The sequence below is a fragment of the Ascaphus truei genome, chromosome 8 (assembly GCF_040206685.1).
Source record: "Ascaphus truei isolate aAscTru1 chromosome 8, aAscTru1.hap1, whole genome shotgun sequence".
In the NCBI taxonomy this organism is placed as follows: domain Eukaryota; kingdom Metazoa; phylum Chordata; class Amphibia; order Anura; family Ascaphidae; genus Ascaphus; species Ascaphus truei.
In genome coordinates, this window is record NC_134490.1 from 80,791,463 (window position 1) to 80,842,900 (window position 51,438).

General features: G+C 43.2%; 1 protein-coding gene across 1 annotated transcript; it reads right to left on the reverse strand.

Moving 5' to 3' along the window:
- Positions 1–1,122: 1,122 nt before the first annotated feature.
- Positions 1,123–50,904, reverse strand: LOC142502198 (kinesin-like protein KIF20A). Its single transcript, XM_075613069.1, has 6 exons — positions 50,837–50,904; positions 50,177–50,210; positions 41,825–41,914; positions 40,398–40,517; positions 33,890–34,028; positions 1,123–1,350 (listed from the first exon to the last, which is right to left on the reverse strand). The coding sequence occupies exons 1-6, from the start codon at positions 50,902–50,904 to the stop codon at positions 1,265–1,267; spliced, it is 537 nt and encodes a 178-aa protein (XP_075469184.1). The 3' UTR covers positions 1,123–1,264.
- Positions 50,905–51,438: the final 534 nt, after the last annotated feature.

Below are 51,438 nucleotides of genomic sequence, written 5' to 3' on the forward strand. Positions count from 1 at the left end.
TTTGCATGTCATTTCCCAGAATCCCTTGCTGCAGTGGAAGTGCTGGGTGATAATGGTGAAAGTCGGGGTTGCAGACCTGCCTAAGACATGCAGATGAGCAGATTGTTTATTTATATGTGTGTTTTACTCACAGTATAGATGTGCAGAGGGTCTCCGGAGCTGAAGCGCTTTGGCTTTAGGTCCGGGGACTCCCTGCTTCCTGAGATACAGGCCCCTTTATGGGGTGCCGGTATCCCTCTGCTTTGTTTACATTCCGCAGTCACATGATCGGGACCTTTAAATGCAGAGGGATACCGGCACCTCATAAAGGGGCCTGTATCTCGGGAAGCAGATGGTCCCCGGACCTAAAACCAAAGCGGTTCAGCTCCGGAGACCCTCTGCATATGTACACTATGAGTAAAAGTTGTTTTGATATCTTTTTATTTTGCCGAAGTTTGCACAGAGAGAGTGACAGCTCTCTCTCTGCTGCAAACACATATCGGCAGAAACGGCTTATCGGCAGGCTAACGGGAGCCAGGCTATTTTATGACCGGCTCATCTGCGTTTTGCTTTCGCAGTGATTCGGCATGGATTCGGCATGGATTCGGCCCTTACTGAATACTGCGAGGGCAAATCGCCAAAATCATGCCGATAGGGAACACTTGGCGATTGCACTTTTTCGGCGCTTAGTGCATGAGGCCCTTAGATTGTATTAAGTCGGGTCCACATTGGCTGCTTTCTTTTAATTTGAGGAGCAATTGTGTAATCTCTTCGGATACTGGGTCAAATTAAAACGAATAAAAAATATTTTTAAAAAGGGGTGGAGGGGGGTATTATAGGCCATTTGTGTGAATGTGTGTCTAAAGCGAAGGGCTGACTAAAACCCATGGTTTATTTTCCCCAAATATATCCCCCTGGATGTACCTCTGCACGTGTTTCTTACAGGGCACTTATTTTTTTAACCCAGTTTAAACTGTACTGTAGCTCATACATAGTTTCTTAAATGTTCACCTGTCTTTTGTGGAAAATATAAAAAGAAACAGGTTGCATTGCAGAGAGCGGGAAAATGAAATCCCGGTACACGCCGGGTATATCAGCTAGTTGATTATAAAGTCATGATAAACCTTTCCCATTAACATGAAGGTAGTCATGCGATACACACCTGATACTCAATCTTCATGATAAGGTCATCGTCCTCTTGATTGTGATCGGCTTCATCGGTAGCGCTAACATCACCCTCAAAGTGCTCTGCTATCTCCCCATCTTCTGCCACAGACTCTAAATGTTACTCCCAGTGCTCAGTCGCTCGTTTTCTAGCACTTTTCTTCTGACAGATGGATAAACCATCTTGCAAGAATCCAAAATAAGAACCTGTGTGCATATATATTTAAAACAAAAAATAAAAGGGGGGTGGGTGGGGGTAGGAAGAGAAACAAGATTACCTTGTTAAATACAGTACTGCAATGTGCTCATGAGGCAGTAGAGAGGTTAATGTTAAACTGTTGGGTTTTGACACTGTGTCTAGCAATGAATACAGCGTTTTCTACATCTGAATTACTGTGGATTAAAACCTCTAGTTAGTGAAGGCATGCGTCAAAAAGTTAAGCTCATGTACACACACTATGGATAGTGGTATTGTTAATATTCACATTGTAGTGGTCACATTACACAATTAAATGTGCATGTTTGAACATTTCAAACAGATTTCTAGATCAAAGAGAAACAGTTTTCGCTCAGTAAAAACCATACCCAACTATGACATTGAGGTCATCAGTTCACACCTCAGTAAATCCAAGAGAAATTCAGGATACCGAAAGTTTGAGACAAGATCCACCGACTGAAACTTAACATGGCAAAAACAGAGCTCCTTATACTTCCTCCCAAACCTGGCCCTACTACCTCCTTCCACATTACTGTTGGAAATACGATCATTCACCCAGTAGCCATAGCACGCTGCCTAGGGGTCACACTCGATTCCTCTCACATTCTCCTCTCACATTCAAAACGTTTCTAAAACTTGTCGCTTTTTCCTCCACAATATCTCAAAGATACGCCCATTCCTCTGTTACTCGAGTGCTAAAACTCTGACTCAGGCCCTCATTCTCTCCCGTCTTGATTACTGCAACCTCCTGTTGTCCGGCCTCCCTGCCTCTCACCTGTCTCCCCTACAATCTATCCTAAACGCTGCTGCCAGAATCACTCTACTCTTTCCTAAATCTGTCTCTGCGTCTCCCCTCCTGAAATCCCTCTCCTGGCTTCCGATCAAATCTCGCACTCAATTCTCCTCCTCACTTTTAAAGCTTTACACTCTTCTGCCCCTCATTAGGCCACGTCCATGGATAGTGCTTGCGGGAGGAGGCGCGCTTCCGCTCGGCACTGAGCCCCTACAGCCGCAATGAGAGCGGCTTTAGTAGGGGCTCGCCTACGCTTCCGCAAGCGCGCAAGGAAAATTTAAAATTTTCCCGCTTGCCGGAGCGCAGGACCGGTCACGTGAGCAGTTCGCCCAATGAGGGCGAACCAGCTCTGTGACGTCACGGGCTTGCCCCCGGGCGGCGCGCTGTCTAAGGCCAGGGAAAGCACTCGCTTTCCATGAGCCTCAGCACGCATCCACCCACCCGACAGAACCATGGCCGAGGCCTTACATCTCATCCCTAATTTCTCGCTATGCACCATCCAGACTCTTGCGTTCTTCTCAAGGATGTCTTCTTTCTACCCCCTTTGTATCTAAAGCCCTCTCCCAACTTAAACCTTTCTCACTGACTGCCCCGCACCGCTGGAATGCCCTTCCCCTCAATACCCGACTAGCACCCTCTCTATCCACCTTTAAGACCCACCTTAAGACACATTTGCTTAACGAAGCATATGAATAGCACTGTGGATAATCCTGGACACGATACATACAGCTTGGCCCCCTGCAGACGCACTTACTAGAATTCCCTCCTACTGTCTCTATACGTTCCCCTACCTACCAATTAGATTGTAAGCTCCTCAGAGCAGGGACTCCTCTTCCTTAATGTTACTTTTATGTCTGAAGCACTTATTCCCATGACCTGTTATTTATATAATTTGTTATTTATATGATTACAACATGTATTACTACTGTGAAGCGCTATGTACATTTATGGCGCTATATAAATAAAGACATACAATACAATACTTCTACCCAATCCCACTTTGCCAGCCAGGAACAAATGTTTCAAATACAGATATTAACTACTATGCTATCTTATCCTTTATATTTAAATCAACTATTTTGCTGTATGTATAAAATAATGCAGCTATTATTTAAAAGAAGCACAAACATTAAAAAGCAAACAGTACCCTGCCATAGAGGACTTAATGTACCTACCGATATTTTGTTTCCTTATCTATCTTTTCCTAAGTCCTCTCTGGCAGACACCAATAGGGTAAATTCTCTTCACAGCTGGAAAAACGGCATGAAGCACCTTCCTTCCAAATCCTCTACCCCTCGATGATTGAACATTCAGCCGGTAATCCTTAGCAAGTGTGTGTCAAGACGACCAGTTTGCTGCTTTACATATTTTCTGTGCAGAGGCTTAAGCCTTTTCAGCCCATGAAGCTGCCGTGGCCCTGGTAGATGGAGGGCTATAGCTGGCTTATACCCTGATTTTCTATAGGTTTTGCAAATAGCTGCCTTGATCCATCTAGACATCAAAGCGACTATGTGACAGGGTGAAGTCAACCCCTATCAGTTATGCCTGGGAAACATATGTCTAAGTGCTTCATCCAGCACTCAGAAGGTTAACTCAGGAGGAAGGTAGGTAATCAGGAGGTAAGCTGACACCTGATAACCAGCAAGGTAGAAAAGGATCTTGTTACCGGCAGTAGCTGGCTGCCTTAGACCAGAGCACACTGCTATGTGAGATGCTAGCCAGACGGATTCACCAAACTAATTACTTCAACCAAAGTAAGACTTGTTCATTTGTTTTTCCTGACTGCTTAAAACACACTTACGGTTTGGTTATGGGTTAGCCAGCCAGCCTGCTAGATAGGCCTGGTGTGTTAGTCAGTCCTCCCAATGTGGAGCAGGATTTGTTTTGTTTAAAGGGACAGTGTACCCACATGTTATGTCATGCTGTGGAGAAATAAAGCCACTGAACGTTTTCATTATCCTGAAACTATACGTGTGGACTGTTTCCTGACCTCGGCTACAGGCCGTCCTGCCACAGACATGTTGACAGACCCTTCCTAGATACGTCAAAACACAAGCCACTGTATGTTCTTCCAAACACTGTCAGTCCTCTGTGCACGTGCGTGTATATATGGTAAGAACTCTAACCACATATATTGTCCCACCGACGTTTCTCATCGCAAGTTGGGGTCAGATCAAATATTCTGACGGATATGAAAATCTGACCACTTTAGTTTGAAAATGGCGACCGATCCTCATTGTCTTGCCTGTGAAAGAACGGATCACATCAGGATAAAGCAAGGAGCTCCCCAAACCCTTGCGTGGTTGTAATCACCAGTAGCAAAACGACATTAAATGGTGAGTAAATTCATAGACCTATCATGAACTGGTTCAAAAGATGAAAGCAAGAGAGGTTTCAGAACCAGGATAAGGTCCCACTAAGGAACAGGGATTCTTATTGGTCCAAATTCTAGAAACGACTCATAATTCAAGCAATCATAGGATCGAGGGCAATTTGTTTGACAGAATGCAACCGATGCAGAAACCTGGACCGTCAGATGCCAGCTTCAATCCCTTCTGAAATCCCTGCTGAAGGAAGTCCAATATATTATCGTGCAATCATTATCTTGCGCTCATCTCAAACTGAATTTAGTGTCTGCTTATATATGGATGTAAGTTTGACACATACACGGAATCTCTTTGTCCCAAATATTGTAGCAATTCTATGAATTATACTTTGTTTTCTGAGATAAGTGTCACAAGATCATTTTTGCACAACACACTTTGATGAATTGGAATTCCTTTATCTTGGGCTGCTATGCGCATTAGATACAAGGTTTAGTAAACCTTTTTGATTACACTTCATTGTATTAATGGTAATTGGACCAAATATTTGTTGTGCGGAGTCACCAAGTATTTCTTAATATAGTTAGTGCCTACATTTCGCTATATTTACAATATATGGACTCCCAGCTGCATGGGTTCCACGTTCCTTATGTTACACCAGAGGATAAACATCCAAATCCGATAATAGGCTCTAGATGTCACTTGTTTCCTGGAACACAGATGTAGATTTAACCTCAAGAGAATCCCTATATCTTTAATGAAGATGAAGTTCCACGACGTCAACCTCAAGAATTGAGGATTGGGGAAGTGAACCAGAGTGAACATTAACGGAAATACTGAGCGAATCCCATGGCTCTTCCAAAAACGTAAAATAGTTCTGAATGGAATCCCAGAGACCAATAATCTCAGCAGCAGATCACAACAACTGGATGGTCTCAGTGGATCTCAAGGGTGCCTACATTCAAATAGCGATCCCTCATCAAAAATACCTAAGGTTTGCAGTATGACAGTCATCAAGTCACTGTACTTCCTTTCGGTCTAGTGACCTTAGTTGCAGAGTTAAGAGGCGATACAAATATTTCATTATCTGGACGATATATTCATAAAAGGCACAGGACACAAGTTTGCTTTTGCAACATCTTGCAAGGGTGATGGATTTTATAAAAGCCCACGGATGGGTGATCAACGAAGACAAAAGTCATCTCGCCCCCTCTCAAAACCGAAGGATGCCCTGCTTCCCAACGACAAAAGACAGTCTCATAAAAGACATCAAATACATCAGCAACATCAATCACCAAAGTTGAATCTAAGACAGGATGTGCATTAGCTTGGGAAAAGGAAGTGGGAAAGGAATACTCTGCACTCAAATGGACACAAATGTGGAGTAATGCCAGCTCTTCCTCGATGTCGACGAATATATTGGAAAATGCATATAAAATAATGTACAGGTGGTACTATGCACCACGAAAATTGAACGAATGCTATGCAGGAACGTCTGATAAATCCTGGAGAGGGTGTGGGGAGGTGGGTTCAGCGCTTCATATCTGGTGGAAGTGTAAGAAAATAAAGTGTTTTGGGGATGGGATAGTGGAGCAGATTTTTAACATTACCAAGATTAGAATCCCAAAAGAGCTGAGTATTTTATTGCTAAACAGAGAAGGGGTCAAGCGGCACAGAATTAGGAAATCTCTATTAATACAAATGCTGAATGCAGCGAGATGTGCTATCGCTGCCAACTGGAAAAAACTGGATGCACCCACCATGGGACAGTGGGAGTCGACAGTATGGGAGGTTATGAGGACAGAAGAACTCTGATATATAACCACTGATACAAGGTTTGAATTTGAGCTTCTTTGGCGGCCGGGGTCAGAGTTTACTGGTAATCGAATATTATGAAAAGATGCGAGAGGAATCATCTGCCAAAATGAGAATAATAGGGATACATGGGTTTATTAAACACGGGGTTGACTTGTTTTCAGATTTTATTTTAATCGGTGATGTTTTGTTGTTTTGTGATTGTAATTATCATTTAATAATATAAATATGTATAATATAATTTTTATATTGTATTGTACTGTTATGTACGGTTTTGTAGTGTATTATATTGTGTTGTATGGTTTTGTAGTGTATTATATTGTGTTGCATGGTTTTGCAGTGTATTATATTGTGTTGTATGGTTTTGTAGTGTATTATATTGTGTTGCATGGTTTTGCAGTGTATTATATTGTGTTGTACGGTTTTGTAGTGTATTATATTGTGTTGTATGTTCACTGTTATAAAAATGTGGATAATAAATAAAGAATAAAAAAATTTAAAAAAAACAGCAATCATATAGAAGCTCTACACTGCATGAAGATAGGATACCGATTTATCTTCCATTATACAAGTAGTCAGGTGTGTCAGATGGCACATGCGCTATTTCAACACGGTATTTCCTTTGTCAGTGGGACAAAGCAAGAAGAGATCTGCATCAAAAGAATCTGACAAGTCGGGTAAAAAAAATAATTCACTGATATGGTGGGAACAGGAAGAAAGTAAGACGCAGGCAAACCGCTGTTAGACTGAGATTGGATTGTGCGGACATCAGATACAAGGGCTTCAGGTTGCGAAGCTCAGTTCTCACTCGCCACAGGGAAAATGGCCAGTCATAGAAAAATGTTCCAAACATCTTAGAGATAAAAGCAATGTTCTTTATCAAACAATAAAAGGCTAAATGATCGGGGGCGTGGCCAGGAGGCTGAGCGTGCTGGTCGCAGTTTGCTCTGCTCCTCAGGAAACTGCAAATAAAACCAGGGAAAAACCCTCAAGATCGTGGAATAAACACCCCAAAACACTTCCCAAGGACTGGTACAACTTGTAGTACCTTTGGGCTCCCTTGACCGAAGCTGAGCCTGGCTCCGTAACCGCCGGATCTTTCGCGGGTCCCCCCTCTGCCTCCAAGAAAAATCTAAGATGTCCACCTTGACCGGGAGGCGGCACTAGTACCTGCCGATACACACTCCCAATCGGAAGGAGGTAAGGGGGGACCTCGCGCTATACTGTGCCGGGCAGAGGTGCGCTGTGGCGGCCGGGGGGGGGGGGGGGGGGCGCTGCCCGCCCCTCTCAAATAATCATCCCCACGCGCCCGTGCTCTGCCAGAGCAGCAAGATGGCGTCGGTCAGAGAGTGACACGCCGAACAAAGGCACGCGAAACTAGAGCGTCTGCTTCCCCTTGTGGCTCCAGGGCCCTGTGAGCTCCGTGGGAGGGGGGGGGAGACCCACTCCAGGGAAGGGAACTCACCGCTCTGCGCTGCCCTGTTGAGGGGTAGCCGGCGGCCATCTTGGTCCACCCAGCCTCCACAAACAGTGTTGAGGGGTGGCCGGTGGCCATCTTGGTCCACCCGCAGCCCATACACTGCACCTGAATAAAGAAAAAACAGTCAAATTGAAAGCAAAGAGCCAGAAGAAAGTGTCAATAAAAATCACTCACTCTCCCTCCCCTACAACTTACCCTTATTGTGAGCCCCAACACATTCTATAAACTTCCCACTGGGCCCAGTAGTCTCTAAAATCTGCCCATATAAGAGGGGGAAGATTAAAGTATCAAGGAACAAAGGCTCAATTAAAAGCAAGCAAAGACCTGCTAACAATGTGTGTGTGACCAGGTCTTTATAGGAATGAGGGGGCCTATCTCAACTTAAATATTTTCCTTTTACATCACCTAAACAAACTCAGCTGTAATCAAAGTCAAAAACTTGATTAATAATAATAACAAACATGCCACCCACTAAACAACAAAAAAAAACAGTGGTCCAGCGCGAGGCAACCCTCTTCTTTAAAAGACAAAGTACCAAAGATCAAGAAGCGTCTATCGCAGGCGAAGACGCAGAGCCAGAACCAGACTCTGAAGAGGAGACAGATGCCCCACTTACCCGCAAAGAAATGCTGGTGCTTGTTCAAGAAATAAAAAGCTCCTTCCACTCAGTGATACAAAGCATCTGACACAGTATCAGAGGGGAGATTGCGTCTATAGGAGACCACATTGTGGACTTGGAGGAGAAGGTGGACAACACCGCACCTTGTCCAAGAAACCCAAGCGCAAGAAATTCTCGAATTAAAAACTCAAGTCAAAAATTTTTGGAAAAATTGGAAGACACGGAGAACCGGTCAAGACGCAACAACCTGCGGATCAGAGGTGTCCCGGAGGAAGTGGATAACGCTCAACTGGACGCATATCTCAATCGGATTTTTCTGTCCCTGCTACCCGAAACATTGGATGAGAAACTTCAGATAGACAGAGCACATAGGCTTCCGAGACCAAAAGGCCTGGACCCAGCAAAGCCACGAGATGTGATCACGCGCCTTCACTATTTCCGCATTAAAAAGATATCGAGAGCTGCTAGAGCTACCCCAAAGATAGAGCAAAATAATGTTTAACTCCTTATCTTTCCGGACTTGGCCCAAATCACGCTGAATAAGCGAAGAATGTATGCGCAGATCCCCAACTCACTCCGGAACAATAAAATCCGCTATCGCTGCGGCTTCCCGTGCAAACTACTGTTCACCTATCAAGAAACAATGTATACTCTACTTTCACCAGATGAGGGTGAGGAGAAACTGCGATCATTGGGACTACTTGAACCAGAGGATCCGATGGCCTCTCAAAGGCCTTGCCCTTCACCTAAGGCACAACACCAGGCATGGGTGAAAACCCCAACCTCTAGGCGAGCAAAGACCCAGCCCACCTGAAAATTAGAGCTGGATACCTACTAAGCACCTATTTAAGACAGCAGGCAAGTCATAGTGTGGTCTGGACATAAGCTACAAGTGGATACGTTGCTCACTCCAGAAAGTTATTTAAAAACTAAACAGCGGTTGCGATATCTGGAGTATATTGACCAACTTGAACTATCCTCAAAGACCAGGGCGACCTGTTCATCAAGAAACTACCGAGATTAGTTTCTAAGGCTGTGAAATGTCCTAGTTCCAAGATTCAGGTTATCACTCTGGAACTATTTTCCCAAGTTAACTATAACTTTGAGACATTTAGAGTTTGACAATCAGTTTGAACTAATCCAAACAATCAAAGGGGTTGGTATACGATGGTCTAGCTTGAACTGGTTTCTAGGTAGAAGTGTATTCTGAATTTAGATTTCAGATCATTATGTTGTCCATACTAAAAATGATTTCCCAAAGTTCAGCAACTAAATCCTTTTCATAGGCCACATATTCAAGTTTACGTTATATATATATTCTTTACCCTGTTCTTTGTCCCTTTCCTCCTGTAGACTAAATACAAGTGTTGAGATTACCGAATTATGCCTGCCAGCCTAATCTACTCAATGCTTTTAAAATTGAGAAAAGATAGGGTGATGTAAATAGTTAGAATGATTGTTGCCCCCCATCCTTATTCCCCTAATGTGTAAGATCACACATACAACCCACCCCGTATTTTTTGGGTTGATTTTGATTTTCCTTTTTGAAGATTTAGCTCCTAAACCAAGGAGCGCTGCGCTGTTCCACCGCTGGGCCACTGCCCGCCCCCCTCATGTTCATTTAACCTGTGCATGCAAGAGATTCGCATCACGGGTCCCATTATGGCTGGTCCCCCCAAACACTGTTTGGACGCCGGGGTCCTCTGTTTACCCCCCCCCCTACCTTACCTACCCTTCCCCTTTACCCAGTTATATAAGCATTTGTTACTATTGTGCAATAATATGTATATCTTTCGATGCATATGTTTCCTCACCAGACAATTTCAGAAGACTGATGTACCGATTTCTCAATTATATGTAAGTTATCACTCTGTTCACTTGTATTATATACCTCTGAAACACCACCATGCCGATTAATATAATATCGCAAAACACCAAGGGCTTAAACACCCCCCGAATGAGACGTATTGCTCTCTCGGAGGCCAAAAGACTGGCGGGAGATATAGTTTTGCTTCAAGAAACCCATCTAAAAAAAAAGGATCAATCACTGCTGTTTAGCGGCGATTACCCTCTAGTCTACCACTCATCAGCTCCACAAAAAAATAAATGGCGTAGCTACACTTTTCCATAAAAATGCAAATTTCAAAGTGGACAAAATTAAAAGCGATCTCGCTAGGAGAATTATAATTATTACCAGAGCACTGGACTGATCTAACAATAGTCAACACCTATGCCCCTAACGAAAATCAAGAAACTTTTTTCCAGGAACTAACAAATTTAATACACTCTGTCCAGAAAGGTCTTTTAATTGTAGCCGGAGATTAAATGCAATAATGGATCCAAATCTAGATAAGTTCCCCAGTCTCCTACCGCCACAAAAGATAGTCTCCTCTACTCGGGGACTGGTTGTTGGTAGACTCCTTGAGATTAGTAAACAATAAAGTAAAGGACTTCTTTTTTTCTCACCCCCATAATAGTTATTCTCCAATAGACTATGGGCTCTATGCAGTAAGCGCCGAAAAAGTGCTCTCGCCAAGTGTTCCTTTTCGGCATGATTTTGCCGATTTTACCTCGCCTTATGCAAGAAGTCCCGAAACCATTCAGAATCAAGTCGAAAACAGTTGTTCCCACTCTGCCGATGATTTGCCGATCACACACAGGTGTATCGGCGTGCATGGCGAGGTGGTGTTAACTTCTCAAATTAAACTTCTTGTTGAATCTGGCAAAGCAAGCATGTTTTTGATTGCGCGGCCCATTTAAAGGAAGTGTGTATTGTTATTCAGTCTCTGTGTTGTTGGGAGAGAGAGAGATGTGGAGTCGTTCGTCGGGAAGCGCAAACATGTGAAGCAAGAAGAACATATATTCTGATAGTGCAATATTGTTATAATAAACTGATGGCTTTATCTTTAAATCGATGTGTAGAATACTCACAAATGTGAGATAGGATATATACACGTAATGGTACCTTTGGATGATGCTTTGTAGTTTTCAGTGGTGATAATGAAGCTTTCAATCTAGATGCACGCTCTGGTAACCTTAGTGTCAGATAAGAGAGCCAAACATAGCATAGACTGTATATAAATTTTATAAAAAGTAAGTATAATCCAATGCACTCACATGATTAAAAGTAGTGACAGGCATTTAGATCTCATAAATCGGATCTCTGCCGCAGGAACGGACAGATCTCTGATTCCCTTGTAGTCAGGCTTGCGTCTCACGGGTGCGCGTCAGCGTCTCGACGATAACGGAAGTGACGTCACCGGGACTCCGAGGTTCTGGTCTGCTGTAGGGCTGGATAGTCTGCGTCACTCTACGCGTTTCCCCTTCTTTGGGTTCTTCAGGAGTGACTCTGACTGTGTGTAATAGCCTTATATACTCTACACTTTAATCCCATAGGTTGGGAATTAATTGAATAATGGTGAGTATAATTACATAATACAAAAGGGTGTCTGGTACTGGTAGTCGTGTGAGTGGTACTGGTAGTCGTGTGAGTACGCGTCAGAGTGAACGGAGGATTCAGGGGAGTGATGTTGCTGCGAGTGCGAGTGATGTTGCTGGGAGTGCGAGTGCAGCTGGTGGCTCTGTTGATGGTGCTGCTGGGGTGTCTGGTGGTGGGGTGGTTGGTGGTGGCCCGCATTTGGAGTCTCTTCCATTGGAAGAAGGAGAGTCCAGTCAGCAGCAGACCTCTGGGGCTGGACGTGGTCGAAAGAAACGTGTGGAGCGGCCACGTAATCCTCGTTTCAATGATCAGGAAAACACAGTTCTGGTCACGGGGATTTTGGAGCACTATGACTGTCTGTATGGGCATTTACTAGGTAAGTCTATCTTTGCATTCATTGTGCAAAGACATGTTATCCTATCTATTATGAAATATTTTCATTCTAATGTAGTATTATAGAATATGTATCAATTAAACTTCATTGCTGCACACATAATCCTTCAAGCTTTATAATGTCACTAGCAATCATTTACAAAACGTCCACTAACTTCATACAATATTCAAGCAACCTTGCTTTGATTTATATGTTTCATCGTAAATGCTCATGTGCTACACATTTTCTACGTAAAGCAGCAGGTTTGTTATCTTTTGGACCAGGTAGCAGTTTAGGAAAGTTCTCGTTATTTATTATTTTGTGTTTGTTAATATTTTTGATATGTATTTCAAGGGCGTACAAGTTCAGCATCAAAAAAAGAAAAGTGGGACAACATAACAGTGGCTGTGTCAGCGTGTGGGAATCATGTCTGGAACCGCACAAATTGTCGGAAGAGATTCGATGATATCAGGGCAAACTTAAAGAAAAAAATACAAGCACAACGGATGCATGCTTCTGCCACTGGAGGTGGGCCGCCTGCACAATCTCTAATGTTAACATCATTGGAGGAGCAGTTGCGGCAAGAAATTATTCCTGTCGTCGTGGAGGGATTGGCAGGGGAAAGAGATATCGGAATTTATTCGGCTCCTTTTCCAGCAGGTGAAAAATGTTACAGTACTACTCGTTTACTATGTTACAAGTCTTATGTATATTTCCACTTACAATTATACTGTAGTTTTTTCCCAATATAAGCATACTGTACCTCCAAACAAAAAAAATGTATATATGTCTCTCTCTCTCTCTATATATATATATATTTCTCTCTCTCTCTATATATAAATATATATATATATATATATATATGCAGTGTTCGACAAACCTATACATTTGCACGCCCCGGGCGAGTGGATTTAACATCGTGGCGAGCTCCTATTGGCCCAAGCAGCACACGTGTGGTACTAGGTGGCGAGTAGATTTTTTTGTTCGGCGAGTAGATTTTTTGGTGATTTGTTGACCACTGTATATATGTATATATATGTATGTATGTATCTTTTTGTGTTTGACAACATGTATAGGCGCAGCTATCATAGATGACATCATTATGAGTCAACATATTCAAATTCACCTGCATGAAGTGATTATGTGTAATTATCTTTCAAATAACACACCCTGCATTCTTCCACTTTATAAACAATTCAACATATTTGCCCTATATTTCAAATAATACTGTATATTTAATCTATGTTACAAAAAATGTGTTAACATGCATAATCACAAAGCACACACACACTAATTATTTGCCACAGTTATGTATAACTTAGAAATACTGTGTTTGTGCATACAAAAGCATCATTCACTATTTCACGTACGTGTCTTACCATATAGACATATATACATCCAAATTATAGATTTTGTGATATATTATTGACAATACATGTTACACCCCAAAAAAGACCATGACTGTCTCATAATGTCTTGCATGAACTATTGTGCATTCCAATGTGACTAAAAATAGTTGACACTCATACACTGTAATTGCTTTAAATACAAATATTGATTTGAATCTAATACTCTCATTTGAGCATAAATAGGCACATATACAATATAGTTTTCAATTGGGTTCATTTGTACATCATTTCATATGTGTACTTCACTTAGGGTACGTTTTGTGAAAGCTGATGCTACTGTATTAACATGCAATCACAGCATAGAGGTTAATACAGGGGGGTGGGGTTGTCGGACACAGAGCAAGATCACACGGTCATGGTATGGTCAAGTGCAGTGGGAGTGCTTACAGGTGGTACAAGTTAATCATAGCTCAGGGTGTGGTCGCATCTTGGGGGAGGGACTACAGTTGTTAGAAGCTGACCAGGTTAACACAAGTGCATTACATTAATTGTAAATGCTAATTACAAGAATACTTTCACCCACAGCTGAACTATATATGTAAACATACGTTACTCATTCGATCACTCATAGAGTCTTATAACGTTAGTGAAACGCAAACATTATGACACCATTACCATCTGTGAGCGACACACGGCATGTGTTGCTGAGTGTCAGCCACATAGCGCGCTACACAAGCTTATCTTACATGTAATGCCACATCTGTAAACACATTCATAAACATTACCATAAGTAGTTAATAAATTCTAAGGAGAGTCAATGTTGCTTTCCTGCTAGTGATCTCATAATTTGGATGTCGATTACTACACAACATATTCTGTGTATTTGAAACATAAACATTTTTTGGAATGTGCATTGAAGCAAGAGCAATGTCTGTTGTTTCAACTAAGTGTGCTGACTATGTCCAACTATCCTTTTATGTTAACATTTATTATATACAGATTGCACAAACAATATCATTGTTATGTTGTTCTTTGAGGCATAAATGTAGCCATAACTAAGTCCTATAAAGAAACTTTAATTATATTTTTTTCAAAATAAAATTAATATCTTATTTTGTTCTTCTATATAGTTGCTGTTGTGTCACCTGGCAAGGAAACTGTCTCATCACCTGGATCATCAAACTCATCATCAAGGTCATCATCAAGAATGGATGGTTAGTGTATGACGTGAAGGCCATATCTTGTGTAAATGTTTGGTAATACAATAGGCATGCTAAATACATGCCTTTTAAATAAACGTAACATCATGTATTGTCACAGAACATGCACTGTTTAGTGTCCACATGTATTGTGTGTTTTTTAATGATTCTGCTATGATTGTTAATGTTACAACATCCTTTCATTCATTGTTCTTTCACACTGAGTCGAAACATAATTGTTACTTAAATCATCATCTTTTAATTATATCGAAACAGCAAATAATGGACAGATGATATGTGTTACACTATGATTCAAAAAACATTACACTGATAATAAAGTGAAAGATCCATGCCAGTTCATCATGTTTTTATTTTATTTTAGAAAAAGATGTTGTCGGCCAAGGCCAAATTCAAACAAGTGAACATGAAGATTTGCACACGCCTGCATTAACCACGCATCCACGTCCTCCTGCTCGTGACACGTACGCAGCTATTGCAGCTTCAGACGAAAGAATCTTGGGTGAAGACAATCGTCGCCATTCTGATTTGATGACAATGCATGAAAGGAGGATTACACAAACAGAAAGGATGATGTCACTGAATGCAACGATGCAGGAAAGGTCAATAGCAGAAATGACACAAATAAAACAAATCCTCATCCAATTGCCAAAAGAAATTCAAAATTTAAACAGGAAGCATTAGATCTCAATGTAAGCCAAGCCAATATGTTGCGCAGTACAGCAAGAGAACAATTCCACTTTTACCCATTACAGGATGGATCGTTACATGGTACAACTTTCTCGCCACAGTCATCAGTTCTTCATTCCCCAGTTCATGATGATAACGGTACAGTAGCTGCAACTTCACTCCGTATCCCTGTCAACCTTCAACCGCTTACATCTGATCAACAAACAGAGAAAACACCTACAAGAGACACGGAAAAGAAAGTTAGGACAACAAATGCTATTAACCAGCTATTGGAAAAAGAGTAAGAAAACAAAAATTGACATTGAACCACCATCACTCATGCAATGTTTCTCAAGTGCTTCACAACCCACACCCATTGCCCCAGAAGTGCCACAGGCCACACAACCCACACCCATTGCCCCAGAAGTGCCACAGGCCACACAACCCACACCCATTGCCCCAGAAGTGCCACAGGCAACACCCAGTGCCCCTGAAGTGCCACAGGCCACACTTACAGGCATTGAATTGCCACAGGCCACTACAAGTGTTATAGGTAAGGGCAGAGTACTTGGCAGAGGGAGAAGAAAAACACAGCAGCAAACAAACAGGCCTGTTACTCGGTCTCAGAAGTCTAGTGAAAAATAAAAAACAACATAATGAAAACTTTGTATTTTACTGGTGTTTACTGCATTGTAATTAATGCATAGTGTATGTATGATCATTTACATATGCTTCATAACATTCAAATATATCATTGTACACATTAATGTTTTCCAATGCTCATTACATTAATTAAGGCCTATTGGGAAACATTTAAATATGTACTAATCATCAGTGTAATAATGGTATTACATTATTACACACTTGTCATGATTATGGAACATGACATTCATTTAGCTATTGTTTGAAATGAGATGGCATTGGCCTTCATTTTTAGGTACATACTCATTTCATGTTAATAAGATTCACATTCAAGAAAAGTTCAGTCTGCGCTCTGGCTCTTTAAGGATCTGGAAGGTTGATTCCTCTCTGTTCTTTTGCTGCTCTTGTGATTCGAGGTGTCTTCCCCCACCTCCAAAAGTGGATCCCACCGGAAGGCTCCGACGGCGATACCAAATGTCAACAAGAAAAAAGAAACACAAAAGCGCACCAAGATAAGAGATGTAAAATGTATTACCAATAAATAAAAATAGTAATCACTTACATGAGTAAAATCTTTAATAATCCCCGATCGCAACGATAACTTCAGTGGTGGGGCATCACATACGATATGCAGGGGCAATCACAGTCCTCAGAGATCAATCCCGCGCGCTGGGGCTGTCTCCGTTGTGCTTCCAGTCCTCCACGAGTGTAAGCGTGGTGGAAAGCGTAGCGCGCATGCGCAGGGATTGAGGCCCTCTGCAAGTGTCCTTAGGATGCCTGTCCGTTTTAGTTATGTTAAAAACGATCGGAAACGATCACAAACAATACACTTGAGTGTGTACTAGCGATTACATAAATAACAGCCAGCCACAATAGTCGCAACGCGTTTCGTATACCAAAGTATACTTCTTCAGGCAATATCTGGGGCACCTGTTTGGTGTCCTATATAGGTCTAAGACGGATCGTCATTGGTGAATCTCAATGACTAAGCAGCCAATCAGGCTTGTTTGTCAAGGGGGTGGGCTGAATTTAAAATACTCCCCTCTTACATATGTCCTCAAAGCCTTAATACACTAGAGAGACATATTATATTTTGACTTATTGATTAGTATGGACAATCAAAGTGTATTTGAAGAGGTGTCACAAACTATAAACAGGTAAGCCTTAAAGGGTAACAGAAAAAGGTGACCCATATAGTCAAGTGTAATAAAATACATATATAATAATATGAACAACATATATAACATAGTGCAATCACATTCTACAAATAAAACACATTAATAACATATAAAACATGGGGAGGGGGGGGGTTGGGTAATGGGTAACAGAACCTGGAATATAAAAAATGAACAGGTATTTTTCTACTATTTTTCTTTTTCCCTGTTCATTTTTTATATTCCAGGTTCTGTTACCCATTACCCAACCCCCCCACCCTCTCCCATATACACACACACACACATATATACATACACATATATACATATATACATGTATATATACATGTATATATATATATACACATACGCAACTTTACTTTGAGCTGACTTCCCAGGACTTTATGACGCCACACATGCGTTTCCTAGCAACATTGGACGCTAGGATTTTTTTGTCCACCGGGGGAGCCTGTACTCATCTGCCCATTTGAGATAGCATACATTGCTCTGTCTCCTGATTTCCAAGATGGCAACCGTACTACCTCATACACTGATTGCACTCGTGGAGCTCCAGGATTGTACAATTAGCTGCCTCTAATTGTCCTCACATGGTGAACTATGGGGTATATATGTTCTCTGGGTGTCATTGTCTGGTAGCACCCCCCTGAGGAAGGTCCTGCCTAGGACCGAAACGTTGGGTTTATAGTGTGCTGTTTTGTAACTGCTAATACATGTCTTTTTGCTTTATCTGAGTGTTGCTGCTTTTGTGCCTTCTCTTATGGGAAGACAGGGTTTCTATATCTATATATATATATATATATATATATATATATATATATATATATATATATATATATATATATATATATACATATATATAATCTGTCAGTGTTTTGTGCAAACAGGCCTTGTGTTAATGTAATATCATTGTAAGCACAATTGCTACTATTATAGTATCACTCTGGATAAGGCCCTAATTAACTCACCTGTATTAAAAGGTCAATATGATTACAACAAGGCCTAGATACACACAAATATTTATATCATTTTACAATATATATATATATATATATATATATATATATATATATATATATATCATGAGAATGAACAGTACATCATTACATGGCTGCTGAGGCCTTGTTTGCTGATAGAGTAAGCTGTGTCTATGTTAAATTTATTAGGGCAACTGTTAAACCTAAATCTCAATGTTATTCACTTTCATTAACTATTAAGAACATTATTGAAAGGCGTGCTTGTTAACAAGGCCTTGAATGTAGCAACATAGATATATATATATATGTATATATATATATATATATATATATATATATATATATATATATAGATACTATTTTTTACAAGAAAAACATTGAGAGAGATAAAATACACATTGATGTAAAAAATATTTTAAACAAACAGAGAGTAAAAATTATAACTTCATCATAGACAGATGTTTATGCTTAATTAAACCACAGTATTGTTTGTAATCTAATCATACCACAGGTTTAGATTACACACACATTGTTTTTAAAAACAAATGACTACACTTGTATTTCTCTTTTTAATTGCATAATGGCAAATGAAAGTTTCGATTCCTTTGAAAAGTTTAGGTTAGATAAAGACTTACAGACAATTATTGTAACCATTTGCTTGTGGGAGAAAAGCTAGCCGTATAACAGTTAGTTTGTCTTATAACCTTGAAAGAAACCACGAAGATAACATTCATGTGTTCATAAAGACAGCACACATCAGTATGAGTTACACTTACACAGAAAAGACATTAAGGAAGAAGCAATGGCAGGAGCGTCAACATCTAACAGCAAACCTGAAAAATCAATTAAATATTTAATCTCAGAGGCCATCGAAAGAACGCTATCAAAGAAGGCGACGGTGGGGGAAATCTATGATTTGATTCAAAACAAATATCCATACTTCAAAGAAACAGGCAAGCTAAGAAATTTTAAAACTTCTGTACGTTACACGTTATCCTCAAGTAAATGTTTTGAGCGTGTCCCTGATGGTACAGCTGAACGATACGGTTTTTGGCAGCTTGCACCAGCATTTAAAGTTAACATGGAACATATCTTATGCTAAATAGCATGTATTTCCCTAATACCAGTAACATTGAAGACGCACAGCCTGCTGCGGCTGATGATATACCTGCACCGGCCATTCAACAACAACAGATACAAAATGGCGATAACTACTATGATATGTATGAATACTTATATGATCAAGACGGATTTGGAGGTGTTAACAACCAACAAGTGAACGTACCTCCAGACCTCTTGTTTGAAGAACCCAATGCTGAGCCCGATGACGACATAATGGAGATGTGTGTGATTAAGGATTCAACGGTTGCATCAAGCATGGATGATTCTGAGGTGTATTCCTGGAGCGAAGTGATGCAGCAACATCACTTTTAACTTCTACAAGAATGGTAAATATACATGTCTTGAGTGTTATAGTCAAATAATATATGTATACATTGTTCAAATGCTAATGATTGGATAAAGATTAACATAGCTAGCAGCCTTACATGTAGCGTTAACAAATTCATTATTTCCGATGACACAATAATAAATCACGAAACATTAGTACTCATTGTTGAGGCACACAGAAATCCGATATTTTTTTAAGGAAAAATGCTATCATTAAAACATGTTGCACTAAGTGTAACACACACACACACCTCGTTGTTTAGCATTCAACAGGTACAAACAACGTGACGCCCACATATGACGTGGGAACGTGTTAATGTTTCAAGGCGTCCTTAAAAAGGTTACCGATGCAAGACACACCCCCAACACACGTGCGCGCGTGATTATGTATTGGCTGTTGGCGTACCTTATTGTTACGTTCTGTGCAGCGTGTAATGTGCGCGCGTCGCTGTGGCGGTGCGTGCAAATCGCTGTAGGACAATGTAAATACAATGTGAGGTGTGTTTACGTTCAGTTCACGGTGGCTTAACATGACGTCACCAGTATTTATTGCGCTCATTGGCTGATCGCTCGTTGTTCCAGTTTGCACACGTCTGTTGGCAAAGTTTAGATATGTACGTGTTTATAATGAACATTTATTCCCATCTGTAACATAACTTTCTGCCATTATATGCGTACTGCTAGCAGAACGATGGAGGGACATTTCTTGAAAGCACAGCGTACACATCGTTTAGCGCATGCGCTAATACTTTGTCCACACATTCGTGATGTGCGTGCGCAACAAATGTTGTGCGCGCACATGATTATGTATACAGACAACGAGAAAAAAAAAATGCCAGCAATGCTATGTGTGAAATAAGATACCTATGTATCTGTAGTTAAATCCTTGCAGTTTAAACATATACTTAACTTAGGGTAGAATAACCACTATCACATAGAGATGTGTGAAGCGTTGTAATGTTGCAACATATATAAAGGCTGCTTTTTTGAACAACCTGTGTTTGTTGTATTTCACAGATGTCGATGAAAAATACATGGGACCAATGTATGATGTCAGATGGGAAATCGTTATATTAGATGATTGAGACGACTAGCGAACAACCCTTTTTACAAATATATAAGAAAGCTTACACTGATTGATGCGCATATTAACAATCACTATAGAATGTTATTGTAATTTTTCACTATTTACTATGCACTTATATTTCATAATCATGTATCTTTGCACTTAAGGTAGATCTTCTATTGATTCATTATATTTTTATACTAACATTATAAGTATTGTAATGTGATATATGCTAACCACAATATCAGTATGCTAACAAATAAGTACCCCAAAAAAATATTGTGACGTGTGACTTGGCAAACAATGTAAATGCTACATAAAAACTCGTATACATATAATGTGAACGAAAAGAAGACATAAACAAAATAAAAACTAACATACATATTTCTAATGTCGTCCTCGTTAAACATCCTGTCACTATACCTGTATCGATGTAGGCATATCTTCAGAAAGATGTACATTGAAATACATAACATGAACAGTCGTTGGAGTGATATTCTGTCCCAAATGACACATGAAGGTTTCCAAAACATTTTCATGACATGTTCATTAAGGTAAACAACACACATTTGTGACACTTTGGAATGTGCTTTGTAAGCAAATATACAATCTGAAAAATATTAGTTTGTACACACAATACACATCATTGTGACACACATGTCACACTACCAACTAAAAAAGTATGTTTCAATATTGCATTACCTATTGAATGTCTACATACTATAATTTTTGTGTATGCATGAACAATACCAAAATGAGCATAACATGAAAATGTACACCTTTTTTATACACGGACACACATCACCTTTTACGGTAAATAAGTATAATCAACCCTGTTGATGAATGACATACCGGTGCCACATTAAATTGTCCACACAGAAGAGAAGATAAAGGTGTTAGAGCCATATTCATCTGTTTCCTAAGGGAAGGTTATTTGGACACATGTATTTGTCATAACAAGGAACGAATCCATCTATGTGGTACTATGAATATCTATTTTTTTGCTTACATTCAAAATATGTGTTGATGACATTCCTTCGTGTCTCAACACCACTGTCTGTTTGCTCTGTGTCAGCTGGTAACGTTACGGGATGCTCCTCCTCCAAGTCCAGACGTATGTCGGGTTCAACATTATTGCTGAGTGCCAGATTGTGTAAAATGCAACATGCAATGATAATATCTGACACTTTAGCAGGCTTATAATGAAGTGCCCCACCAGTTCGATCTAAGCACCTAAATCGTGTTTTGAGCAGGCCAAATGTCCTCTCTATGACGGATCGTGTTGAAATATGTGCCACATTATACCTCTCCTCCGCTTCACATTGAGGGTTTCCCACCGGGGTCAACAGCCACGGCCTAATTCCGTATCCTGAGTCACCTATGATCCAATGTGCAAAAAAAGTATACAAATTGAAATGACGTTCGTACATTACATATGAAATGTTAAAATAATAGTTGCTTGGCAACACATCCTAATATGTACTCACCCAGCAGCCAACCAGGTCCAAAATAGCCTTCTTCGAAAGCATGGAAGACTGATGAGTTCCTCAGGATAGAGGAATCGTGACTGGAACCAGGGAATTTGGCTACCACATGCATAATCTTCATCGTGGCATCGCATATCACCTGTACATTCAGGGAATGGTAGTGCTTACGGTTGCGGTAAGCATGCTCACTCTGACTAGGCGGGATCAAGGCAACATGGGTGCAATCGATTGCACCCATTACACATGTTATCCCGGCTATGTTATAAAAGCCAGTCCTTACTTCCAGCCACTCTGTCTGCTCTGCAGGAAAATTAATATAATTCCTAGCGTGTCTATTCAGTGCACATAGAAACTGGGTAAAGGCCCGCGAGAATGTAGATTGCGAGACCCCGCCCACTATGCCCACAGTTGTCTGGAATGACGCGGAAGCAAGATAATGTAATGAGCACAGCATTTTAACAAGCCCAGGGACTGCACGACCTCTGGCTGTCACAAAATCTAAATCTCCCCGTATCTCTTCATAAAGAGATAAGATTGATGCTGAACTCAAACGATAGCGACTTACTATCTCCTCCTCACTCATCCCATCTAAGATGGTTCTCTTCCTGTAGACACGAGGACGAGGCACTACTTGTCTCCTCTCTCTTCTCCTCTCATCTCGTTGCCCTTGCCCTCTCCGCGTCCCTGTCCCTTCCCTGGCCTGTGACATCCTGCTCCTCAGCTAGGCTCTCGTCCAATATAATCTTCCTCCGTCTCATAAACATTCGCATCATTTTGTGGTCTGTAGCTGTCATAGCGCAGGTAATTGCCCTCCTTTAAATACCTATGTGATGATGTCAGGTGAGTTGATGAAGTGAAAGGTGTTACATTAACATATCCAAGTAGTTCAATGCAAACGGATATCAAGTATTAAAGACAAGGATTTTTTTTGTATGTTCAGCAGGCAATAATGATAGTTGAGAATGATGTAATGTAATGCTTTGTCAACCGTTTATTTAACAATAATTTTTGGAATGTGTAATTCACGTTCCACTTCAGAACGCTACACACAGTCATCTGATTAGGATACAACCATGAGAAACTAGGTTGCAACATGTCTAATTGGCCATGTTATTGTCACTTATTCACATGAAGTAATAGTACTGGACATATCCATATTTTAATCCCATCAGGATACTTCCTATTGATTATGTTGAAATAGTGTTAAAGATGAGTAAGTTCTGTAGATGTGTGTATAACCTTTCTGAAAAGTGATTGTAATGCATCGTGTACTATGTAAACATGCAATGTTATTGAGTGTCCAATTGCGGACGTCATAAAAAGAGGGAGGTCACAAAGTACAGGTAAACATGAAAACAAACAGATACATGTCCAAGTGATAATGCGGTACACATTAAAAGCATTGTGTAATGTATAGCAACATGACTGTACGCTGGATGTGTTAGATGTGTGAAATCTGTAATATCATATAATATTTTGAAGTTCACTTTATTAAAATGTTGCATATGATGGTAACTGTTCCTTTAAGAGTTTACTGTTGGATTCTCCATTGACACATTATAACATGAAGAATAATGTGGCACGCAAAACATGATCACATACACAAGTAAAATGTTGTGACAATAATAAACGTAAGCGAGGACACGATGAAGTGAATGGACACTATAATGCCAAGCACATTTTAATTCGGAACAATATAACGTAAAGATTCCTATAAAGTTATAAGTCCCCGCTCCATTGATGTAGAGATGATATTTTTTTTTAAATTGCTGTCTAGGTAAGCTTGCCGATCCTTCTCGCCTCCGACTTGCCAACATTAGTTGGCGGGACAAATTCCCGATGAAAGCTCCATTTTTGAGTGTCGATCAGCACCGATAAGCGGTTTGGGGCTACTTGAATACAGCCGATTTAAAAAAGTGGCGAAAAGTGGCTTATCGGCAGCCGCAAGCCGATAACTTTTTATCGGGAAGAAAAAATGCAGATTTTAAGCACTTATCGGCGCTTACTGAATCTCAAACGCAATTTTGGCGCAAAAATGTCGAAAAATGCCTTTTCGGCCCTTAGTTATTCTCCAATAGACTATATCCTAATAGATCAACACATTAGTGATAATATTTCCTCAGCAGTAATTGCCCCCTCTGCTTGGTCAGACCACTCCACACTTATCACTAGATTGGTGGGCCTTACTACCAAAAAATAAGCAAGGTTGTGGTCTTTAAATTAATCTTTACTACTGAACCCACAAAATCTCCAATTAATAAAAGAGGAACTGGCCCAATATTTTGAAATAAACAATACCCAGAAGTTTCCTCTTTTACCCTTTGGGAGCCACACAAATCGGTGATAAGAGACAAATTGATTGTCCTGGCTTCTCGTAAAAAAAAAGAAAAAACAAAACAAATTTAAATACTAACACAAAAATTATCAGAACTAGACTTATTCACAAATCAAACCCCTCACGGAAAAATTACAGGCAGATAATCTCAGTGAGGGGCGAACTAAATCTTTTGTTGGTGCCAAACGCAGAAAGAGCTATAAGATGGACTCAACAGAAATATTATGAAAAAAGTAATAAGGCAGATAGAATGTTGGCACGCAAATTAAAGCAAAAACAAGCTAAAGCTGAAATTGATAACATCTACATGTTACGCTGTGCTCACCACCGACGAGGAGGGACCCCGAAACTGAGGTGAGATGGGTAACAAACTGCACCCACAGCTACGGGGACACACCTGGAAAGTGGAAAATAGGCGTCTGGAACCGTCTGGGAGTATAAGATAAAGTAAGATACTCGCAAGACGAGAAGGGAGATTCCAGAAGATAGGTGGTACCGAGAGCCTGGGGTCCAGAGCCGGGAGGTAGGTCGGAATCTGCAAACCTGAGGTAAAGGGGTCGGGGTGTCCAGGAGGTCAGGATAAAGACCAGGGGTAGAAGACCAGAGTGGATCCACAGCCAGGCCGGTTCGGTACACAAAGGATCACTAAGGAGACAAAGAGACAGGAACTGAGGCAGGCACGACCGTGGTTAACACAGGTCATACAAAGCTATGCTCAGCCAAAGAATGAATGGCTGAGCAAGGTATAAGTAGGAGGAAGGACCAATAGGGAGAAGGGGAGTAACGAGGGAGCGGCCCCAGGGAAGATAGGGATTGGTAGGGAGACTTACCACAGGTGTATCAGATGTGCAGTTTGTGAGCGGTGCACGCGCATCAGGCGTGTGAGACGCGCGCGGCCTCAGCTGGGGGCGGGAACTCCTCCCGAGGGCGGCCGCAAAGGTCCCCTGCCGTGCGCGCGCATGCGCGAAGTCAGCAGCCGCCGCGGGAAGCGGAGGAGAGGGGAGATCCCGCCCGCGGCGGAGTGGAGGCACAGCAGGAGCGGCGGTAATTACAGTTGCGGGGGGAACTCCTCTAGAGGAAGGTGTTCCCCTGGACCTCACACTGCGGCGACGTGGAGGCACAGCAGGAGCGGCGGTGAGTCCCGTCGCGGGGGGAACCCCTCCAGAGGGAGGTATTCCCCCGGACCTAACAGTACCCCCCCTTGAGGAGCGGCCTCAGGGTGACTCCAATATGGCTTTTGGGGAAATTTCGAGTGAAAGAGTCTTAACAGTCTGGGGGCATGTATTTGATGGTAGGGTACCCAAGATCTTTCCTCTGGGCCAAAGCCCTTCCAGTGAACCAGGAATTGTACCGAACCCCTCGTTCTCCTGGAATCCAGAATAGACTGGATTTCAAACTCTTCCTGACCCTGAACTATGACTGGTTTAGGGTCAAACGGTGTCCTATGGAACCGTGAACTCTGGGACACAGGTTTCAGCAGTGACACGTAGAACACGGAGGGTATCCTCATGGATGGAGGAAGTTCCAGACGATAAGCCACAGGATTGATTCGTTCTGTTCCTGGGAATGGACCCAAGAACCTGGAAGCCAGCTTGTAGCTTGGAGTCTTCAGTCTAATGTTCTTGGAGGAGAGCCAGACCTTATCCCCTGGTTTGAAGACTGGTGCCCGACGACGGTGATGATCTGCCTGTGTCTTTTGTCTATGGGTTGCGTTCCTTAAAGCCTCTTGGATCCTTTTCCAGGATTCCTGAAGATCCTTGATTCGGTCATCGGTCGCTGGAACCCCAGAAGGAACTGAGGTGATGGGCAGCTGACCCGGGTGAAAACCATAATTAATGAAAAAAGGGGATTTCAACGTGGAGCTATTCTTTAAAGAGTTATGGGAAAACTCTGCCCACGGAAGTAAATCTACCCAATTGTCTTGGCTGTCTGCGATGAAGCATCGGAGGTATTGCTCCAGAGTCTGGTTCATTCTCTCAGTTTGCCCATTAGTTTGGGGATGATACCCGGACGAAAAATGGAGGGTGATATCCATCCGGCGAGCGAAGGCTCGACCAAAATTTTGAGACAAATTATGTACCTCGATCAGATACAATGGAAAGAGGAACTCCGTGAATGCGGAATATCTCTTTAACAAAAATGTCTGCCAGGGTAGGGGAATTGGGTAGGCCTTTGAGGGGAATGAAATGGGCCTGTTTGGAAAAACGATCCACGACAACCAAAATGGTGTTCATCCCTTTAGAAGTTCCACCACAAAGTCCATGGACAGATGAGTCCATGGACGTTCTGATATAGGGAGGGGTTGTAAAAGGCCGTACGGCTTTTTACGAGAGGTCTTAACCTGGGCACAGATTGGAAAAGTCTTTACGTATACTAAAATGTCCTGCGACATGGTTGGCCACCAAAAGGTGCGACCAATGAGGTCAGAAGTCCTGCTAATGCCTGGATGACCGGTTGACCTAGAAGAATGACCCCACTCAAGAATCTCCTTAAGGAAGCGTGGGGCTGCATACAGACGGCTGACCGGCACCTTAAGGCCCCTCGGGAGATTAGACTGTGCTGCCATAACCTGATCCAGGATATCAAAAGAATTGGCTGAAACAACATATTTAGAAGGTAAAATTGTTTCGGAGATAACCTCGGAATTGTCCTCAAACAGGAATTGACGTGAAAGTGCGTCTGCCTTTTGATTCTTTGAACCAGGAATGTAAGATATGAGATAATTAAATCTCGGGAAAAAAAGAGACCATCGAGCCTGACGTGCCCCAAGGCGACGTGCACTCTCAATCTAGAGTAAGTTTTTATGATCAGTGAAGATCGAAATGGGGGTCTCCGTTCCCTCCAGAAAATGTCTCCATTCCTGAAGGGCGAGTTTAATAGCCAGGAGCTCTCTGTTTCCGACGTCATAGTTCCGTTCTGCCGAAGAATTTTTTTTTGAAAAGAACCCACAGGGATGGAGTGTGGCTTGAGGGGATTGTCTCTGAGAGAGAATGGCGCCAGCACCGACGTCGGATGCGTCTACCTCTAGGGTAAAGGGGAGCCCGGGATCAGGGTGACGCAAAATAGGAGCAGAAGCAAAAGATTTTTTGAGGGAGTCGAAAGCTTGGAGAGCTACAGGAGACCAGACTGCTGTATTAGCTCCCTGTTTGGTGAGGGCAGTAATGAAAGACACGATAGAAGAAAAATTCTTGATGAATTTACGATAGTAATTCGCAAATCCCAAGAATCGCTGTATGGCTTTCAGGGAAGTGGGTTGTGGCCATTCTAAGACAGCCTTAAGTTTGACTGGGTCCATAGAGAAGCCAGAGCTAGAAATGATATATCCAAGAAAGGGAATGGAAGAAAGATGAAAAGAACATTTCTCTAGTTTAGCATAGAGATTGGTGTGTTGAATGTGGTCAGAGAGGGAAACGCGTAGGGAGGAGCCAAAGAGGTACTGCCCCACACACTCAAGCTGCTAGTCATTGAAGAGGAGACGGTGACGTCATCCAAACCGCGCCGGAATCCCGCGAGGTACACGCGGCACCGAGGAGGACATTCAAAGACTGAGTGCGGCGTTTGGGTTGTGTTGGGTCGGGCACTTCTTTGTTTTTACACTCACCGTCTTTTGTGAGTATTTTATTTGTTTTAGGTAGGCGTCATTAAAGTTTTTTATTATTGCGCAATCCTTTGCCCTCTTTTGTCCCCACTGGAGGAAATAAGAGGCTGAAGGAACCCTGAAGCAGATCCAGGAAACTACGTTCCTGAAAGGGAGACCTGCCTGACGTCCACGGAAGCAGAGGATACCACGAGGGGTTCGTGTTACACCAGAGGCGACCAGGACTCAGAAGGCTCCAAGTACAGATTCTCTCCCCTGCATGCATCCTATCTACTTCTAGTAAGTAGGCATTTCATTGAGCTTTGATCATAAGGGCACATTTGGCAACTAGATATACTGCGCAATGTCCTGTTTCTCTGCTCTATGTCATACATCTGCAGGTTGAATATATCGTGAGGAGGACTGTTCACTCTTTGCTCTGTGAACTGTGATTTTGATACCATCTATCACCAGATGACCACTCAAGATTGGGAACAATAGTCTGTATATTTGGACTTTAATATCATTTCACATCATTTCACTGTATTTACACATGCGCCAGGTTCATGTCTATTTTTGTATTTATATCCAGGGAAATAAAGGCTGGTTGGAGTGGGCGCCCATCTATGGCCTCCAGACCAACTGGAACAGCCTTAGATCGGAAGGGAATCCCATTCCTATAGGCAAAACTCTGATCAATAAAGTTTCCCTGAGACCCAGAATCTATAAATGCAGAAGCGGGGATCATGGAGTTATTCCAGGCCAGAGAAATAAGCAGCATTATACGAGTTGGAAGTACTTTAGAAGAAGAAAGAGGAGAAACGATTACACCCAACGAGACCCTCTCATACCTTATTGGGTCTTGGTGTTTCCGGCAGCAGAGGACAGCTTACCAGCAGATGACCGGGATGACCGCAGTAATGGCACAGTCCACCATCTCGTCGGCGCTGTCTCTCAGACGCGGATAGACGATGCCCTCCGGGCTGCATCGTTTCGGGCTCATCCATGGGTTGGGGGACGTGATGGACAAGACTACGGCTGGAAGATCGGGAGGAGTTGGTACGAGGAAGAGCGCGTTCAAGTCTCCTCTCTCGTAACCGCTGGTCCACGCGGATGCAGACCGCAATGAGATCCTCCAATCTGGTGGGTCTCTCCATAGTGGCCAGCTGGTCCTTGATCTCATCCGACAGACCCTGCCAAAAGGCTGCTGACAGTGAGCCATCATTCCAGGAGGTCTCCGCCGCGATGGTCCGGAAGTCCAAAGCATACTCGGCGACAGGACGAGTACCCTGGGAAATGTGGAAGAGAGAAGAATCTGCCGTAATTTGACGACCAGGCGTATCGAATACTTGCCTGAATTCTCGAAGAAAGCGAGAATAGTCATGCGTCATGGCAGGATCCCGCTCCCAGGTGGGGGATGCCCAGCCTTTCTGTTCAAGGGAGACATAATAAAGGCCACCTTTGAACGAGCAGTGGGGAAGCGCAAGGGAGATAGTTCAAATTGCATCTCGCACTGATTTAGAAACCCTCTGCACTCGTGGGGATCCCCTGCATAGCGGTTGGGAGCCGGGAGACGGGGATCCACAGCCACGGGAAGGGAAACGCCGCAGCTGCCATGGCAGAGGAGCCTGGGGAAGGCTGCAGTGAGGAGAGTCTAGAGAGCTGCTGTGTCATGGACGCAAGCTGCACCTCTAGCTGGAGAAGTCGCTGCATAGGGCTTAGTTGCTCAACCTCTTCGGGGTCCATGTCTGTGGGGCTGAGCATAATGTTACGCTGTGCTCACCACGGACAAGGAGGGACCCCGAAACTGAGGTGAGATGGGTAACAAACTGCACCCACAGCTACGGGGACACACCTGGAAAGTGGAAAATAGGCGTCTGGAACCGTCTGGGAGTATAAGATAAAGTAAAAAAGAAGTTATATCAGTGGCGCTCAACACTGTAATGATCAAAGCAATTCTAATAGATATTATAAAATATATATTATAAAATATACAACCAGAGCCACGGAAATCGCCCGTCCGATTGGATGCTCCACGTGGTAAGGGTAAACATGTAAATATACAAAGAAATCAAATCATAGCATAATACTGTAAAACATACACATACATAAACAAACAACACTTAACAAACGCTGAGAACAACAGGTAACTACTCACAATGGCATTTAATATGGCATATCATTAATATCATAAAATACACTTATTACACATAAAATAGTACATAAAAACATATATTAGGTTCAGGCAAGATTCTCCAACTCGGGTGGGGGTACCTGCTTACCGAAAACAGGATGTAATCAGGCAATGGATAATTCAAAGAGTATCCCCTCTTATGGATAGCTGCTGCTGCTGCTGCTGTTGTTAACACCTGGGCTCAGACGAGGAGTCTATTATGGGCAAGGACAGGTTTTTCCAGCTAGCTGCGTCTGCCTCAGTCCTCTCCCAGCACTGCAGAAGCTCCAGGACCACACACAGAGATACTTCCTGGTCTGCCCGCACCACGTGCACCAAACACAGCAATGCTGAAATGTTGGATATTCCTACGCCAGCATGTGCTTTCCCACAGCTCACAGCTCCCAGCTTCGGAAGGGTACAGCACTCACACCCGAGTAGTGGGGACCTCACAGAACCACCCTACGCGTTTCGAAAGTCTTGCTTTCTTCCTCAGGGGTTAAAATGATGGGGGCAAGCTGGCCGGTGTGTGCAACCCCTGATCAACGGAGGATCTTCGGTGAAGTCGCAGACTACAGCTGTAGAGAGGGGATACTCTCAGATTTATCCACCGCTTGCCCCTATCATCTATCTGGTGAGTGGGCATTTCTAATCTTGCAGCAGTGTGTCGATCTGACCTACTTCCATTGTTTATATATTATTTTTTTTTTTTTTTTTCATATGTTTTATTAAATGCTTTTAATGTAATTATCACCTGTTGAATTCTCAGCTGTTTGTTATCTGTATTGTATATATGTCTGTCTACTTACCAAACAGTATTATGCTATGCACTGTGTTTTTTCTTTTTTTTTAAGCTCAATATACCACTTGGAGCCATTTCCAGATCTTCCAACAGGCTTGGTTTTTATATCCTTTTGTTATACATTATTAGGCGCCTTAGATACATATTCTCTTCCATTCTACTTTGTTCTGACCTGGGGGTCAGTTTTGTATCATAGGCAGCCCCTTATGTACGGATATTTTCCATACTTAAGGTTTTATATTGTATTTTACCATTTGTTATAGTTAGCGCTACCTGTCCTGTTTTTTCTCTCAACATTTGGCATATAGTTTATATGGAAAAACTCTCAGCCTATCTTAACGGCTCTACCTCACAATTCTCTGAGATTTGGGCTCCTTGGTTCGTCATGCAGGTATATCCCCATATATAGACTAGAATGCTTGGAACAGAGTGATACATGTGGTACTTAAACTGTTGTTTACAGTGTTATATTGTTACAAATGCTGTCCCTCCCTGATCTTCACCCCTTATTATTCCACAACCAGTTCATTTGTATTATTGTATTCCCCCTTTCTTTTGTTTTTCTTTTTGTATACCCTATTTTTTGTATATAAAATGATCAATAATAAATGTAAGAAATAAAAAAAAAAGGCAAAAAGATCAGATAAGACAACATCACTTCTGTGATGGGCAGGAAAACATCTACATTGCCCTACACAGCAATATATATTCCAGGAAGTTTAAATTCAAGGGCAGTCAGTCGGTGAACAGTCTTGCCAGGAGAATGGTCTCTAACAGACGACATATTTTGCAACATTACTCAAAAGTCAGGGCGTACCACAGATGGATCTGATGGCTACAGCCGAAAACGCGAAGCTCGTAAACGTCTGTTAAAGTGTCGCTCACAAAGCCGCTTCCTGCATAGACGCTCTCTCGATCGATTGGAAGTTGTAACTAGCATAGATCTTCCCTCCTGTACCCCCAATACCAGTTGTACTCAGCAAGAGAAGGCAAGACAGAGGAGAGAGAGTGGCGATCATTCCGTTTTGGCCACGCAGGGCATGGTTCCCCTTGCTCGTCAGCATGGTAAAAGACCAACAATGGGAGTTACCAATATCGCCTCATCTATCACAGGGACCGATTTATCACCCTGATCCACAGAGCCCGTCTTTATCGGCATGGAAGGTGACTGGAGACTGTTACACAGCAAGGGCCTAAAAAACAAAACTGTACAAACCTTAAAGCAGGCAACAAAGGCCTCCATCTCCAAAACCCATCACAGAATATGGCAGTGTTTTGATCAGTGGTGCAGTATTAGACATATAAACTAATTAAATCCATCAATATTGGAATTCTTGCAGTAGGTACTTGACCTGGTCTTGGCACCAGTTACTTGGAAGTTCAAGTGTCCGCCTTAACGTTACCAGACAAACACATGGCCATACTGGACTTGTTTTTTTCAGGCAATGTTCTAAATAAAACCTCACGTTAGAGTGCCACTGCCTCCATGGGGTTTGCCTCTAGTTCTACAGGCGCTCACACAGGCACAGTTTGAACCTCTCAAGCCGGTCTTGCTTCCAAACGCAATGTGGAAAATGATTTTGTTGGTAGCAGTTACTTCAGCTCGTAGAATAAGTGAACTACAAGCTCTACCAAGAAAGTAACCATTGTTGGTGCTCCATCAGGATCAAGTAGTACTCAGGCCAGTACTTCAGTTTGCCAAAAGGTGGTATCATTTTCTCTTTTAAACCAAGATATTATCCTTCCTTCATTTTGTCTGAAACCAGCAAACGGTACAGAGCAACTTTTACATTCATTGGATGTTGTCGGATGTCTAAAGATATCTGGCCAGAACCGTTCAGAGAAAAAACAAACAAAAAATTACGGACAGTCTGAACGTACTTCCCGTGGCGGGAGGGGGGAGGGGAGGGGGGAATGCTGGGCATGGCCAGGAGAAGAGCACAAAAAGCGCATTAAACTCATATAGGCTTCTGTGGATATTGCTGCTTTCAAAATGATGACTCGTGCCCCAGTTAATTAGTCTCCACGGTTGGGTTATCGTCCCATGTCCCTGCATAGCTACCTGTTATTGGTTAGTAACAGCGACCTCACTTCTATATCCCCTTTGGAAGCTCTAGTGCAGGAGTGACCAACTCCAGTCCTCATGGGCCACCAACAGGTCAGGTTTTAAGGATATCCCTGCTCAGCACGGGGCTCAATCAGTGGCTCAGTCAACCACAGCCACCTGTGCAGGGATATCCTGAAAACCTGACCAGTTGGTGGCCCTTGAGTTTGGAGTTGGCCACCCCAGCTCTAGTGCAAACCAGAGAAGTATGATCACAATACCATGAATTAATCAAGAACAATTGGGAAATCATTTGTAATTTTATTATTTGGGAGGGGGAAAAAAAAGTCCTTTTGTGTGAATTTTAGAACAGGCGCTGTCACCTATGCTGGTGAACAGAACAGATCTATAGGAAACAATAAGAGCTGTGTCTATGCTCTTTCAATTTAGGCTGCAGCGCAGGTGAAGGCATCACTGGAGAGAGGGTGACATCTTGTGGTTGCAAATGGTAATAAAGCAGCCAGAGAAAAGGCTTGTGTATTCACATTCTTAATCATCCAAGATACATTACTGCTTTATCTTTGGTTAATCACCCTAGTTATAGTTGTAATATAGATGAATACGAATCCAATAGGACCAGAAGGCACATGCCTTCCATATTTTTGGTATTTTGTTGGAATAAAACAGAATATATTAAATAGTTAAAACAATACACAAAGTACATTACCTTGGAATGTAAATGTTTTGCCCGCATTTGTCACACCGTATGTGAAAAGGAGATGATTCTGACCCTCCATAAAGTCCATCACTTGTTGCTTCATAGTACCATCAAAAAACTGTGTTTGTGATGTCTCAGGACCAAAGACCTATGGTAAAGATGAGTTAGCACAAAGGTTTCTGCAATTTAAAAAAATAAACCAAAACTCACACAAATCAGGATGACAGATTTATTTATTTTACATAAACAATGTCATTTAAAAAAAAAACACACACAGCATCACTTGTCCTTTTTAAAATAAGTAGTGTTTATGATTTATTTTACCCCCTCTGGATGAACAACCAGAAATACATTTTGCTGCGTCGGTGGCAGAAATATAGTTCTACTGCACTGCAGTGTGATTAGTTTATTACAGTTTGACACCATCTAATTCGACAGGAAAAAGCAGCTATCAATGTAACTACCATCCGGGGAGAGTCTTAAATATGTAAATGAGCAGAATTCAGACGTTATTCATTGCAAAGCTGTCCCATGTTGAGCACAAGTTTATTTACAACTATAAAAAACCCACAATATACTGTGCGCGCAGGTAGCAAATGTATTTGAAACTATTAAAATATATTTTACACAATTTCCGATTAAATGCCACTGGCCAAATACATATTTTTCACTTGCCACACAACTGCTTGGAGTTTAACACCCACTCTGTGGGGAGCAGGTCTGGCTCTTTTTGGGATCCTGTTTTGTCCCATTACATGCGCTGTGTCTCTCTGTATATCTGTCTTGGCTATGTATACTGTGACAGAGTCACTGACTCATTAGGCTGGAATAGTGAACGGAGAGACGCTGCAGCCAGTACACAGAGCGTTAATCTCCTCAGAGAGAAAGCACAGCTGAAGACTGATTAAACAGGGGTTGAACATCAGTGAAACAAGTGCTTTAAAAAGCAGGAAGTTGCTCACACAAGGTGAGCTTGTTTTTCCACGTGAGGGTGGAGAGACTTCTCCTGGCTGGGAAGCCGTAGCTGTTGCTCTGGTCCCCCAGTCCTGCGAGGAGCTATACTGCTGGGACCAGCTGGGACCCCAACCCAGGATAAAGATAAAGATTGCTGCGAGCTGGACACAGCCTGCTCCCCGGAACCGTGTTCCTGTTTGCTGTTGGAGCTGCATTACAGATAAGACTTTGTTATGATACTTATTGGTTATACTTTGTGGAGCACATGTTTTGGGCATACCCAGATTAGCTGGCTGCCCTATTAGTAGGGGCTCAAGAAGTGAGTTAGTTTCCCTAACGGGAACAGGCTTTATTTTCTAGAAAGTAGTTTCTTAAAGGGACAGTGCATCCGTACTTTATTTTGGTTGTGGCTAATAAACCAGTAGAGTTTAACGTTTCCCATCATGTCTAGCGTCTTACTGACAATGCCGTGAGGCCGTCCTGCCACAGGTGGTGTCAGAAGTGGGATGCAATGCCTCTGGGGGTCAGTAGATGAAGATGTGTTGTGATACTGAACTCAAGGAGAAAAAAAAAAGCGTTATTTTGCTGAAGCATTGAATTTACAGCTAGCAAGTGCTGAGTGTAAAGTTTGCCCTGTTGGGTATGAAAGGATTGCTGTGTAAAGCTAATGCCTTTTGCTGAAGCAAGTGAATTTGCAGCTAGCAAGTGCTGTGTGAAAATTTGCCCTGTCTGGTATAAAAGAAAGTGAAAATGGATTTTGGCAAAGATGTTGCCCTAAGAAGAACCCAGAAGGTTCAAAGATTGTAAAGCACGTACAACTTACCTGTGTTGTGCAAAGTCTGCCTCGTCGGGTGTGAAAAAAAACCCAACAAAAAAAATGGGGTTTTAAATGGCCGCTGTCAAGTGTCAGTTTTGCAATGTACATAACCGTACAAAACAGTGTCCCTTAAGGCCATATGATGATTATGATGACGACGCATATGTGGCCCTGAGAAGAGAGACGTACCCGCAGATGAAAGCTGCAAAAGTGACCGAACCACTTGAGCCTGCGATGTCAAGACAACAGGCGTCAGCAAGCCACTGAGATGTGCTGCAGACCGGAGTGATGGGCAGAATTGTCACGGGAATGGTGGCAAAGAAAAAGGAAGCTGAATCCTTGATCCAGGACAAGGAGGCCTTCATTTCTGCACTCCAAACTGCCCACCGTGATTATGATGTCTTGCAGGAGCAATTGAATAGGGAGCGAGAAGCGAACACCGAGGTAAAGAGGTGTATACTCCCAGCTATACTTGAGTATGAGGTGTTAAAGAAAACAGAGCGTCTCTTACGGAGTGAGTTGGAGGAGCTGACGACGTTTGGATAAGGCCAACACCGCAATTGGTACCATGGAATCAGAGAGAACAAGTCCTGACTGGAGACTATGCTATAAGATAGAGAGATGTGCAAAACTTAATCAAAGACTTAGAAGTTTCTCACCAAGAGGCTTGCACGCTCAAAACAGAGCTGGAGCTCTCACGCCAGGAGGGCCACTGTCTAACTAATGAGCTGGGTTGTCACGGTAGCTTATGACAAGATATAATGAACACCAAATATCTGGGTTGAACTGAACGAGGCTTAGATATAATAAAATATAATTTATTCCTTAAATAAGGTGAACACAGCAATATAATACAATTAACAGATAAGAAGGTAACACTTACTTAGGGTTGGGGGATGGAGAAGTTTCAGCTAGCAATTCTCCATCAATCCGGTGCCGATCAGTTTACCAAATGAAGTATCTGCATTGTTTGTAGGTGTAGACATAACACTTACAAACCACTCCAGTTTGATGATTCTCCGCCCTCAGGTAACAATTAGACTGGCAGAGTCTGTTGATTGATAAATACTTAGTCCCTAGACATTGGGTCACCCCTCTGACCATCTGCTTCCCTTTGTGCAAAGGAATCTCTGCAGGATTTTATCCCTGCCTTGGGAAACAACATTAAAGGTGAAACATGGGAACAGGGGAACATACATTTTCAAGGTATAACAAGGTGCAAACCACATCCCTGGACCGCAGTCCAGTTAGCCCCTTCTCTCTCTGGTGAGGTCAGGGGATGGCCATATGGGGTGCAACCCCTTTAATACCGGGCCACCCCCTTTCTCCCTCTACACGGGTACTTTGAAGAAAGCCAATGAGACGGCCCTAAGGGATATAGAGACTGTGAAAATTGAGAATATACACCTGAAGGAAGAGGTTTTAAACCTGACTGGTCAGGTCAGTGATGGGACTGAGAAGCTTCAACAAGCACAGAAAGTGAAGACGCAATTGGCGCAAGTAAAATTAGAAGTACAGGTTACACTGCAGAATGCAAAGAAAATGCTGGAAAAAGAATGCCTCGCCCTGGAGCAGCTGAAGGTCACGTTGAGCACCACAAGAGCATCGCTGGAGGCGGAGCTTAGAAGCCAGGTGACTCTGTGTGAGAGGGAACATGAGAAGGTCCAAAGACTGAAGCAAGAGCTGGAGAAGCAGAGAGGCAGCGCCATCCCAATGAGTCAGTATACCAAGGAGAAAGAGGCCTGGAAAACAGAAGCAGCAGCGATCCTAGCAACAAGAACTGCAGAGCTCAAAAAGATGGAGGCGCTGATACAAACCCAGAGTAAGTACCGGGAAGAGGTGAAGGCCCTGAGAGGGGACTGGCAGCATCAGATTGAAGAGTTGCAGATGGCTGAGCGTGAGATGCAGCGCGCCAAGAGGGAGGAGGTGTCCGTCCGTCAGGTGGCCTGCCTGTTATTACACCATGAAACCGAGATGGCTGATATCCACAGGCGGCTGGACTACACGACCAATGAGGGGGCCCGGCTACAGCTGGAGCTGGACAAGGTCCGTGAGGAGCACCAGCAGATGCAGGTCCAGAATAAAGAAACAGAGACAGATTTAAGCCTTGCTCTGAGTCTGCTAGGAGATGTAGAATCGCGACTCAATTTTAAAGAAGATGAACTAGCAGCCGCACTGAGTGAAAGAAGAAAGGCAGAAGGACTGCTTCAAGACCTGAGGAAGGACCTGGAGTCTGAGTGTGCTGGCCGCAAGATGGCGGAGAAACAAAAGTGTGACCTAGGCAAGGAGCTCGAGGCTCTGAAGATTAAGCGGGACGCTAAGTTGGACTCTACGGCTACCAAGCAGGAGGTTTCTCAGATGAAGCTGGAGGAAAAGCTTACAACCCCAAGACAGACGTTTGGGTCACTGAAGCAGTCCAAGGAAAAGGTGGCAGTAGAGATAAAGCAAAGGAGGCACTCCAGGAAGCATGACTGTGATACCGTTGCAGAACTACAGTCTACTTTCCACAAGACACGGAATGCGAAGGCCAAATTGCGATGCACTAGCACAGTAAGAATCCAATCAAACTACAGTGCCCAGGGGAAACAAAGTGGATTCCTTGCCATGAGGGCAGCCACTGTGAAGAGACAGCCGCGAATGAGACGGAAGTGTGCCCGTGATCATAAGGGAAGACCGCACAGATGGTCCAGCAAATCTCCCAACAGAGTAAGTTAAAGAGTCAAGACAGAAAGGCCCAAGCCTATGAGTCTGCTGACGGTAAAAGAGAGGTGCCATGGGGTGCACTTTGGGTTAATAAGAATCCCGACCAAGTTGAAGTACTAAAGATAAATATTGTGGAACCCAACACTGAAGTTACGCTGATGGAGAAAGGTCCAAAAGCCATCACCGCTAAAACAGAGTTGCTGTCTTCACAAGAGAAGGCCAAAGAGTCACTGGCGAGTGTATGCAATGAGCTGACCGAGGTCAAGACTATTATAGAGGGTAAAGGAGACTCTGAGCACAAGCGAACGATGCATCTTCAGGATTTGCAGATCAAGGTCACAACGTGGCGTAGATTCCTGGTAGAGAGAGCTAATAGACAGCAGGATGCTCAGGAACCTTTGCAAGAAGAGACACAACAAAAGCAGAGCATCAACATTAAACTGGCACAACACAAGGAGATAGTGAGGTACCAGTCATCAAGCCCAGATGGCCTGGTAATTACCCCAAAAAGAAAATGCCTAAATTGGAAGGCAAGAAAAAAAAAAGGGGGGGGGGAGGGCCGATGTCGGACATATATGCTGGTGCACGGGAATGGTGCACGGGCCGCTCCACAGGACAATGTTTCGCTTGGGGGAGGGATATGTGACAGAGTCACTGACTCATTAGGCTGGAATAGTGAATGGAGAGACGCTGCAGCCAGTACACAGAGTGTTAATCTCCTCAGAGAGAAAGCATAGCTGAAGACTGATTAAACAGGGGCTGAACTCGTCAGTGAAACAAGTGCTTAAAAAGCAGGAAGTTGCTCACACAAGGTGAGCTTGTTTTTCCACGTGAGAGTGGAGAGACTTCTCCCGGCTGGGAAGCCGTAGCTGTTGCTCTGGTCCCCCAGTCCTGCGAGGAGCTATACTGCTGGGACCAGCTGGGACCCCAACCCAGGATAAAGATAAAGATTGCTGCGAGCTGGACACAGCCTGCTCCCCGGAACCGTGTTCTTGTTTGCTGTTGGAGCTGCATTACAGATAAGACTTTGTTATGATACTTATTGGTTATACTTTGTGGAGCACATGTTTTGGGCATACCCAGATTAGCTGGCTGCCCTGTTAGTAGGGGCTCAAGAAGTGAGTTAGTTTCCCTAACGGGAACAGGCATTATTTTCTAGAAAGTAGTTTCTTAAAGGGCAGTGCAGTAGTACTTTATTTTGGTTGTGGCTAATAAACCAGTAGAGTTTAAATTTTCCCATTGTGTCTAGCGTTTTACTGACAACGCCGTGAGGCCATCCTGCCACAATACGTTGCTTCTTCATTTTGAATTCTTCTGCATGTCTTGCTTTTTGGGTTTTTCATTGGAAAAAAACAGTTGTATTTCCCTCTAACAGATTTTTGAATGATTGTTTTTATTATATATGCAAGTTTGTTTGTGTGGCCCCCATTGTAATGTTTCTGTTAGGGAGGGTGGGGTGTTCGTGCTGCCTCTGCCTTGTCAATGTTCCCTCCGCTATGCAGGCCGCTTCCCAGAGTTCCAGCACGGAACCAATAAAAAGTTAACCCTGCCAATCCCATCCAGGCTCAGAAGCTGCAAGCTACATAAATACTCTGCTGGAACCCCCAAATTAGCTCATGCTTGGCCACTGCAGTACTGCTTAATGTCTATGCAAACCTGGCACTTTAAAAAAAAAAAAAAAACTGGAGATAGTGTCGAAGTGCCAGGTTTCCATTAACATCTGATACTTGATATGCAGGGTTTAATTTCTGGTGTTTTTGTTTTGCGGAGGGCAAAACAGAGGAGTCGTCCCTGCACTGCTGCGGCACTTCTGACGAGTGGCGTTTGTCAGCACTGGAAGCAGGAAAAAGGTCTGATCAGCAGGGAGGGGTTTACAGTTGAAACTGGAAAGCTGGCAAAAGGAAATATTGTGCCCTACATCTGCTGCGCTAGATATTCATACACACTTTAACCAAGAATTATGCAAGCACTAAAAAGGAATATTATGGTCACTTCTAGCAGGATACATTTCATTGACTCCAGTAAGAAGTCATGTTCTCTTACTTGTGTAAAAGTGAAATTCTGAGCAATTAGGGCTCTGGCTTTGTCACTCAGTCGGCCGGTCAGGGAAGTCTGTGGAGCCTTCACCAACACACTGCAGGAGTCCTGAATACTGACACAGTCCTAATGAAACAGGAGCAAATGAGGGGTTGCACCCGCTCAACCTAGTGTGACCACTGGGATCACTGAATCAGACTGGTGCAATAAGGCAAGGAGACTAATCAAAACAAAGAGGACACTGTATGATGCAAAGACACAATGCATACAGATAAGGCCCTATTAATGCACTCAAAGTCTGAGGGGTAGGTTACCCTAATAAAAAAGCAACAACACAGGAATAATCTGAACCAAACCAAGAAATGGTATAAAGTGAATGCTTTATTAAGGTGGTTAAAAAATGGTATCAGAATAAATAGTGAACTGAATGAACTAAATGCAGTAAGTGCTAGTGGGGTAAGTAACCAAATAGTTAATCCAAAACAATTGGAAAACTACACATAAGCACTAAAAATATCAGATAGCACACAGTCAATGCCTGTGATATGGGACAGTGAAGGCTAACTGAAATGGATGACGTCACTGGAGCACTGTATATAGTATATACATCCACTAGAGGCAATTAAATGTGTGTGAGCCCTATCTCACTGTGAACCATTCACCAGTGATATGATAGAAGGTGCAACAGTAGCAGTGGTATTCATTAATGGCACACATAAATAATGATACAGCTGACATGCAATGACCGATAACACAGTGGTGGTGTGAGCCTCACAAAACCTGTCCCTGCTAGTTGGTAACTACACATAGGGATAGAGATGAGGGAAAGGGATACCCTACACACCAATATATGTAAACCCTGTGAGGAGAGAACAATTCTGCAGGATCGTGTAACCTACTGGCTCTGGCCCTCAATAACATACCCCTACAACACACGGGGGGGAGAGGGGGAGGGGGGGGTTGGAGGACAGAAAAGAGGGAAAGATGGCCCTGTAAACTTATCTGTGCTGGCCCTGGGTACACGATCCTGCCGGTCAACCTGTAGAGATGCCTCGTGGAGTGCGCAGCTGAAGAGAACTCTGGCGTGGGCACGGTGAGGTCTGCTAGAAGCTGCAGGCGTCCATGCTGGAAAGCGCGACGTGTGACGTCATCACGTCCTCTGACGCACGTTTCGCGATAGCTTCTTCAAGAGAGGGATAGATCTTCACTCCCCCCAGTGGCCAGTATTTATAGAGCTCTGTTTGGGGAGAGGCTTTTCCCCTCTCTGCTTCCAGCAGCCTTCCTGTCTCCAGGAGCCTGAAGAAGCTATCGCGAAACGTGCGTCAGAGGACGTGATGACGTCACACGTCGCGCTTTGTTTTGAACAGGAGCAAATGCAATAAACCTTCTATAAATGGGAAAGAATAGATCGGTTCTCTCCGTCTTTCACTGACCTTGGACTCATTTTTCTCAATCTCGGATGTAGTGAGGGGTCGAACGCGAAGGTAAACGTGCATAGGTTCTTTGCCATACAAATCATTTTTCTGTAAAGAAAAGGAGAAAGAATTACACAATTAAGGTCAGATCACATGCAGATATAGTGCATTCCCCTTCTGTAAAGCTCCTTCCTTATGCAGCAACGTAGCTGTCCGAAAAACCTCCCCTTCAATGGGCAGTAAGGTGCTTTACGGCTTAGCTCTCAGTGCCAGTAATTGTAGTGCCCCTTGTCATTATTGACCCACGAAACGCAGCACAGCATTGAACTTGTAGCCGTTTTGTAATATAGCTTACATAGATTATTAATATGTATAACTTATTTATTGGAATAAAATAGCCATTTTGCATTTCTTTTTTTAGGCATCCTATAATTGTCAAGTAGCGGATTGTCCTACAACTACGCAAGTTTTTTTTGTAATTACCCAATTACATACAGTACACACTCCTCTTAATTAAGACACACACGCACAAACACACGCACACACGCAGTTGGGTACTATACTGAACTACTTGAGAGCCAAGTTTCCAAGACCAGGATAAGCCTATGGACAGCATGCAGAAACTATGTATTGTGACAGAGTCACTAACTCAGTAGGCTGGAATAGTGAATGGAGAGACGCTGCAGCCAGTTCACAGAGTGTTAATCTCCTCAGACAGAAAGAAGCACACCTGCAGCCTAATTAAACAGGGGCTGAACTATCAGTGAAACAAGTGCTTTAAAAAGCAGGAAGTTGCTCACACAAGGTGAGCTTGTTTTTCCACAGGAAGGTGGAGAGAACTCTCCCGGCTGGGAAGCCGTTGCTGTTGCTCTGGTCCCCAGTCCTGCGAGGAGCTAGGCTGCTGGGACCAGCTGGGTCCCCAACCCAGGATAAAGATCAAGATCGCTGCGAGGCTGGACACAGCCTGCTCCCTGGAACCGTGTTCCTGTGTGCTGTTGGAGCTGCAAAACAGATAAGACTTTATTCTTATTATGCTTATTGGTTATCGTTTGTGTAGCATGTTTTGGGCATGACCAGATTAGCTGGCTGTCCTGTTAGTAAGGGCTCAAGAAGTGAGTTAGTGTCCCTAACGGGACTAGGCTTTAATTTGCTTTTATTTTCTTAAAGGGACAGTGCACCCGTACTTATTTTGGTTGTGGCTAATAAACCACTAGTGTTTAAAGTTTCCCATCGTGTCAAGCGTCTTACTGACCCCGCCGCGAGGCCGTCCTGCCACAGGTGGTGTCAGAAGTGGGATGCTACGCCTCTGGGGGTCAGTAGATGAAGATGTGTTGAGACACTGAACTCAAGCGGAAAAAAAAATGATTTTTTGCTGAAGCATGGAAGTTACAGCTAGCAAGCGCTGAGTGTAAATTTTGCCCCGTCGTGTATGAAAGGATTGCTGTGTAAAGCTAATGCCTTTTGCTGAAGTGAGTGAATTTGCAGCTAGCAAGTGCTGTGAGCAAAGTTTGCCCTGTCTGGTATAAAAGAAAGTGAAAATGAATTTTGGCAAAGATGTTGCCCTAAGAAGAACCCAGAAGGTTCAAAGATTGTAAAGCCCATACAAGTTACGTGTGTTGTGCAAAGTCTGCCTCGTCGGGTGTGAAGAAAACAAAAACAAAAAAAAAATCCGGGGTTTTAAAATGGCCGCCGTCATGTGTCAGTTTTGCAATATACATAACCATACAAAACAGTGTCCCTTCAGGCCATACGATGATGATGATGATGATGATGATGATGATGATGACGACTCGTATGTGGCCCCTGGAGGAGAGCCGTACCCACAGATGAATTTAGTATGCTGGGCCTGTCATAAAGTAGGTCACATGGAAGATGTGTGCCCCAAAATTTTCAAAGACAAACAGCTGCAAAAGCAAGCAACGCCCTATGAGTGCAAGCAAGATGTGGAAGCTGATACCAGTGATCGTGTGCCCAGTACCACTGATATCTCTGGAGCTAATAAAGCAAAAAGAAAGAAGAAAAAGAAAACTGTTCCTCAAATCACAGGGGAAGTGACCAAGCCACTTGAACCTGCGCTGTCAGGACATGCGTCAGAAAGGCGCCGAGATGTGCTGCAGACCGGAGTGACCGGCAGAATTGTCACAGGAACGGTGGCAAAGGTAAAGGAGGAGCAAAGGGAAGCTGAATCCTTGATCCAGGGAAAAGAGGCCTTAATTTCTGCACTCCAAACTGCCCAGCGTGATTATGATGTCTTGCAGGAACAATTGAATAGGGAGCGAGAAGCTAATGCCGAGGTACAGAGGTGTATACTCCCAGCTATACAAGAGTATGCGGCATTAAAGAAAACAGAGCATCTCTTGCGGAGTGAGTTGGAGGAGCTGACGACAAGTTTGAATAAGGCCAACACCGCAATTGCTAACATGGAATCAGAGAGAACAAGTCCTGACTGGAGACTATGCTATCAGATGTCCCAGAGAGATGTGCAAAACTTCATCAAAGACTTAGAAGTTTCTCACCAAGAAGCTAGCACGCTCAAAACAGAGCTGGAGCTCTCACGCCAGGAGGGCCACAGTCTAAACACAGAGCTGGGTATGTTGAAGGAAACCCATGAGAATGCCCTGAGGGATTTAGAGACTGTAAAGAAGGAGAATGAAAGTCTGACGCAGAAAAATTCAGACTTGACTGATCAAATCAGTAAAGGTGATAAGAAGCTCCACCAAGCAGAAAAAGTGGAGAAGCAATTGATCCAGGAAAAGCTAGAGGTGCAGGAAGCACTGCAGAATGCAGAGAGGATGCAACGTGTCTCCCTGCAGCAGCACACACAGGCAACGCACTTATGGCAGAGCCAGCTGCAAGAGCTACATGCAAGTCTGCAAGCAGCCAAGGAGAAGCAGCGAGTGCTACAGGAACGGCTGAGTACCCAGTATGTCCCCACAGAACAGCATGAGGAACTGAGGGCCACGCTGTACGCCACAAGAGCATCGCTAGGGGCAGAGCTGGGTACTTTGAAGAAAGCCAATGAAACGGTCCTAAGGGATATAGAGACTGTGAAAATGGAGAATATAAACCTGAAGGAAGAGGTTTTAAACCTGACTGGTCAGGTCAGTGATGGGACTGAGAAGCTTCATCAAGCGCAGAAAGTGAAGACGCAATTGGCGCAAGAAAAAAATGAAGTACAGGCTGCTCTGCAGAATGCAGAGAAAATGCTGGAAAAAGAATGCCTCGCCCTGGAGCAGCTGAAGATCACGTTGAGCGCCACAAGAGCATCGCTGGAGGCGGAGCTTAGAAGCCAGGTGCATCTGTGTGAGAGGGAACATGAGAAGGTCCAAAGACTGGAGCAAGAGCTGGAGAAGCAGAGAGGCAACTCCATCTCCATGAGTCAGTATGCCAAGGAGAAAGAAGCCTGGAAGACAGAAGCAACAGCGATACTGGCGACAAGAACTGCAGAGCTCAAAAAGATGGAGGTTTCTCAGATGAAGCTGGAGGAAAAGCTTGCAACCCCAAGACAGACGTTTGGGTTACTGAAGCAGTCCAAGTAAAAGGTGGCGGTAGAGATAAAACAAGGGAGGCACTCCAGGAAGCATGACTGTGATACCGTTGCAGAACTACAGTCTACTTTCCACAAGGCACGGAATGCGAAGGCCAAATTGCGATGCACTAGCACAGTAAGAATCCAATCAAACTACAGTGCCCAGGGGAAACAAAGTGGATTCCTTGCCATGAGGGCAGCCACTGTGAAGAGACAGCCGCGAATGAGACGGAAGTGTGCCCGTGATCATAAGGGGAGAAAGACCGCACAGATGGTCCAGCAAATCTCCCAACAGAGTAAGTTAAAGAGTCAAGACAGAAAGGCCCAAGCCTATGAGTCTGCTGACCGTAAAAGAGAGGTGCCATGGGGTGTACTTCGGGTTAAAAGGAATCCCGACCAAGTTGAAGTACTGCAGATAAATGGTGTGGAACCCAATACTGAAGGTTCACTGAGGAAGAAAGGTCCAAAAGAGAAGGCCAAACAGTCACTGGCGAGTGTATGCAATGAGCTGACCGAGGTCAATGCTCTTCTACAGGATAAGGGGACTCTGAGCACAAGAGGACAAGGACAACAATGCATCTTCAGGATTTACAGATCAAGGTCACAGCGTGGCGTAGAGTCCTGGCAGAGAGAGCTAATAGACAGCAGGATGCTCAGGAACCTTGTCAAGAAGAGACACAACAAAAGCGGAGCATCAACCTTAAACTGAAACTGGCACAAGACAAAGAGATAGGGAGGTACCAGTCTTCAGACACAGGTGGCCTGGTAATTACCCCAAAAAGAAAATGCCTAAATTGGAAGGCAAGAAAAAAAAAGGAGGCGGGAAGGGCCGACGTCAGACATTTTCGACGAAGATGCTGGTGCACGGGAATGGTGCACGGGCCGCTCCACAGGACAATGTTTCGCTGGGGAGAGGGATATGTGACAGAGTCACTAACTCAGTAGGCTGGAATAGTGAATGGAGAGACGCTGCAGCCAGTTCACAGAGTGTTAATCTCCTCAGACAGAAAGAAGCACACCTGCAGCCTAATTAAACAGGGGCTGAACTATCAGTGAAACAAGTGCTTTAAAAAGCAGGAAGTTGCTCACACAAGGTGAGCTTGTTTTTCCACAGGAAGGTGGAGAGAACGCGCCCGGCTGGGAAGCCGTTGCTGTTGCTCTGGTCCCCAGTCCTGCGAGGAGCTATACTGCTAGGTACGTGGACCAGTTCCTGCAACCACTGGTGAAGACGCTCCCATCATACCTACAGGATTCAATTGATTTGTTGTCAGATGTACAAAAGATCTCATGGTCACATTCCTATCAATGGGTGACCCTGGATGTAACCTCACTTTATACCATAATTAATCACACCGTGGGAACTAAAGCAGTTAGTCACTACCTAAATCACTCCAATATACACTTAGCACAGAGCACCTTTATTCTTGATTCAATTATTTTTTTATTACAACACAACTATTTTCTCTTCAATAACACATATTACTTACAAACACAAGGCACGGCGATGGGGACCTCATTTGCACCCTCATACGCCAATCTATTTATGGGTTTTTGGGAAACTACTTTTATTTTTGGTGACACCAACCCCTTTAGACAAAATATTCTTTTTTATCGACGTTACATTGATGACCTCCTTATTATTTGGTCTGGTAGCACTTGTACACTACATGAGTTTTTTGTATATCTGAACAATAATATATTTAACCTTAAATTTACGATCAGATCCCATGAGAGCGAGATGGATTTTCTGGACTTACATCTGTATGTTGATGAAGATTCCAGAATTCAAACCAAAATGTATAGAAAAGAGAACTCAAGAAATTCCTTGCTCCAAGCCAATAGCGCACATCCTAAATCCCTTATCACAGGTATCCCGAAAGGGCAATTCCTTAGACTCCGGAGATTATGCTCAACTGACCAGACCTTCACAACACAGGCCAAAGAACTCTATGAAAGATTCATAAATAGGGGATATAGAGAGGAAGATATCAACAAAGCATACGAATTCGCATTCAGTGTAGATAGAACAACTCTCTTGAATAAGACCACAAGGAAGCACAAAAAGGGTGCAAAAATACACAATGTACAGCCTGAAGAGGCACCTTTATTCATTACTACCTTTTCCAGACAGGCACAAAACATCAGAGCTATCTTAACTAAGCATTGGGACGTATTGAGATTAGATAGGGACATAGAGAATTTCATCAAAGACCGTCCCAGAGTTTTTAGAAGAGCAAAGACCATCGGCAATAGAGTCTCTCCAAGTCTGTTTGACCTTGATAGACAGAAAATTTTGAATAAGGTGAAAGGCTTCTACAGTTGTGGAAATTGCAAGATGTGCAAGTATGCCTATCCTATAAAACATATCAAAAATGTTAACACAAAAAAGAACCATATCTTATCCTCATTCATGACATGTAACACCAATTTTGTTGTGTATGTACTCAGGTGCGAATGTGGCTGTTCATATGTGGGTAGGACGATTCGTCCATTAAAAGAGAGAATTACAGAACATGTAAGAACAATTCTCAACAAAGATGAAAGGTACCCAGTGGCACGCCACTTCTTACAATGCCAATCTGGCTCCACCAAGGGTTTTAAGTTTAGTGCGGTGGAACACATACGACCTCATGTGAGGGGAGGGGATAGGGAGTCATTGTTGAACAAAAGAGAGATGTTCTGGATTTATGCCCTTGGGTCTATGGCACCCAGGGGCATAAATCTAGACTGGGAACTCAAGCATTTTCTTGCTTAAATTATCTGAGTTCCCAGACATTAACAGATTCATTATACATAGTTATTTATTTCTTTGTTTCTCTCATATGATTGTTTTATTATCATTTTTTGATATCATTGATTCTGTATCGTTTCCTCCTTCCTTCCCCCCTCCTTTTTCTTTTCTCTTCCCTTTCCTCCCCTTCCCCCTCCCCCCCCCTCCCTCCCTTCCCCTTCCTCCCCCCCCCCTTCCCCCTCCTCTTCCCCCCCCCCTTTTTTCACCCCCCCTCCCTATTCCCCTTCCTGTTGCCCCTTCCTCTGCACTATTACAATATATGCAAATAAGATGGACAACACAGTCTTTATTGATTGCAAAAGAGGGGTTGAAGTTAACCAATTTTTGATCTTTATTTAATGATCAATAATCCACATAGATGCTTATATGCCTCATTTAATGAAAACTTCACTCATTAACTCTTGAGATGATTAATTCATCTCTAATTCATCCTTTGAGCATTGTTTGCTACATGAATTCTGTACTATACTACCAATATGATTTACTTATTGAGAATCTAGATATATTAATATCTCTTACTATAAGTTGTTATACCTGCTCTGTGGTTCTATATATGCCAGTTTTGTTACTCTAGCTGTTATATCAGTACTGAGAATAATATGACTTATGCCATGTGTTTAACCCATATCTTGTTGAGAGCCTTTCTATCCCAAACAGTTGGTTTTTACCCGTGATTTTAACTTTATGTATCATTTTTAAATTGTTATGTTTGCACAATGTGTTTTGTATTTTTCTTTCTGCAGCCATGCCCCTTTTTTTCTGGCACCTCCCGGTCCCACGGCTCACTTGGGGGCGAGATCTCAGGGAGGCTACTCATTGGTGGTGTTCTCAGCCAATGGGTTGGTCTCTCTGACCAACTCGCGCGAGTTTTCGGCCCCGTGACGTCATCGCCGAGGGCGGGGGACAGCTATGAAACGGGTATGCAGGCAGACGCGGATACACTTTTTGAGAAAGGGACGCAATTCCCGAAACGCGTAAAAGTGTTTATGTTCTTGCTTTGACCACTTAATAAATACATTTTTAATAACTACTGGATGCAGCCCCCTTTTCTCCCTCATTGATTTGGCAGTGCTCCGCCTGTGCCCCCCTTGGGACTACTTTTCTATGTACATTTATGGACGTGAAGCACCCACTACAAGGAAAGAGCTGTGCTGCAAAAGGGGAATCTCACTGAAACGAAGATCATCTTTGGTATGTACTTTTTGGTTCTGTTGGGGCTTGTTTGGGGACTTTGTGGCATATATGGAGACCTGAGCTAGCCACACAACGCCATCAGTACACATATACCACTTCATGTACCATTACACATGGTTTATCTGCATTTCCCCAGCACTTATATTTGCTCCTATACCTTGATCACAGAGGTTATTATTATTAGTCTGCATGCACTTTGCCCTGAGTCAGCTGAGACCCGTTTATAGGGATACCATCCCTTAATTCTGCCTGCGAGGAGCTAGGCTGCTGGGACCAGCTGGGACCCCAACCCAGGATAAAGATCAAGATCGCTGCGAGGCTGGACACCGCCTGCTCCCTGGAACCGTGTTCCTGTGTGCTGTTGGAGCTGCAAAACAGATAAGACTTTATTCTTATTATGCTTATTGGTTATCGTTTGTGTAGCATGTTTTGGGCATGACCAGATTAGCTGGCAGTCCTGTTAGTAAGGGCTCAAGAAGTGAGTTAGTGTCCCTAACGGGACTAGGCTTTAATTTGCAAGAAAGTAGTTTCTTAAAGGGACAGTGCACCCGTACTTATTTTGGTTGTGGCTAATAAACCACTAGTGTTTAAAGTTTCCCATCGTGTCAAGCGTCTTACTGACCCCACCGCGAGGCCGTCCTGCCACAGTATTTAACCAGCAAAAACTGCTTTACAGTACAGGCATAATATTAATTTAAGTAAACATTTGGTAAACAGAAACCCTGCAACAGGCAGCTTTGTTTTTAGGTCTTTTCTGCTTTGCCGACAAGAATACCTGGTTAGAGCTCGATTCAGAACCTCCCAACAATAACAAACGGCCAGAGAGGTTTGTTTTGAGATCACCAGCGTCTCTTACCTGATGATCTGTATCCGTGCCAACATATGATGGTCTGGAAGGCGCAAGACTGTTAAATTAATCCATTACTTGGGGAAAGGAGAAACAAACAAAAAATATATATAATTACTACAAGGATTAAGCAAATACAGTACAGATTAGTTGAATGGGCATAGACACTATTGGTATCAGGACGTTAAATTATCTGTAGAAAAGATATATCTAATGTTTCCTACAAATCAGTATGTGTTTGTATTTGCATACACACAAAGTAATCCCTAGTTGTGGCCTACTAATAAAAAGTGAAGTTGAATAGAAGTGCTATGTCGTGGAATGATTTTATTAAAGCTCTAATAAAGCTTTTCTCTGGTCTCGGCTCCATAAGCAGAGGAAGCCTTAGCATGTTGGAATTGTGCAGTCATACCAACTATAGCATTCTTCTTAGCATGTAAAATTTATGGGGCAGTTATTTATAGATTACACATGTAAGCCCTCATTTCCCTAGGTGCATTAATGTGTATGTAGCCCTTGTACCCCCCCCCTCACCCCCATTAAGTGAGATTCGGGTGGGTATGCTCTTTTAGCTACTTCTTCAGGGTGTTAGGCTGCACCTGTTGGTAAACAGGAGGGCTGAGTGCTCCGCGATGGTGTGGGGAGAACCAGGACAGGGGTGCAGGTTACCTTGATCTTGCTCGGTGCAGCGCCTCCAGACAGTGTGGATCCTCTGTGTTGAGCAGGGGATGGCCCATACTGACCACTCTCCTCTCACAGCAGCAGACAGTAAGCACACTCCTTTGTCTTTTCTGGGTTTTATTGCATGTAGAGTATTCACAGAGTCATTACATTTCTTTCACAGCTCCCTGGAACACAGTACCCTGACTTAGGCTTTGTGCCCAGATCAGGCCTGGTGTACCCCTCCTCCATCTCCTTATGAGGTGAAGGGCTGATTGAGTGGTGTTCCTCACTCCACAGAGGGAGAGAGAAAATGAGACAGGGCCAGCCAGAATTTAGGAGAGTGTAGGGTGACCAGATTTTCAAAATGAAAAACCGGGACACATGAAAAAATTATTTATAAAACAAATTACATCACATAACGCACCCCGTTGCCATGACAACGAGACACTGACGTCAGGCGGTGACATGTTGCCATGACAATGTGGCATCACGTGATTCCTCGGCGCCATAATGCGTCCCGGTGTCATGTCAACTTGATGCCGCGTGACGTCACAGAGCGTCTCGTTGTTATGGCAATGTGCATTAGGTGACATCGCGCAGCCATGTTG

What these genes read in the sequence shown, in the direction of transcription:
- LOC142502198 (XM_075613069.1), bottom strand. Translation starts at nt 50,904, where the DNA reads ATGGGCCATCCCCTGCTCAACACAGAGGATCCACACTGTCTGGAGGCG. An exon ending in GCACGGATACAGATCATCAG is followed by an intron (nt 41,915 to 50,176) that starts GTAAGAGACGCT and finishes TTTTCTTTACAG; the next exon opens with AAAAATGATTTGTATGGCAA. An exon ending in AGAATTTCACTTTTACACAA is followed by an intron (nt 34,029 to 40,397) that starts GTAAGAGAACAT and finishes TCTTTACCATAG; the next exon opens with GTCTTTGGTCCTGAGACATC.